This window comes from Sebastes umbrosus, chromosome 9, assembly GCF_015220745.1.
Source record: "Sebastes umbrosus isolate fSebUmb1 chromosome 9, fSebUmb1.pri, whole genome shotgun sequence".
NCBI classification, from domain to species: Eukaryota; Metazoa; Chordata; class Actinopteri; order Perciformes; family Sebastidae; genus Sebastes; species Sebastes umbrosus.
In genome coordinates, this window is record NC_051277.1 from 9,991,534 (window position 1) to 10,057,279 (window position 65,746).

The following is a 65,746-nucleotide window of genomic DNA, read 5'->3' on the forward strand; positions in this document are numbered from 1 at the left end:
CCTCCTCCTCCACCTCCACCTCACATAAGGTCAAGACTGCTTCCTGTTTGACTGGGATTGAAGTGCAACAGCACAACCTGGTGGACCAAAGTTTATCAGTTATAGAGTCAAGAGTACTTAATCTTTCTGGTACATCTTCCTGGTTATTTGTGTCTGTAGCGTCATTTGTTGGGGATATTTTCTCCAAATGTCGTGCTTGCTTCATCGTTGAAATTGACTTTTTGTCTGCATTCCTCTTCTTATTCCCTTTCTGTGTGTCTTTATCTGCTCACCTTCCAATCTCTATCCACCTCCTTGCTCCCCCAAAACCATTTATGTATAGATTTTATTTATTTTTTTGCTCAGATCTCTCCGTCCACCTTCCCTCCATTCCTTCTCTCCATTCTTTTATCTCAGCTCCTTTCACACTCTTTATATAGGCTTCTTGAGTGGGTGATATTTAATGCATTAACAGCTGGTGCTTTGACACGGTGTGCTTCATGCAGCACACACTGTTCCTCAGCAGTACATATTTGGCAGATGACTCATTATATCTGGATTTTTTTTTTTTTCTCCAACAGTTAACTGATGATGTGATGCAGTAATGGAGCATCAATAAAATTGCAGCTGGAGGAACAATAAAGCGTGGGAGGGGTATGCTTTGATGTTTTTCGACATGAACACAGGAGCAAAATAAATATGAACGTAAATCCATTTGTCTAAACTGTAAAGCATTGCCTGTTATCTAATGTTAGAAGTATTTATAATAACCTGATGACGCTGGTTGTTATTTGTGGTGTGTAGTTGAAACTGAATATTGCATTTATTCAAAGCAATCTAATACGGTGTTTGACTAGTTCACCCCAGATTTGGATGTCTACGTTACGTTTGATTGATCAATCCTTATTATAGGAATCACTGGAATAAGCTATACTTAGTAATTTGGTTTTGTTCTTTTCATATGATTCTTGACAATAAGTAAATATGTCACCAAACCTATCCTGCAACATAGATGTTTGTTTTTCTTTTAATATGGAGCTAAATGATCCAATAATATAAGGAGATTATACAAAGTGAGGGTGGATTGAGGTGCGATCTTTTACACAACTCTAACAATTCCAAATGTAAAACGACATAATAAACTGTTTCATTTATTGTGAGAGAGACATTAGATATTACAGGAATGAAAACCTGATCCCCGTCTTCACTGTATACGGGTTTCCTGGGTGCACTGGATGTCAGGAGATGTGTAGCATGTAAATGAAACATGATATCATGTTTGCTGTGCTGCAGGTGGGAGGAAGCAATCTCCTTCTGACTTGTAGACGACATGATGGATGATCCCCCCACAGATCCAAGGATTCAGCCCTGCCCTGCGTCCCCAAAGCTGTGACATCTCTTTCTTTCTCTCTGCTGTCTGCCCTCCTTCGTGATGTATTTATGTCTTTGTCTTTCTTGTACTTTGACTTTGTCTGTTCCTTGACACCATTTCTGAAGAGCTCTTGCCTTCTTAACTCCTTAATCCTTAGTTTTACCCTTTTATTTCCCCTTAAATGTCTTCATTGTTGAACCCATATGATGAGTTAGTGAACTTTTCAAACCTAAGACACCATGTTTTTAATAAATGCACCATTCCATCAATTTACATTTGAACGGGATATAACTTTCAGGTTTCATACTTGTATTTTGGGTTTCTACTAGAACATGTTTTCATGCTTTAATATACAAAAAACACATTATAATATTTCTCATACTGTCTGTTTCGCCCTCTGTCTTAAAGGTTCCATTTTAGCTCCTGTCTCTTTAAGCCTCCCTCGTGAAGAAGCCCAGTCTGCTCTGATTGGCTTGCAAGAAAAATATGGAGCACCTTTGCAAAGGTAGTTCTCAAGCTGTGGGCGATATATTCTAATGAGTCTGTATGACATACGAAGGGGAGCCACATCTGAACGGCTTGTTGAATCACATGTTTTCTGATCTAGTCAGCCCACAAAAACACTGACTGGGTTGTCTTATTTCACAGTTTGTGGGTTGGTAGGCACACCAGATACCCAAATGTATGTGCACAAGCACTGAAAAAGTGAGTTTTTATATGTCCCCTTTAAAATTCCCCCAAATTCAGCCTGACATCTTTAGTATCTTTGAAAACACCATTAGAATTTAGAATAAAGTTTTGTGGGTTGAACAACATTTTTGTCACAGCGTGAGTTTGTAATGACCCAGGTAGGCCACGATTTATTCACTTTCTCGCAGAGAGTTAGAAGCCAGTTAGCTTAGCACAAAGACTAGAAAAAGGGAGAAACGCATAAGCATTTTATGCTAAGCTAAGCTAACTGAACACTGGCTGAGTTATGAGAGTGGTATCAATCTTCGCATATAACTTTTGGCAAGAAAGAGAATAAGTGTTTCCCTAAATGTCCTCGGGAGTTGAAAGTTTTAAAGGAGGCTATAAGTTAAAAAAGAAAATATCTGTCATTATGAATCAATTTCTCTCTTATTTTCTGTCAGTCCCTGTGGTCACTCTCACTCTCTGTTTTCCCTTTGTCTTCTCTGAAAGATTAACGTAGTATTGCATTTCTTCGCTTTCTCCCTCTTTCTCACTATCTCCACTTCTGTTATTATTCCCTCCGGTCCCTAGAGGAGGAGAGCGGAGAGGGGAGGCCCCCGCTGCTGACTTTGTACTGTCCAAATGTTATTTCATCTCATTCATCAGTGCCAGCTTCTACCCTCAGCGGAGAGGCAGGATGCTGGTGAGAGGGAGGTGATGAAAGCGCTTTGATAGACAAGCTAAATTACCGGCAGTCCCAGTTCCCCCCGGACCTTTTTCGCTCGGATACCATGAAATCTGTAGAGCCGTAATTCCAGCGTTAATTAGGTTTTCTCGAGACGTCACTTCAAAAACAGCAGCGCTGGAAAGGAAAAAAAGAAATCATAGTTTACAACAAGAATTGTATTTAACGGACATTGCCTCCCTGTGTGAAGTGAAGCAGGTACTCATTGAGGCTGCATGCATTTAAATTACAAGCTGTGTTCCAGTCCGAATCACTACTCAAAATCTGATTTAATTGGCTGATGTCTCATGTCTATTCTTGGATGAAACACACAGCAATATGAGCTGTCAGTAATGTCAAAAACACATGCAATGACACCTTTTTCTGTACCATTTTGCTTTCACAATGTGCCTTTGAGGCATCTCAAGGCGTTGCACGCACCAGTCATGTCAACTTTCCTTTTTGTATTGTTGTATCTTGTTGTGAAGATGAGTATCTTCCATCGTGGCACCAAGTGGCTCAGCCCAATTGCTGTGCTACCAAAACTTAAATATTCTCCTGTGAATGACACATGATTAATATACTGTCATGACAGCTCTGACAGTACGTACCCACGTTGTCCAGAATAAAATGTGATTCAGAAAATAAACATGCTATTCCAGCTGCTGCTTTTGCAAATGTATCCAAGACAATCAGAGCTGGTGAAAAAAAAACTGAAGTATTTTAACTTATCATGCTGTCCTCCAGTGTCTGCACAATAACAGATCCTCCTTTGGGCCACCACACATAAACATGCACGTTTGCTGCTGTTTAAATCGGCAAGCGGGTCATTTTGACACATCTCAAGCCCGATACGGAGCAATTAATTTCTGGAGATCAAAACTGCTATTCATGGGTGCATATTTAGCATTTCCCTGCAGTTCCTGGAACGAGGCATTTATGTCAAACCATCTGTGTAAAGTGGTGACAGCAGCCTGCCAACTGGTGTCCTGTCTCATTATCTCACACCTATCTTGAACTCATGCTGCTAAAAGAAAAGTACCTGACATCCCCAAAGTCAGATGACGGGACCGTACTGTCAGATATACTATAGTCGAGTTGAAAACATGTATAAGGTTTAAAAAAGTCCATAAACAGCTGCAAGGAGGAAGACATCAAATATTTTATGTGAAACTGCCATCAAACTGCCATTTTGAAGCCTGTAGATTGGCAATTGGCCGTTGCAATCTTGGTTTTTGACCGTCGCCATCTTGGTTTGTGTGCAACCAGAAGTGACAAGAGCAGATGGAGTTAAGTACAACCAAAAGCTGAATAAGACATCACACACTGTGAAAGGGTTAAAGTTGTAAGACGAAAACACGGACAACTCCCAGACCGGAGGGTCATTTTCTCATAGACTTCTACATAATCCAGTACCTTTGGGTCTGAGAAGTGAAGCCAATGCTGAAGTGCCTTAAACTTGCATATTTTCTAATAGCCAGCAGGGGGCGACTCCTCTGGTTGCAAAAAAAAAGTCTGATTGTATAGAAGTCTATGAGAAAATGAGCCTACTTCTCACTTGATTTATTACCTCAGTAAACATTGTAAACATGAGTTTATGGTCTCAATTGCTAGTTTCAAGTCTTCTTCAATACAACACGATGTTCATTATGGTCCCATTTAGAGTCAAATAGACCATAAAGCAGTGTATGCTTTATGGCGTTGCTACCTTATGATTGACAGATCGTTGCCACGTCGTTGTACGGTCTGGAAGTTGTCCGCATTTTCATCTTACAACTTTAACCATTTCACAGTGTGTTTTCAGTTCATGAAAGTTAATTATAACATTTTGGTTGCCTGAAAACATCTTATTCAGAGTTCGGTTGCACTTAGCTCCACCCTCTCATGTCACTTCTGGTTGCAAAAAAAACAACATGGCAACAGCCAAATCAGCAAACAGCCAGTCCACGCACCAATGGGTGACATCACGGTGACTATGTCCACTTCTTATATAAAGTCTATGATACAATCTGACTCCTTTTTGCAGCCAGAGGAGTCAAGTTTAAGTCATTGCTCAAAACTGGAAGTTGCCGCCTGTTTTGTACTTAATGCTAATGACAGCATGCTAACATGCTTCCATCGATAATTCTAATATGCTGATATAGCAGGTATAATGTTTACCATGTTCATTCTCTTAGGTCAGCATGTTAGCATGCTAGTTACAAGGCTACAGCCAAGGATGGCCAATGCCATTAGTTTAGCAGGTATTTGGTCATAAACCAAAGTATTGGATATATTTCGTGATCTAATGATGGCGCTTGAGGAAGTTAAAGGTTTAAGTTGTTTAGATATTTCAGTAGTGGACCAACCAACCAGCAAAAGGACCGACCAACATTACCATTGCTAGAGCCAAACAGCATCTCAATCATAAAACATCAAGGTTATAAATCAACTTTAGTTTCAATTTCTGTTTTGTTGGATACCTAGTGAGCCCTGTTCAGTGTCCTTGAGCAACATACTGTCCTGTACCTCTGACCTGTCTGTCGCATTAACCCATAAGTCTTCATGTAAAAAGTCCTTGGAGGGCTAAAAGTTATTTTTCTCAGTCAACCTCTGCCCTCTCTCTCTCTGGCTCAACAGAGAATAAAAAAACAAAAGATGCATTTTCAGAAAAAGGTTAGAGATGTGAAGTGGAGCATTCAGCCATTGTCAGTTTGTCACTGTCAGCCGGGCCACCAGAGAGCCTCACCCTGTGAGGCGGGAGGGGTTTGACACAAGGAGGTCGAGGTATTTCTAGTTTCTCCTCTCCCAGAGGAGAAGGCTTCATGTCAGAAAACCGCATGAACAGAGAGACAAGAGAGAAGACACTCTGTGGGTGTAAATGATGCATTTTTCATCACACAGTGTTCTTGGTGGCCCTGTTTAGCTGTGTAGGTAGAACATGGCACTGCACACTGCGAGCATTGGAGACTGTGTTTGCTCCCATGTTCCAACCATGCTACAGTAATGTGAAATCATTGGGACATTTTGGATAAAAGCATCCAGCATGTTAATGTTGGATTGTAGAGACTGATTTTAATACAGTGAGATCAAAGCATGTGTAGCCTGATTATGGACACTTTCTTACATATAATTTTGTATGTTTTGTGGCTGCAGAGACAGAATTGTTGACACTTCTGATGTATTGTTGTCAAATGCATTTTTCAAAAGGGATTTCTTTGTGGTATTAGATTTGGTAGGAAATTAACGAGTACGGACGATATGACCTCTTTGTATTGATCTAGAACACTGTTTTTTTTCAATAATGTACCCTTTTGAAATACGTTTTTTCAGCCAAGCGTAGCTTTTTCATCTAAGCAGTGCAAAACATTTTTGGTACAAAAAAAAAAAATGGGACAGTTTTTGGCACGTCACGACTGCATTGGAAATAGGAGTCTCTAAACACGAGTATGCAATCAGAAAAGTTCATTTGGATTACCCTATGGCTGTTATGCAGATTTATAAAGTGCATAACAGCAATCCAGACAGCGTTATGGTTGAAGACCTAAACCATCAAAAACAACATTCAGGCTGGTGATCAACTGAAATTATTATTGCAGAGAGAAACTTTTATATACATCAATTGTAGACCACAGCTTATTGTTTTCTACATATTTGTTTCTTAATTCTTATATCTATTTTTTTCCATCTTGTTGTCTGTACTTATATGTTTTCTTAATTTCTTTTTATTATTTTCCATCTAGACATGTTGTAGAGCCCCCCAGTGGTTATACCTTGTATTTGTCACATGTGAGTTTATTGGCTTCTTGCTCAGGTGTTTGCAATCATCTTGTGGTTACTAGAGGGGAAACTGTGTGCTGAGAGCTGCAGCATGAAGATGGCTGTTTGTGCTGATGGTTGTACCAACATTGTCTGTGTTTTTAGCATTTCACAATGAAATAGCCATCTGATTAAAGGCTTTTTAACTTTTTGCCAGAAGAGTGCCTTAGACCTTTCTTCTTTTGTGAACTTTTGTGTTCCCCACCAAACAGCACCTCTCTGTTTGAACTTCCAAGCGCTCCTGACCTTTTGTTTTTTTGAAAATAGGAATATTGAATATACAGTATAGTTTATCAAACTTACATTTACATTTTATGTTATTTTTTTTTAATTAACATTTAAAGCAAATCTCACATTCCCCCTGCAGTACTCTAAACAACCCCTAGAATGTGACACTGATGGTTGTCTGATGACTGAAATCCTTGTTTTCACCCTCTTAAACTTTTTGCACCATGTAATCATTTTGTTCAAGTACATAAGATTCTTTTTGTAACCTTTACTTCTTGTACAGTATATACCAAATTATCAGCATTGTGCAGATATTTGTTCACTCTACTAATTCCGAGACGGTTGAGTCAGACATCCACAAAAGAGACAGAACTCAAGGATACCGTTCACATTGTGTGTGAGGTGTGAGGGGAGCTGTGAGTGCGCATGTGCGTGCAGGTCTGAGACACGACTTCCCACATCTAGGTGGTTGCTATGGAAACGATCCCACAAGTGCAAGAAACACTCCATCACTAAAGTGATTTGGTGCAGATAGAGAGAGCGCTGATGAAAAACACACAGCAGTTATTTCTACAGTATTATATTTCAGTAGACACTCGGGAAGCAGCAGTTCATCAGTTCGGACTGAGCATACACACAAGAGAAGGCACATTTAGGAGCCTGAGGGAAATGTAAGGCTAACACAGCAAGTAATGCAACATGTAGCATGGTTACTAAACCCGACAAAGACATCTCTAATGTTATTCTATGTGCATTCAGATTTGTATTACACTTTTTTTATACATAATCTAAAATTACAAGCCTATTTGGACTATTTGACCTCATAAGAAAGCCCATTATATACATGTAAGCTGTTATTTGTTCTTAGAATAGCTCTTAAGTGGTGTGTTCACCTAAATTATGTAGAACAGTTTAAGTCCCAGCCACTCTTTTTCTTCTCAATCAATGTTATTCACTTCCTGCTCCTGTTGCTCCCCCCAGTGTTTGCACAAAGGAAAGCACTCACAGCTCCAGCCTGATATTTTATATGTGATACTTATACTTACTTATCACATTTATTTGCATATACACCGTGATATGCTTTTAACAATGGCATGTCTGCATGCTAATTAAAATCTTACTTCATTACTTATGTTTGGAAATGTTGGGGGCGGAGCAGGACGATTGAATAATGCATCTGCTCATCAGAAAGCACAACATACAAGAGTTGTTAATATTGATAGTGTAGTTGCTTTAATGGGATACATAATACATACATACATAATCAAGATATTTCACTCAGACGATTTAAATCGCTTGACACGTCACCCTGTCTGAACCCCAGATGTGTGTTATGGATGGTGAAAAAATACACTTTTATTTTTTTGACACACTGAAGTGGTTTGTTTTGTTCTTATTAAGTATTTATGCTTTCTTTGTGAATTAATTCTTCAGTTTAAGGTTTAATGAGTTTATTTTGCCACTGTAGTGAATACTGATGTCTTAAAGGGCTGCAGATTGACATAATGGACCAAAGCATTTCCATCTTGTCAAAATTTAAGGGGACATATTATGAAACTCACTTTTTCGGTGTTTGTGCTCATACATTTGGGTATCTGGAGTGCCTACCAACCTACAAACTGAGAAATAAGACAACCTAGTCAGTTTTATTGTGGGCTGCCTAGATCAGAAAACATGTGATTCAACAAGTCATTCAGATTTGGCTCCCCTTCCTATGTCACATGCAGGCTCATTATTAGAATGTATCACCCACATCTTGAGAACTACCTTTGCAAAGGTGAACCATATTTTTCTCACAAACCAAAATAAAACGGAGTGTTTCAGACAGAGGGAGAATACAGGTATATTCAGACAGACAGTATGAGAAAAATGATGTGCTTTCCTTTAACATTAAAGCATGTTAACATGTTCTATAGAAACCCAAAATACAAAAAAAGTATAAACCTGGAAATGAGCATATGTACCCTTTTAAACTTTGAATTCTCTGACATTTTGGCATGAAAATATAATATACGCAGACAATGAGTATCATTTAAAACATATTGCATTTGGTGATTTCAGTGTATACCTGTTAACAACCCTATAAAAACAAAATAGTCTGCCTTTGCTTTCCAAAATAAATCATATCACTAATGCAAAAATAGTTTTCTGTCTCTTCTAAGATTTGTTTTAGGGCACAAAATATTAATTGTTAAAGTCAGGGAAGGTTTGTGGTCATGGTTAAGATAAACTAAAGTTGGCTGTTGGAGACAGCATACAAACCACAGTCTCTAGAGTCCAACACGTTGGTACATCCATCGACCCTGACATCCTCCATTAGATTTTTTTGCGGTGCTGCCTCTTTACAATTACACAAGTACAAGAGGTCAGAAAAATGTAAACAAATGTTGCCTTAAGTATATTAACAGATGACCAATGATCGGGTGGGGATGGTCTCAAAACTGGCATTACCCAGGAACTCAATAATACACACTCTAATGGCCCCTAAACACCTGTGTAAATTAATAAAGTCTCGCTATTTGCACATCTCATCACAGGTGCTGCACACATTTGTATATGTTGATTCTCACATTTATTTGCACTCATAAGACCTGAATTAACCTAACTTTGACTCAAAGACTTCTAAAGTCTGATCTGATCCTGTTTCAACATGCTCGCTGACCTTTCAAATCAGCTCCTTTCCTTCATGGTGCTTCTATAAAAGAGCCACTAGAGAGCAGCAGAGTAGCTCTTATAAAATCATCTCAGAACTCCAGACCTGTCACCAAAATAACCTGATAACTGTATTAAACCCATGCTGCTACTGAAGCAGCTTCAGTGAGTTGCTTCAGCTTCAACACAGACACTCCTGTATTGACTGACTTTACTGTGCCACATCAACAACAGGCATATTCTCAATGGTCTGGGGTATGTAGCTATATCAGAGGCACGTGTTGATATATTTAACATAGCTGCAGGACATCTTTAGCTCTACAAAGACTATCAGTGTTTGAGAGGATATTTTTGTCTGCAGCTGTTAATACAATGTAAAGAAACCAAATAAATAGAAGCTACTAATTTGAAGATGGAAACCCCAGGCTTTAGTCACTGTGTGGTCGGTACTGTGATGTGGTTTTAGTCAGATTTTCTGTTTGAAATTCTCTGGGTGGCACTGTTTTCCTGTGTTTACGGAGGATATGTGCTCATACTGTAGAAGACTGTTCTGTAGTGTAGCATAACTGTACACTGCCTACCACAATGCCATATATTTAAATAATAATAACAATAATAATCATATTTTTTTCTTTCAGTTAAAGTTGTAAGATGTATTTTTTTACACTTTGTCTTTACTGATCTGCATCAGCTCTTCCATTTAGCATCAGTTGCTCATTGATAAATCCGCTGATCAACGATCAGCTTACTGATGCAACAATACTGTATACATACAGGTGTATAGACTGACAGTTCTCATTATATTATTCTGCTGATGCCGTCATGCCAAATCAATGCAACTTATTCCACGACCCAGCCTCCTCTTTATGTGTCGAACTTTATGTGTTGAACCACTTTGGTATTGTTGACATCTGATGTTCAGATGTTTACAGCTGCTTCTCTCTAAATGTCGTATAGTATTTAATTTAATTTAATATTTATTTTGCACCTATTTGGAGAGCATAAAAATAGAGGTGAGACAGTTGTGACAGAAGAGGTCAAGAGGTCATACTGTCATCTCATTCAGCGGACCTCTTCCCATATTGAAAATAAAGAATATGAGATCATGAATTTGTAAAATAATAATGTGCATGAATACAAACAACATAAACAAAGAGTATTATACAAAATTAGAGGGTCTCAAAATGGGGCACCCCTGCAGCTACTAATAAACAGAGCAATGCATCACAAAATATCTGTGACTGAAACAAACTACTAGCTGACTAGACCAGCAACTGAAGGTAAACAGGTTTTCAAACTTCGCCTCAGAAGACATGAAAACATATAAAAATCTCATCTGTTACATTTTCCCTTTACAGCAAATTTCTATGAGTCAATACAACAGCCTTTGAAACGCAAACTAACAATCTTCCTGTTCAACATGTTTTCGTCTTGTGATGCCAGAGACTACTGGGCACTGAACCCGCCGCACCCCGAGGCTGGTCTCAGTCATTTCCTTTCTGGCCCGCTCAGTCTGCCTGCCCAGCCCGGGCCAGGCTGTTCCTGTTTGGATTCCTGCAGCAGTGGGTAACATTCACCATGGAAGATTTAGTTTGGAGAGTTGCCTCAGCCCTCAGCCACAGTGGCGACACGTTCTTTCCTTTTCCTTCTTCATGCAGGTCGAAGAGGTGAAGCCCCATCTGAAGACTCATAGGAAGTGGAAGAATATCTTTTAGATAAGAAGCCAAACATATTTTTCAAAACTATTCCTCTGCTCCGTGAAGCACATAAAGTCACTGTATACTGTTAATGGAAAAAATGAAAATGTATGTTTTTCAAAGAGTCTTAAAAAGACATTCATATTGCCAGCAGCAGGTCTGTGAACCCAGAATATTACTCTTCACTATTCATTATTTTTTTTATGTAGCAGTATGTATGATCTTTTATTGCCACCATTCATTTTACAAAATAAGATTATATAAGAAAGGCCACAAGATGTTTGAAAAAAAGAACCATTGAACTTTAATGATAATCATTTTTTTGTCGTTTGTATTTTCAGGGTCAAGAACGAACATTCAAGCTTAATACTGTATATTTATCATTATCATTTCAATGGAAAATTATGTGATTTGATGAGTAACTTGAATGTAATAAAGGCATTTTCACAGACCGGACAGAAAAAGAAAGTATTCCACCCACTGGATTTATATTACAGCCTAGTTTAATCCAATGATGAGCAGTTTCACAGAACAGTAACAGCTTTCATACAGAAGGGCTCAGAGTCACAGTGAGCTGAAGTAATAATGTTTTATTTGTTCCTCTTGTTCTTAATACGTTTCTCTGAAAACAGATCAAAACTGATAAAAAATCAAACCTGAACTCTGTCCCTTTCCTTTCATAATAACTTGTTTTGTATCTCCCCCACAAACTGTTAAGTCGTCATATTCTTCAATCAGTGACATTTCCTTTGAAAACAGTCGAGTCATCCTCTCACGCTGTTTGCAAAAAAGTCTGGAAAGTTCAGATTTATGGATGTTTTTAGTTGTAAAGAGAGCTGTGCTGTGAGCAAGGCCATGGTTTCCCAGTGCTCATTGTAAGCACCTGGCTTCTCCTCTATGCAGCCAGAATAGCATATTCATCATAAAGCCTGGCATACCAGGTTTAGATTTACTGCTGTAGCTCTTCTGTTGGAGGTCAGTGTGTGAAAACAAGCCACTATCGGACAATAAATCAACCAAAGCACAGAGCACTGGGTATGCAAATGTTTGCAAACAATTCCACATGAATAAATATACTCTTTGTTTTATTAGATTATCACAGGTTGATACCAAACTATTGGACTTTATGAAAACCAGAACATTCGTTATCCGAATGCTGACAAAATGAGGGGAATCAAATTTTCCAGAAAAAAATGAAATGTTTTCTGCACAAGAAGAGATATATGGTAGGCTATATTAACTTTGCTGAAGCAACAATATATATAGGTTTATTTTGAAAAATATAGCAGATGGTACTGAAGACACATAAGATGCAACAGTCTGTCTTTAATGGTCTTTATTGATTGAAAATTCGTATGAAGACAAATATTTTAAAAATTAATAATACATCACATCATGATGTTAATTTTATTCAGCATCTTCCTAAACGATTTGTGATGTATTATTAATTTTTAAAATATTTATATACATATATATTTTAAATTAATCATTTTAAAAAATGTTGACGGGTCCAAAATGAATGTTTTGTTTTTCTGTGCGGAAGATATCTGACATTTGGTTCCCACTTCTAACAAGGTTTGTAAGCCAATAGTAAAACAACGTTGGTATCACATGGTATCTCTGTGTCACCAGTGATCAAGTTGCCAGTTGGCGTGGAAAAAAAGTTGGAAGTTAAGATCCTGGTAACCACTTGTTGTGAAGTAAATACAATGGAAGGGGGGAGGGAGAATGCAACATCTAGTGGCTGAATGTTATCAATGGTATCAATAGCACCTTTAACCAGGACAGTATTGTATGCTGTGTCAGTGGACACAATATATATATAAAGTGTGACTTATAAATGCAATAACTATCAAACATACTAAAGATGTTGCTGCAATTTAAATAAACTCTCATTTTTACCATCATTGCATAGCGGTTATATGAACATCACAAACCTCACAGACTCCTGCAGAGTTTAATTTTACAATTTGTAAGCAGGAAGACAGTCACATGCCACGGATGGCTGCAGGTCAGCAGGTTTTTATTATACAATAATCTAAACTCTCAACCAGAGAGGAGAATGTAATCCATGATATTCCTTGCTGTGATCTTTGGATTGACTGAAAACATATAGATACCCTCCGTGCCTCTAAGGCATGGCTTTATTGCCCATCCCTGGTATAGAATATACAGTAAATGCCTCTTCTATGACTTAAGATCTTTCTATAGCTCATGAGAGAGGCCCAGCCAAGTTCAAAGTGCTGCCGGGACAGTTTTGACCCCAGATAGACGAGTCAGGAATGGGGTAGGTGAGGAATGTTTGGTGCCTCTCTCTTCAGGCTGTTCACACCTCCACGCAGTGGCTGCACATGCTTGTGTCAGTTTAATACTGTCAGCGTAACAAAGTGGCTTGTGGCTCCTCATTTGTTTGCTGGGATGTTTTCCACTAGAGGTGATTTATGGACCGTTGGTCATCAGCTGAGTCTACACAGTCCAAAACTATAGTGCCAACAGCACATGTCCAGAAGCTCTATGGCACATGTAGAGTGTTTCGTGTGACAACATTTAGTATTATAGTCTAACTGTTTGTTTGTTTTTTCCAACCAAAATGGATTATTAATCAGTGAAATCAATCAATCAAATTTTAGTTATATAGCACATTTCATGGCGTAGACTCAATGTTCTTCAAATAAAAACAAAATAGACAAAGATCATATATGACAAAAAATATTAAATAAGAATATATAAGATAAGAAGGTATTACATGGAATAATAACAATAATAATACTGACTCTGAAATAAAAGTTTTACCTCGTTAACTACACACTAAACACAACTAAAAGCGTGCAAAAAAAAGATATGTTTTGAGTGTGCTTTTAAAAGAAGGCACTGTTAGACCTTAAAAATGCTCTGCTGTCGTCTTTGGGTGAAAACAAACCCATATTCTCTCTTTTTGTATTGGTGCACATACTAACGGTAAACATTTCTGACCTAGAAACCTGTCGAGAAAAGTGGTAGTTCACTTGAATCTTGTGACCTGTTATTTTGGTCTGAGATGAAGGCTTTGACTGCCAGTTTCAGATATTTTAGAGAAGTGGACATCACATGCTCATAACGCCGCCAAGTAGAGCAGAGCTCTTTACTGCAAGGAAAAGTATTGCAGCATTATAACGGCAATCATCATTACGTACATGGAAAACTTTTTACTGTGCACCAGAAAAACTGTTTTATCACCAACCACTGAGTCATTAAGGAGATATCACTAGATTTGGAACTATTATACAGCTTATTATGGTTGCACCTCATTATGTTTCTTTCTTAATCAGGTTACTTGAAAATATAGAAATAAAATATGAAAAATAAAAGTAAAATCATTTCCCCGTCATGGGACACATCATGGGAATCATATCAGCGATCATCCTCAGTAGTCTCATTCAGAGACTGCTGCCGGCTCCACATGCCACACCTCTCTCATCACAAGATCTCTAAATATAGAATGTGACATATTCGGCTCACAACTGTTTGATATCCCCGAATATCTCCGCGAGCAGATGTTTGAGATGCCAGTCCATGGAGAGGCCTCACCCCGCTTTTTAGCACGAGTGCTCATCCCTTTAATCTAGCGCCACGGCTTTAGATGTCTCTACCTCATGGGTTCAGAGGGTTCTTCTCTGACCACAACCTGCAATGCTATTTCATGTTCATTGTCGACTTGCTGACATGTTATTATGTAAATGCTGAGGGATTTTGCTTCTGTTTTAAACGTTCTGCATCTCAAAGTTTGCCACAACAGAGAAGAGTTGTGAACCATACAAGAATTCCATCAATATGAGCTTCAATGGAGAGCTTTAGTCATCCTATTGTATTAAGAGTATTGCTTTGAGTATTATTTAGAGGACAACTGAATTTGTCTGATATTTTGGAATGAATAGTGTTAAATTTAGAGATACTCAACCCGGTCTCGTGGGAAGGCGTATAAATATCAAGACAGTACATGGACATTCTGAGTCATGAAGACGCATTTTAGCCTTCTCATTTGTCATTTGTACGTTTCTTTCCGCGTGTCATTTGTACGCCACGCAACTGCGGTAACGTCCGCAGTTAGGTTCAGGCAACAAAACTTACTTAGGTTTAGGAAAACCGTCACGGTTGGGCTTAAAATAAGTACGTGAACTAAGTAAAATACATATGGAAACAACGTAACACAACTACGGAAAACACGTCAAAAACATCCCTAAAAAACATGACAATCGTCACATGACAAACGTCACTAACGTAACTTACAAAACAAAACACCGGTCAACACTGGTCTCTGGGTTAAAAGTTTGGTGTTTGTTGAACCCATCCACCTCCCCACCCACCATATGTGGTCTGTCTCGCTTTTTATACTACATCACTAACTATTACGGTAGCATTTATACGCAGATGGCGTAAAAATGACACGCGGAAATCAAGAAAGGCGTAGGCTACTTATTGCACGCTAAAAGCCTTATTATTTTATATTAAGGCGCATTATCGTGGCATTCAAACACTTTTTCGTGTGAAAATATTGATCACTGCAGCCAGGAAATGTTTTATGGCTCCTTTAAAAAATTATTTTAGTCAAACATTAGTCTCCGTCGGTCCCCGCTGGGAGCTTACAAAACACTGCTGAAGACCCAGGCCGTATTGCTTGGCCCACTGGAAGGAAGGAAGGCACGGGGAGAACCAGAATCAGGACTGCGCAGTGCAGACTGTCAGACCCTGCTGCACTAAAATAAGAGGCTTTTTTAAAGGGAACCTGGTGCTCAGAATCACTACCGCTTTTGTCCACACGGGCCGCCAAAATCAACCCAAAATGAAAGTTCCTCGTGGTAACTTTAATCAATTCAACACAAACTAATTACCAGTCACTAAATAATAAGAGTGAGCCTGTTGCAGAGACATACTGTAGAGTTGTTGCAGTCAACATACCAATGAGCAGCTTCACATACCAAGGCCATGACAAGGCCTACCAAGTTTTTATAATAGAAGTACAAATGACAGTCTATATCCAGTATCCAGTTGAGTTATGCATCTACACCAATGTCGAATGCTTCATGTAGGAGGAGAAGGTCGATACTTTTGTGGGATGGAATTTATTTTTTCCATTAAACTGCCTCCGTCTCACTGTATGGAATAAATGGACTGTATTGAGGTGTTAATGCAGTAGAAATCTTTCTTTTCTCAGGGTCAGCTGTTATCAGAATAAGATGTTGACAGGGAAATTACTCCCCTAAACGTTCCCACGGCAGTTGCTAAATAAAAGCAGGGTGGAGGACTGTTGGAGAGGCTGCCTTGTAACTGACACTTGGATTGATCCCCAATGACCTCAGATGTCCTGCTCAAATGTCCTTGAGCAACCCACAGAATCTGAAGCAGCTCCAGGAGAAATGCTCCGCCACTGACCCCAACCTGACCTGCACACCTCCTCCAGAATCAGAAAGAGGAAAAGTAAGTACAGATATGGAGCTGGATGTGATCAAACATGCAGCTCACTGCAGTAAAGGAAGCTGCTCGCTCTCCTTCCTCTTGATCTGTCACAGACGAGCCTGAAGCTATTAACCTTCACCTCTCCACATAACGTATGGGTTTTCAACTTGTTTCAAAATCGAAATCCTCCAAATGGATTGCACTGCTATTTCAGTGCTTGGGTCAAGTTATTCTCGACCGACTGCCTTCATTACATTCAGCTTTAAACGATTATTGAAATGGAATGTCAGCACACCGCCTCTGGCTAAACTATTTTATGTGGCTGCATTCTTACCTGACAGAAAGCCTTCGACAAGAGGCTTCAATCTGAGCTGTATAGATACGGAAATGCTCAAAGCTGTATGGTTTGGACTATAGGTGAAATAAACAACCACTATGCCCTGAATCGTAAGTGTTGTCTTCTGCTTATGTTGCACTTGGAAAAAATAAGGAATGAGATTGATACTTCAGAGAGGAAATGGAAAGCAAAGAGGAGATGTGGGTCTTTTCAACTGACAAGTGATGGGATATTGAAACACTTAAGGAGTGAGAGGTAAGATAGGCAGGATGAGATATTTTCAGTCAGTTAAAATCCCCTCAGACTTGCTCTCTTTCACAAAGAGAGAATAAGATTACAAGATCCTGGCAGCGTGCCAGGCCTGCAAGACATTTTTCAACATGCTAAAGTCATTAAAAAAGACATCACTCATTGGGTGCAATGATTCCATAAATCTCCAAGCAAAGAATGATGCGGCTATTTAGTGAAACAAGCAAGTTTTGACACGACTTCATCTCACACAATCTCACACGTATTGACATTCTTTCAGTGTCTAAAGTCCTTATCAGCGTGAAGAGAGCTTCCTCCAGCAGTGTTAGAGGCAACACGTTTTGTTGTGTCTGCATGGTTTTTGAGACAAAAGAGAATTATTTTGATGTTTTTTTTCTTGGTATCTTCCCATGTATTCTACCCATAGAGCGCCATGACACACAGTGACCACCCAGGTGATGTGTTGTTGAAACACTCCAGACTTGGCTGTGAAAGGCAGTGTCATGTTCCAGATGCTTCCAAGAATGCATGGTCCAAGAATTTGTAGGCCTTTATTTGGAAAACAGTGAGACCTGTTAGCTTCAAAGAAATATTAAAGCTGCTCTGCAGTGAAATGTCAAAGAAAACATGTCTTATCAGAGACTTTTTTTTTTCTTTTTCTAACAAATATAATTCTTATGTTGGGTGTGGCTGCATTCACAATAAATCAGGCGTTGCGATGAAGACACTAATCCTCCCATTCATTTTAATGTGGTGTAGTGCGGGGGAAATAGCTAAAACCACAAATAGTTTTTACATTTTTGTCTTTTTTGTACGAAACTGGTTGGTGGATTGTGTGAATCTGTTTCCAGTCCAGCATGGTAAGCTAAGATAAAATGTCTTCAAAAGAGTGACCAAAATCCCTGAAAGCATCTTGAACCAGCTGGACTGTGTTACTGACATCCTGTTACATGTTCTCTGGATACTGAAGTTCAAATTTTTCACAACATTACAAGATGTTGCTAATGTGTGAAGTTCTTTGTGTAGCTGCAAATAGAACATTTAATAGAGAAAACTAATTCAAAGCATAAATGAATAAATGCTATAATAAATAACTTATTCTGACCAATACTGCCAGCGGGCACTTGTTTTTTTTGTCAGAGTTCAGTGAAGGTCAGTGGCGAACTGACTGTGTAGGGCAGGGAGTGGGAAGAGTGACATCATGGTAAACCAGAGTGATTATCAGCGCTCAGCTGAGGTTACAAGAATAAAGAGCTCCTCTGTTTAGAGGCTGTTTGGAGTCTGACCAGCCAGCTGGGCACAGCTGGGATGAACCGTCCCAAATTAATCTCATCCACTGCCTGAAAGACAAAATCGTCTCAGTTTCTTTACTCCCTTGGAGACAGGAAGACGAGCAAAAATGTTAAACTTAACTCAGGGTAAGAAGAGGAGTTGAAGGGAGAGGAAACAAATCAGACACACAGTAAGAGTAAAAGGCTCATTATCTAGGTAAACAAGAGTGAACATGTCGGGCCTGCCTGTCAAATAGAATACTTTTATACATTTCACAAACCATTCCTGAAGCTAAACCTTGTGAAGTTTCTTGAAAAACTGTTGCAAAATGATCCAACTTACCAGCTCATTCCTCAGTGCTCGAGCCAAAGCCTGCTTGATGAAATATGAAAACTGAAGTAGCCCACTGCCTTTTAAGGGATTTCAATCTAAATGACTTGCCTGAAGACACACACATGATTTGCAAACACTACAATTTCCCTTAAGGCAGAAGAAACCTTAACGTGATGCATATTTTGTTTTCCTCTTATTATTAAAAATCACTGTAGATTTAACTAATCAATTTGTTTGTTCAGTATCAAAGACAGTTTCTGTATTATGTCTCGGTACAAATGGGCCTTAACCTATAACACTTAATGGAATCAGCAGGGTCAATCCAAAGTGACTCAAGTGTAAATGTAACTATGCTAATGAGCAAAGCAGATTGTTATTCTATAGCGCTCCATTGGTGCATAGCATTATATCTACAAAGGCCAGTAACTGGAGTCTCCACCGGTTGCTTGGCAACAGGTCTCAGACAAGGAAGAGTCTGACACACAACCCCACATCATCAAATGGCGAATTGTCATTTTTACGCTTCTGGTTTTTGTACAGATAATTCCAAAGAGATATAACAACAGATTTTGTTACCTTTGTTGTTACCTTAACCCCTGTTTCCAGTCTTTATGCTAAGCTAAGCTACAGGATGCAAATAAGCCTACTTTTCAAAATGTCGAACAACTCCTTTAAGTGGTGTCACTCTCTAGCAGATGTGGTTACAGTCTGATATACAATACCCTCAATATGACACAATAAGCTTACAGTATATATGATGTTTGACCAAGTTTAACCAGGCTTCCTCTATAGCTGACAATGTCAATAAAGTCTGTTCAAACCAGAGTCAAAATATTCCACTATTGTAAGTCCTATGTTGCTTCAGTGTGTAATTTCACCACTTTAGCAAATTATCAAAGACCTTTTTTCATTCAGCCACCCAGCTGTTTACACCGTATACATCACATGATACAAGTTCACAATTGCAACTCTTGTTGCTCTGCCAGCTTTGCAGTATAGTTTGAACAAAAGTTGCCTCTTCCCGACAAAGTGTGGAAAGAGATTTCATGGATTTCCATCCGGGGCGGCTGTGGCTCAGAGGGTAGAGCAGGTCGTCCACCAATCGGAAGGTCGGTGGTTCCATCAATGAGTATTTAGATTAGATCCTGATGGAATTGGCACCTTGCATGGCAGCCTCTGCCATCAGTGTATGAATGTGTGCGTGAATGGGCGAATGCTGACATGTAGTATAAAGCGCTTTGAGTGGTCGGAAGACTAGAAAAGTGCTGTATAAATGCAAGTCCATTTACCATTTACCATCAAATTAATGCATCAATCACTCTGAAAAAGGACCACTCTTTAGGATGAGTACTTTTCTTTTCCATACCTTAAGTGCATTTTTCTGCTAATATTGTAAACAATAACGCTGAACATTTTTGCTTACTTGGAGAAGACATTCATTTAATTTATATATGGCAGAATAACATATTTCAGGAGAGCAAACTAACGCTTGGCTGAGAGTGTCTGAGTAGATGACTAAGTAGCTTCTTGTAAAGGCTTGTTTGTCAGTCTGGAGTGCAGCACTTGACCCGCAGAACACTACACTGTTTTTACAGTGGTCTGATTTCACTGAGTGGGACTGAATGTGGGGAAACTGTCAGAGAAGGTCCAGGTCCGAATGCTTGTCTATGGGTCTGTACATGTCCTTACATATATTGTTGCATAAAAGTCACCTTTTGTCTGTGTGTGTGTGTGTTATTGTGTGAGAATATGTAAGTGAGTTCCGCTGAAGAGCACTCTGGGAACTGGAGGGGTTTTTCTAACACAAACACACAGAGGCATGGACCCCACTGACGCACTAATGCGGGTGCAGAGGGGTTAAAACAACAGCCGAGTGAATGCCCGGCACGGACACGAGAAAATAACCCACAAAGCCCCCTCATCCAACTCTCAGAGCCCGAAGCGCGCTGTTTACGACAGCATGAAGAGGAGACACCACACTCTGGCTCAGGTTTCAGAGCCACAGACTATTTCTGACCATGCACCGACAGATAGTGTGTAGCCGAGAGAAAATATGTTTCTGCTAATGCATTTTTTAAGATTGCATATACTTTAAATAGTCATTTAGGACACTATAAGTGCCAAAAAATGCAATCGCAGTAAAGTAGATGCTAAGGAAATTGCAGGCTTGTCTGTGACAAATGACTGAAACCAAATGTTGTCATATTTCAATTCAAAATTCAATATAGCGAAGTTAAAACAAGAAGCCAAAAGTCGTTATCAGTTGTGCTTATTTCCCTCAGAAAGGATTTTATTCATCAAAGCTGAAATATTTGACAAATAATACTTTTATCAACCATCTGATGCTCTTCATCAATTAAAGAAGAAAGTACAAAAATAAATAAATACAGTAAAAATGGTGAGTGTTTTTGTAGTCAAATTGAAAATAAGAGTGCATATAGAATAGACCATCTGACTTCTCACCTTAAAGTTCTTCATTTAATAAAGTACAGTCACAATGCCAAGTTGTTGCTTATATACAATCTTCATGCTAATATGTGATGTTGTGAAAACTCTTTGACTTTGAGAAAAAAAAGATCTTTTAAGACTGTACACAAGATTAAATAACTCAATTGAAACAAAATATTTTTTTTCAGTGTATAATGTGCGACCTCAGTCAAGCCAAGTGGATCTGGGTTGTGGCTTGTTAGCTTTACGCTAACAGGCTTTATCAACCTCTTAATTCCTGCGACACACTGGAGGAGCAGAGAAGAAAATAACGTGTCATTTAGTGCATTCCATTCATATAAAATGCAAATTACACTTAATGCACTGCAAGGCCTCAGGAGGAGCCAAAGTTATAACTGCAGCTATTCTGTACATAATAATGGCAGTAGATTCACCTCTGTCTGGGGAAGACAGAAATGAAGACTCAAAAGAAAGAAGTAGTTTCCTTAAAGGTGCAGTGTGTAGGATCAGGTGGTATCTAGCTATCTAGCTATCTATCAACTGAAACTTCTCCCGTGTGCCAAGCGTGTAGGTGGCCAATGCAAAAACGTGAAGTCGTGAATGGCCTTATCTAGAGCCAGTGTTTGGTTTGTCCGTTCAGGATTACCGTAGAAACACGGAAGTGCAACATAGCGCTCCGTATGTGGATATAAACGGCTCATTTCTAAGGTAACAATGATTCTTATTTTCAGGTGATTATACACTACAGCAAACGTACTTATTAATTGATATGATATTCCATTTATGCGAATAGATCCCCCATAAGTACTTGACACTGTTCCTTTAAGTAAAAGTTAGGCTCATTGTAAAGGTCAAGATTAGTTAAATTAGAGCCTCTCTCAGTATTTTATGCAAATGACAACACAACAACGCAATTGATGCTATTTTGAAAGGATAGCAGGCAATTTATAATAAGTCCTTCATTAGCAATATGATTATTGTTATTTTTAAAAAAGGACATTCAGTGAAGTCACAGAGATCAAGTTAATCAACGGGATTAAATGTATTCATGTCTCAGTAATGTTGCCACTTGACCGCTGTGACTCTCATCACGTCTTCATTGTGATGGCTTTGATCCCGTGAGCGTTGATGTAGGTGAGGAGCACCTTGGCTCGCCTCTCAATCACATCGATCAGCTTGTCGATGCCCTGCCGGCCGCCCTGGCTCTCCCAGTACGTCTGGTCCAGGAACAGAGACTGGAGGAGCTTCTCCCTCAGCCTCCTGCTTGTCAGCACCGACACCGCCTGCTCTGGGAGCCTGGAGAGAGACAGGAAGTGAGTCAGGAAGAAGTACAATCAGATCGGAGTTTTAGTTTCAGGTACATTTCTCCGACGAAGAGCTGTTGTTGGTTGGGAGTAGAAATAATGTGATTGGTTCTCAATGAGCTACCCTGTTCTATGAATAAAGGTGGTATACCAACATGCTAAAAATAGAAACAGCTGAACTGTACTGAATGAACTAAAGAGACATTTGCTGCTTGACTCAGAGATATTTGTGTGCCTTGCTTCACTGAGTTTTGAATGGACTTTATTATTGCCTGTAGAGGAGTTCTGCCTCAGAGGAATGTTTGTATGACTAAAATGGCAAACCACAAGAGAGAGAGAGAGGGGGATATGGCCATGTGGACTTTGAGGATGACTGGAGAAGAGCAATGGAGAGATTTCTAAGTGTTATTGACTACGTTTTGGTTTTCAAGCAGCTCAGATTTTCCGATAAACAGCGATACTGTAAACATGTCAGTTTGGAATGTGCATGGAATAAAATGACAAATCAGTTTATTTAGCTTTAATAAGATAGATAAAAAACCTTCAGATCTACAAATAATTCACCAAAAGATCAAAAACAGATCGTGACGTCCTGTGATCTTGCAGCCTAAAGCCATCGGATAAGTTATTTACTTGTGTTGCTGCCTTTATATCTCATTTAGAGTAGAAGCATGAGGATCAACAACGATTCATGTTTGGGAGGAGACACAAACAAACTAGCCAAACCACAAATTGTCTGTCTCCACACTGGTGTGACTCACTGATTTATTGATCAAAAGATGGATGAAATGAAAGCAACGTCTCTGCAGTGTGGTCTGGAATTACACAGCCACACAGATCAGTGGGGGATAAACAGAAAGAACACATTATTACGCCCCCTGCTTCAAATCCAAAAGACACTTTTCAGTTTCAATTTGCCGAGGCAGATCTAAATATTTGTTGAAATATTTGCAACACTGTGGGGTAAAAGTAAACATATAAGAGTCTGTCTTTAACATTTAAACTCTGGTTTTAAATGATCAATACGGGATTTGAAAGTTTGAAAATGGCATTACATAGTTTGTATAAACTGCTACTTGTGTTTGCAGATTATTGTGTGCAAAACTTTAATTTCACAGTTGCTGGACAGGCTTTCCGGAGATTCAAATCTGCTTATTTAGCTTTGCCTGCTGTAATTTGTCAACCATGTTATAAAGGAGGATAAAAATCAAATCAAAAGACTACCCACCAAACACTTGTGCTCCAGCAAAATACAACGAACCTTCGCTGTGGATGATAAATGGTTTGATTCAAATCTGCAACCTGGTATTACACCAAAGCAAGAAATGCAGCCGCCTGTCCACCAGACGATAGCCTGTCAGTGTCACATTTTGCCTCTCCAAGGCGTGATATATCACGTGTGTATAAAGGTGCAGTAACCAACCAGCAGGGGGCAAAAAAAACACTTAGTTACTTTAGGTAATAAGTAAAGTAATATATATACGTAATAAGTAAAATACGTATTTACGCATATGCATTTTCATTGTGGTCAATTTGGAGGGGTAGATTTAGTTTTTGCTCACTAGGGCAAACTTCATTCAACAATAAAACAATAAAACATAGTCAGACTTAACGACATACTCATAATTAATGACATGATCAAAGGTCTGGCAAGTCAGCTATTATTACTAAAGGTAATTATTAAACAGCGAACAAATGACACACCAAAAGCAAGAACAGCGTTCTTATTGAACGCTTTTGCTTTTCTCCCTATTATCGTGTCATTTATACAACTTCTTGTGGGACCGGGCTGAAATCTGTGTACAAACTGTCATGAATGAGTAACATTGTTTATGGAAATACACGTTGCTGTTGTCTTTTCCATGTCAGTTTTTGATGTTTGATGTACAACAAACAAAATCTGAGTGAAATGTAACCTATTTCATATATTAACCACTGACATCATCGCATAATCAATGTTTTCATGATCCAAACTTACTCTTTGATTCCTTGCAGCAGCCTGAAGTCCAGGTTGTCCTCATTGCGGTCAAAGAAGCCCTTGTTGTTGGTGAAGACCAGGTGCCTGGGGTCGTGACCCCTGTGGATGATGTTGGTCAGCTGTATGTGGTTTTGGTCCTCACATTCAGCACACACATCCTCCTGCCTGGGCCTGAATCCACAGCAGCTCTGATCCAGACGGTTGTGAATCTGAAAGAGAACGTTCATAAATTGATATTCATGATTGATATTCAGCATATATCATTGATATTCATGGACCTTTTTAAGTGTTCAATGGAAAGCGCAGGAGTTTTTCTTGTTCTGAACAATTCTATTTTGCACTATTGACTGTCTCCCTTTCACAATATCTCACACACTACATAATATGTTTTTTATGAAAGAGAATATTTACAATTTTGTGGCAGAGAAAAACCAGCAGGCTGTTTTTTGTAGTGCCTCTTTCACATGAATGTTGTTTTTTTGATTAGATATCAACATCAACAGACAGCACAGGGGACTTTTCTTAAGCACCTCCTCTTATATAACTCCTGCTTCCTCCACAAGAACTGGCACTACGGCTTCAATCCATCCGTCACTCTCTATATGCTAAACCATTTAATCGGCAGAGGTTTCGGATGATGCTACCAAAGAGGATGCAGCATCTATGTCACTCATATGTTCCAGATGGGACCTTTTGAAACCAGGATCAGGTGCCACTCACAGGCTCCTTTTGGGGTCGACTCGGCTCGGGTTGATGAGCATCCAGCAAGGTATGAAGTGTGATGAGCTGAAAAACCTCCATACCTGTCAATCAAGCCAACAAACCCCTAAATATACCTTCCTGTAGGCCTTAATATATGCAAATATATACCTTTAACCCCTCCAAACCCAGTGTCTACTGTGATGGACCTCAAATATGTATAGTCATTTATTTGACGTGTACTTTTTACTTTTTAGTTTGGCCCATGTCCCATCCACTAACAGGTGGAGGCGAGCTTTATGACCTATACTGCAGCCAGCCACCAGGGGGCGATCCAGATGTTTTGGCTTCACTTTTGGGGACCTGTCATGTAGTTCATCTTTATATACAGCCTATGGTCGCAGGAAATTAACTACAGTTTTTTTGTTTAGTTGCCAGGTGACAGAGTAAGTAAGTGAGTCACCTCAGACTCCTGCCATTTATAAGTTCACATAATTGTTTCAATCATAGCACAAGTTTCCTTTTGGGATCGTTATTTCACATTATAACATTTTACTTTTAGAGTAGAGACATACAGATGTTATTGAGCTTCTAATAAATTAAGAAAATTCACAAAGTGAGCATGGGATTTGGGAGATATGAAGGAAAATCCTGTCAGGAATTAGTTTAGTAAATTTAGACGGAGACAGAAAAAATAACTGTAATATGACATGTAATATGAAAATGAGGATTTGATTATTTTTGCCTCATTTATGGAAGACTTGTAAGAAAGAATTGAGGGGAAACATCTATTGGGACACTAACTTCAGAATATATATTTTCATATGATGTTTTTAGAGAGAGAGATGTTGGAGGTTTTCTCAGTCACACAGCTTCAGTATTCAGCCACAGTTGTTGACAGCTTCAGTATTCAGCCCGCGAGGGTCAGTTCAGGATAAGTAAGTGTCTCTCTACAATATGAATAGATGTGTTTTGTTATTTTGTTATTCAGTATCAAACAAACCAATGTAATAACGTCACTATATTCACTTCAATTGCGTCTTTGACGAGATGAATTTCTCATTCCATATTTATGAATTTATTCATAAGGAACTTGAATTGGAACAAACATAAATAAAGCTGTGGCACTATGACCTCAATGGCTGATTGAACAGCTACATCCAAACTATTTAAAAGTATGTATTTTCCATTTCCTCACTCTGCTATGTTTGCTCCTTCATGATCATGGGATGAATGTTAAAAAATTCTCAGGAGATGTTTCCTCAATGCCAAAACCTGATCAGAGATCCAGGCCTTCCACACAGGAAACAAGACATCTATTCAGCCAAAAAAGTAATTTAGGAAGAATTTGTGGAATCTGATAAAGCCCGGGGATGTTGTATCAGCACAAAAGCAAACTGAAGGACAGAAAAGTTGCAGATATTTTCACATTCGGAGAAATATGGAATAGATCAAAAGCTGTTTGTCAATGTCACAGTAAGTTGAAACTTTTCAAAGTGCTTCTGTTACCTGCAGCAAGAAGTCAAACAGAGCCAGTTTACTCCACTCGTAGTGATGAACTGTGGAGCAGCCGGAGTCAGGCTTCGGGCTGATGTTTTTATGCCAACACCTCTGTTTCAGGGAGCTCTGGTACTCCCCCCATGTTAACCTCACGGTGGACCAGCCTGCAGCAAGGCCTTCTGGGTAGAGAGATGCATCCCATGACACCACTGGACAGGGCTGGCCATCTAAAGAGAGAGGATAGAAGGATTATATGATCCGGTTTCAGCAACTCTTCAGAGTTTTTTAACCTATTTTTATCCAGGAAAAGCTCACTGAGCTGATGCATTACTGGGGTTAACACTACACCTACACAGCATAACCTCATCCTTTTTACCCTGGGTAATTAAGCAGAACAACATTCATAATGTTGCACCGCATTGACTTTAAATCAGACTCCAAGAAACACCATGTTGTGTTATCTGAGTTAAAGTGGAAGAAGCAAAATGTTTTTGTTTCTTTTGCCGATGTAAAAACAGACGCGGATGGAATAATGATAATAGAGAAGAAAGGAGAGTGGGCAGTGGCTCTCTGTCAACTGTTGTGTATATATATGCCCCGGAGTTCACACCCGTTGGAAGAGCTCATTAAAGAGTTTTCTGCCATTCTCAAAGTTTTGGCAAAGTTTGACTTTATACCCTCAACTACCTGCCTCATTACAGTGGTATTCTGCCATTGGGAAATATGTAAATATTGTTTATTGCTTATTTTGGCCAGCTTGAATATGTCTGGACTGGCTCTGATGTCTATCTGGTCTCCTAGGATACAGTCCTGACTCATGTGGTCTTGACAACACTCCTGACACTCAGAAAAATGTGCAGGCTGAGTTTCAGTGTGGGGCTCAAAAGCACCACTAGACCACAACTTCAGAGCACCTGACTTATGACATTCAGTGAATCATGGGTTAAAACAACACATTCAAAAGGTTTGTACTATATGTAATGTAATGGCTTTACCTCCAAAGACCCCTTAAATCTATGACAAAGCTGCACACATTCACTTCAGCATGGTATTATTCCAGTCTGTTTCTCCACAGAACTGATTACAGTGATGTGATGTTGAATCTGCAATTTGGACCTGAGTGCATAGAAATGAGTTCAACTCTCAGGAAGGAAACCAACCAATCAAGTTAGAAAATGTCATTCATTTCCCCCAGACATATCCACCCTCCCTCTAATTACAAACATCCACTGTTTACAACGAAACACTCACAGTTATGGATTAACTTGGCTTTAAAAGTACTCCATACTAACTTTTATCCAGCTTTGGTCACAAAATAAGAAACCCTTGTTGCCCTCTTATCTGTTGGGCATAACCTACCATGTAAGAAGCTGAACTTCCTGCTGACAGCTGGTAAAGTCCTATTGAGCCCCAGCACCCTGTCCAAATGGAAAGCAAACACCTCAGTAGTGTCCACTGGGCTGCTGATGACTCCACACTGTCCTCCACATACATTGTCCCTTTGTTGTGTGAGTTTTTGGTTGCTCACTGAAACGCTCGTCTCGCCCTCAAATATCAGAAGTGACGCAGAGTCTCCACGAGAAACTTCTTTGATGCGCAAAACTTTGGCATCCGCAAGAAAGCGCATGGCCTCCACGTCCTGCTGGCTGAACCACGGCGGTGCTTTCTGGCTGTAAATCCGGATAGAGCTAATGTGAGAGTCTGCCTCTTCGTCTGTTTGTATTATATCCAAAGATTTATAATAAACATCCCTCTTTCCTCCCCAGGAAGTCTTGGGTGCAACGTTGCGCATAATTTGACGCTCCAAAGTGCCAAGTTTATTGTGCGTAAAAGCTGAATCAGCTTCCTTATTCCTTCTCACCTTTCTCCTCAGTTTTGGTCTGATTGTAGCTCGAATATGTGCAGGTTTCAGGCGCTTAGTCTTCAGCGTTATGTAAACCACATTGGATCGTGTTGGGTCCACAAAGTTCGCACCAGTCTGCAAGTCCACAAGGTCTGGCAGCGCATCACTGATATCCAGATTATACAATCCACGGGTGGTGTGTCGGTACTTGTCTTTGTCAATCCTTCTGTGCGGCTGCTGCGAGTATCCAACTTGTGAAACCACCACCAACAGATAGACAACACACGCGCTCCCAATGATCAAACTCCTGTTGGAAAGAGGGCACCTCCGAAAGCTGCTGGTCAGTCTGAGAAAAGGGAAGAGGAAGAGCAGCCAGTGAAAGCGAGACTTCCCCATTTAGAACTTATGGTGCTCTCATGGTTGAGTGTCTTTTTTTTTTAGCCAAACTCAAACCTGCTGGGAGGAGCACACAACTTCCCAAACTCATTTTTGGAAAGGGAGGATTTGTGGCCACTAGTGCACAGAGACAAACCAGCCTCCAACCCAACCAACAACATGAGGCAACTTGAGCTGTTTTTCTTCTTATAATCATATGTGTTGAAATACATAAATGACACTTGGATGTAATTCAGTTCACTTCATAGCCTGCATCAGCCTGCATATGCTGCTGAAACTCATTGAACACCCAAAGCATGATATTTCTGTTTCCAAATGTTATCAAAGGTTCTGCAAAAGTTATAAAAAGTAGCAAATAAAGTTGTCATATAATATGTTGGATATCCTCCCATGGAAATCTTCCAGCATGAATACAAATATTAGGGATATTTTTTAATAGATATTTATTTTTTTATTTTTTTTTATTATTATTTGTAATTATTATTATTATTTTTTAAAGTTTCATATGCTGCTGAAACTCATTGAACACCCAAAGCATGATATTTCTGTTTCCAAATGTTATCAAAGGTTCTGCAAAAGTTATAGCAAATAGTAGCAAATAAAGTTGTCATATAATATGTTGGATATCCTCCCATGGAAATCTTCCAGCATGAATACAAATATTAGGGATATTTTTTAATAGATATTTATTTTTTTATTTTTTTTATTATTATTTGTAATTATTATTATTATTTTTTTAAATTGCATATGCTGCTGAAACTCATTGAACACAAAGTTATTTCTGTTTCCAAATTTGATCAAATGTTCTGCAAAAGTACTCAAGTTATAAAAAAGTAGTAAATAAAGTTGGCATATAATATGTTACATATCTTCCTATGCAAATCTTCCAGCATGAATACAAATATTAGGGATATTTTTTAATAGATATTTATTTTTTTATTTTTTTTATTATTATTTGTAATTATTATTATTATTTTTTAAAGTTTCATATGCTGCTGAAACTCATTGAACACCCGCTGACAAAGTTATTTCTGTTTCCAAATTTGATCAAATGTTCTGCAAAAGTACTCAAGTTATAAAAAAGTAGTAAATAAAGTTGGCATATAATATGTTACATATCTTCCCATGCAAATCTTCCAGCATGAATACAAATATTAAGGATATTATAGCAGTTTTTCATTTTTTAATAGATATATATTTTTATTTTTTAATAAAATAAATAAAAATCATAGAAGTTGCTTAAATGTCATACGAATTGTTGGTTGACGGACACTCATCTTTATGAGGACATTGTAGACTTTATGGTGACATTAGTTGATTAAAGTCAAGTACAGATGTTAGAGGTGAAGGTGGTTATTTAAGTTGAAGTAATTAGAACATTTCATTCATTATACATCAATGCGTTTTAGGCGACATCTGCTGGCCTTCATTCTTAATTGGCTTGGTGCAGACTATTCACATGAGAAGGGAGACAGAAAGCAGCAGGAAACGAATATCTCCTCCTGTGTGAGGGGAAATGCAGACTGGTTGCAGGAGTCCATGTAGCTATAGGATTTCCTGACCTGAATAACAACATGTTTAAATATAGAACTATTGTGCTGTGGCCTCAAAAGACTACTGATAAGTAGATACCAGATAAGTGCTGTCCTCCTGAGCACAGGCGAATGAGTTCCTCCTGAGTCTTTAAACCTGCAGAGGTGGAAGAAGTATCAGATGTTGTACTTAAGTAAAAGTATCTCAGTGTGTAGAAATACTCTGTTACAAATAAAAGTCATGCATTCAAACTTTTACTTAAGCCTCAAAATGTATTTAAAGAACTAAAAGTAAAAAAAAAAGTAATGCAGAATGGCAAACTTCAGAATAATTATATTATTGTATTGTATTGATGTATTAATGTGTTCATCAGTTTAACGTTGAAGCTGGTAAAGGTGGAATTAATTTAAGCCTACTTGATATACCTTATGTCCTGGATAGCTCAAAGTAAAGTTTATATCTATGATATTAGATAATTTATTATCATTATTATTATTATTATTAATTGTATTATTATTATTATTATTATTGTTACCATTATTAGTAGTATTAGTATTAGTATTAGTATTAGTATTTTTATTATTATTATTATTATTATTATTATTATTATTATCTGAAAATGCAAAGTAACTAAAGACATTGAATTATTGTGGTGGAGTAAAATTTTAAATATTTCCCTCTTTAACGTGGTGGAGTAGAAGTATAAAGTGGCAGAAAATTTAAATACTCAAGTAAAGTACAAGTACCTCAAAATTGTACCGTACAAAAGTACTGTACTTGTGTGAATATACTTAGTTACTTTCCACCACTGTAAACGACCATATTGAGATAATTTGTGATTTGCTTGTTTGGATTTTACATTAATTCTGCACATCTAAATATTTACCCCATGAGTACAAACATGAGAGTACAACCCAAAAAAATAATTAATTTACACTGTGAGGTGAAAAATAGCTCAAAATACTTTATTTCCATCTGTTCTACCAGTGTTTGAATCCCTGTTGTCAGGTCTCCACTGCAGCCTGTTGTGTGTCAGATTGAGTGATTAGATAATTGGGCAGCACCTGGCTGAGTGTCACTGCACTGCAGACACACACTCACACACACACTGAGGCCTCTAGCTGTTTTTAACACCGTGCACCGGCTACATCATTGAAAAACAAATGTTTGGTTTTAAAATGCATGAAGCAAAATACCTTCCTTTGCTTTTATTTGTTGCCACATTATTGATGGTGAGCTGTCGCAGCACTGAACATGCTGCTGAACAAGGTACGTGGACCAGAGTTTGTCTGTGATGAATGTGAGGATGCCTGAGGCCGCTGTGTAGTCCAAAATCAACAATGTTGGGTGTTTGTTTTGTTTTAAAGCTCTTCCAGGTGCGAAAGGTGGCGAAAATGCTGGAGCTGGCAACTTGGAAACATTTGATTTCCACATGAACTCAACCAATATGACTCGTTTCGTCTACGGAATTACTGCAAATGCGGTTGCTGTGCTGTTGTATGGAAGCAATTTTGTTCCTATCAAAAGAATAGAGGCAGGAGATGGTAAGCACACTGCACTTGATTTTTCTTTAAATATTTTCATGTAAAGAAGTTGTTAAATCTGAGGCCTATATGACAATTAGCCTGTGCTCTGTTTCCAGGTATGTTTTTCCAGTGGGTGTACTGTGCATCGATATGGCTTGGATCTATGGGTGGAGACGTGCTACTTCAGTCGCCTAAATTCCACCCTTTAGCAATGCTCGGAGGTGTCATCTGGGCCACAGGTATTATCTCATGAAAGCAAAACTTCAAACCTAAATCATTCTTCAAGTGTGTTGAATGTGGGCTAGTCTCACTGGAGAAGGTCTCCTTCAAGTGTAGATGTGTCGGACGGCAGCAGATGGACTCCAACACTGCTTAAAGAGACTTAAAGACTCCATCTGCTGCAGTCCATCTTAAAAATGGTGGTGGGGATACTGTTCCTGTGAGAGATGACGAACTATACTTCATACACTCTCCAGTTTATTAAGTACACCTGGCTAAAACAACACTGTAAATCAATAGAGGTCTTTCAGGTCATATATAGCTTTTGGCTGATTAACGTACATAACGTTAAAACATTTCCCATTACCTAAAAACCTTGTGCAGTGCAGTCTTTGCCACTGCTGACTCTGTTTGTCATAAGACCTGCATGTTGCTTACATTTTCTCCCATGTCATCTACAGGAAATATAGCAGCTGTTCCAATTGTTAAAGCAATCGGCCTCGGCCTTGGGACTTTAATTTGGGGCTCTTCTAGTTTGTTGATGGGCTGGGCCAGTTCAAGGTGAGTCGGATAAATCGCCACGTTCTCATCCCAACTTGTCACATGTTGACGCTTTGGAGTCACTTTTTAAGGCACTGGGACAAACAACATGTTGGTTTCACACGGAACACAAACAGCGGTCTCCTGGATGAAAACCCCATTTGTTGTACACACTGTTTTTTGCTGTTAAAGCTACATCACCACACTCCGACCACTATCTCTGAGCCTTTAATACTGATGCGAATGGGTTTACATTGTAGAAAGTCTGGTGCATCAGATGCTAAACTGTCTTGTGCATTGCTATCATAGGCCGAGAGGTGTGACAATATGAAGTGAACTGTAACTTTAAAAAATGTCAATCTGGGACACATGCGTGTGGAAGAAAAAGTTGTTGGGTCCTGTAGGAAAAATGTCACCCCAGTGTTTTAATTTGCCATCATATTCAAAAGAAAGTGAGTATCTGGCTACTGACTGTCTTCCACAGGTTTGGCTGGTTTGGGGATGCTCAAGATGTCTCCAGGCCGATCTTAAATTATTGTGGAGCTGGGTTGTGTCTGCTCAGGTAAACTGTGAATTTGGATGTAAAGCATCTCACCTTCTTGCCAGTGCAATAATTTAATATACAAGAACAAAAAACTGTAGCGTCTCATTTTGAGTTTAGTTTTTTTGGATATCAGATGACAGATATGACTTTCGTGTTTTGTTCCAGTGGCCTGATCTTCTTCTTTGTGAAAACCGACGTGGCGCTGCATCCCAACTCCGAATCGATTCCATTACTTCTCGACAGGGTGAGCATCGATTGGATGTTGGTTTACTTTTCTCACCTCTTTTGTCATTTCTGACATCACACTCAAACCGAATATGAATTTACCAATATTTTCTCAAGGGCAATCAATTCCTGCCACTTGGTTTCTCAAAGTGATATCATTGTGTTGTTTTGTGTGTTCTGATGGTGCTGTCGTTTTCAAAAGACAATATGACTTTATATCAGGATGTTGATCCTTTCTGCAGAGAACAAGTTCAAGCAGCTACGGTTCAAGTTACTCCGAGTTCTGGATCGATGTCATTGGACCGAAGACCAGGCGCTTTGTGTGAGCTCAACTCATTTGGCTTTCTGTGAGCTATGTGCACAAATGTAGTTCTTGCAAGCTAAAAGACAAGGGAAGGTTTATGAAACATTGATTTTGATTAAATTATCAATAGAAATGTTTTTCTAGCTCTAGGCTTTCACCAGAGGCCTTACTCAGTCAACAGCTGCTGGCCAGCTTGGTTTTAAATGTAACATGACTGGGGAAATGGGTTGCAGGCTTGCAGCAGCCAAATAATACAAGAAGCATGGGAAAATAAGGTCTCAATGGAATGAAGCAATCAAACAGCAGAAATCATTGAATAAATGTCCAAAAAATAATGCTGCAATCATAGCGATAGACTTTAAAATTACAAGCAAGCTAGCGTCAATATTGTAAGTGATGAACAGTCTCCTTTATCCACTTTTAAAATGTATTGCTAAAAAGGAAATGGGTGTACACATCCCAATATACAACCTGGTCTCACTCCCAACTCGTCAAATGCCACTGCGTCAGTGCCCCTCCGCATCTGAAACAATGCATAGAGGCACCCTTTAGCTTCTTTATGCAATGCACTGGGCTTTCAACTAACTCCAATGTAAATCCATCCACGACATTATTAAACACTCAGTGCAACTGACGTAGTATAAAGTGCAAGATAGTTTGCTTCTGGCGGGTTGGATGGGTCAAATAAACAGGACTTTCACCCGCTGTTCGTATCTCGTGTGAAAGTAAAAGTCAATGTATTTTGTCACGTCAGTTGTGAGTCGCTAGGCACGTGAGTTGTTAGTCAAGTTAACGTCAACCATGATCTTTTCCTAACCCCACCTAAGTGGTTTTGTTGCCTAAACGTAACTTCCTGGGAAGTTTATTTTGAAAAGACACTATGCATGTAATGAGTGTACATTGACACGCCAGACACATCCAAAATTGATGCTAGAAGGGGTACCTAGAGAATCATAGTTTGAAGCTCAGGGACACTGACCAAGCCTCGGTATTTGACCAGTTGGGAGTGAGAATCTGTTGCAATATGCGCATATTCAATAGTCAAATTTAGCGAATTCAACGATGTGTCAGTGGAGGTTTAAAATCCAGCCATCATTCATTTTCTGAGTGTCACTCTTCCATTAGAGGCTGCCTGCTGGCTGTGATGTCGGGCCTGCTGTACGGGTCCTCCGTCGGACCCATCATCTACATTAAGAGCTGTATATCGTGCCCTGACAGCATGTACTATGGAGCCAGTGACTATGGTAGGTTTCGCTGTTTGATTACTGCCTTCACTTTTACCTTCTAAGCTCCTATTGATATATCTTAGTTGAAGAAAAACTGGAAAAAAAGATAAAAATGCCCTCTCAGGTTTAAGAAACACTTGGTCTATAAATAACACTGGATCCTCCAGCAAGCCAGGTTTAATATCCAGTTTCCTGGGAGACTCTCTAAAGTCAGTGTCAGTGGGGTAGCTCAATGATTAATGGAAAGGCTTTCTTCTCTTTCGTATCACTTTAGCTCTAACTTCGTTATTGTGCTATATCAACTGACCTCTTCAAAGCAAAGGAAGGCATATGATTTTAGCTTTTTTTTTATTGAAACCTGCAGGGATAAACACAAATGATGTAAAGCTGTTTCAACTTCTTCACAGACCTCGACTATGTCCACGCCCAGTGCTGTGGCAGTTTTGTTGCAAGTACAGTGTACTTTGCCGTCTACTGTGCTGCCATGAATAACAGGCCCAGGGTCTACTCCAGAATCATCCTGCCAGGTAACACACACCTTGTCATTACATTTTGAGACACTCGTTACAGACTGTTTCTGTTTTCAACAACTTAACCCCTCTCAATCTCTGGGACGACATCATCTTTATCATAAAGAGTCCTTCCCCAGTCCACTATTTTGTGCAATAATTCATAGTGTATATTTTTTCTAAAGTGTATTTATTTGCATATACTGTGTATTTTGCATATAGATTTTATTTCTTTGTATGCTGCTCCTTGAACTGCCTTTCTTTGCCTTTTATTTCATAAAGCTGTCTCCGAGAGCAGCCTGGTCTCACCAAATGGCGTATGACTGACATGCTAATTTCTTAAGTCATTTTGCGTGCTATCACAACGCCCTTCTTGCTTTTGGTGTTTCATTTCACACCATGTATTCTCTACTGACTCCAATGTAAACCAATCCACATGAATATGCTACGCTCAGAGCTAGTGATGTAATATAAAAAGTGACAGGGGAGGTGAATGGTTCAAACTAACATAGGACTTTAAACCAGGAGACCAGTATTCTAGTCCCATGTGAAACCCAAAGTTGCTTATTTTAAAGTTACATCAGTTACGTTTGTGACATGTTTTCCGACTTATGTTATTTTGCTTATGTACATATTTTACTTAGTTTATGTACTTATTTTGAGCCCAACCATAATGTTTTTTCTAAACCTAACTAAGTGGTTTTGTTGCCAAAACATAACCATGACCATTTCACGTTAACGACATAGCGTTAAAAGACATGTGAAAAGCCGTGTCACAACGTTAACCATTTGGTGTGAAATGACACGCAAAAAACTTAAAATGCACATCATGAATGTACTTAAAAGTGGCGTGCTATTTATACATCAGTCCCATGAGATCACATTGCAGAGAGATGCGTACAAGATTTCCAATGTGCCTGTACCACCCTGTAGCTGTGCAAATGACAATAAATGTAGAATTTAATAATTTAAATTTAAATTGTTTTACAGAGTTACTACTTAATTAGATTCACCCATCCATTCTAAATGCATTCAATAATGATGACACTGTCAGTTAGGTGTTGATTCAACTGGAAATGTTCAAGTCATTTCACCCTGCAGGTATTTGATGTATAACCTGAGCCCATGTGCTCTACATAGTCAGACATACTAGTCGTTCCCAACCTGGGGATCAGGATGTCCCAAATGATCCACAAGATCAATCTGAACGGTCACAAGATCACTGCAAAAATATCCCTCCTACAAGGAGTATGTCTTGTCTGTAACTAAAATATGCAAGCGCAGTTAGAATATGTCTTCTTCTTTCCAATGTGTATCGGTTCAATGAATCACTTGTTCATTCTAGAGCAGCAACTTTAGAATACCATCTTTTTTTCTTTTGTTTAAAGACACAGGCGATTACTAAGAAAATTAGTTTTGGAATGTATTTACTGACAGAAATGATTTGATAAGATAAATGCTGTTTTTTCTCGCCAATTACTGGATACTTTCACCTCTTCAGGCCACTAATACCCAATCAAATGAACTGTTTAAAAAGGAAATCTGCTCATCAGACCATAACCTGTGATGTTGGGCAACAAGCCGTAAGCCAAAAAAGTTGGGAACCCTGTGTCCCAGGGTGGTGTAGACACAGGTTCCCACATGTCTAAACCACAAGCTGCTGCCTCTGAGTTGGCATCTGGTCTATCAGACTGTTGAGCTTAGACAGGTAGTCTTAAAAACTACAGCAGGGGTCTTGGCTATAGAATGACACCATTTTTCACCAGCTGATTTATCTCTGTGATCCACTAAGCTGTCATGCACCGGGAACCACCGGAGTGTTTAATAATAGCTCCAGTCCGACTTCAACCAAGACTAAGGAAGATGAAGTGCAGCAGCTTCCTTTGCCAAGCTGCATGTGCAAACACATCCACTCAGGGGATCGTTGGATGTGTTAATTCAGGGAAAACTACTGGGGGCCAAACACTCCAGCTCAAAGCTGGCATGCAGTGTGGCTTAGATCTGTCCTCAGGTTGTTGGGTGGGCTATAGAGTCATGGCGCTAGGAAGCTTGACCACTGTGTCCACACATTTACATTTAATCACTGAAAATGAGCCACTCTTCAATTTGTCATCCACTTACCAATTCCTGTAGCTGTTTAATTGTGTGCATATAAAAGTGAATAAATGCCTTCATTCAGTTCCTGACACCTCTTCTATCTTAATTTGTTTTTCTACTTGAACATACCTACTGTACCTACACTGTGAGCTCTTACTCGATTATCTGCTGTGTATTTGACTCAAACACAAGTACACTCTTGTGTCCTTTTGCTCTTCAGCTTTATTGTCTGGATTGATGTGGGTATTGGCCACATACTGCTGGTTCCTGGCAAATAACTACTTGAGTGCGGTCATTACCTTCCCTATTGTCGCCGCAGTAAGTACATCACTTCCTGACAGCTGAATGGGCTGGGTAATCGAAATACTGTCCGTTTGCCACCACGTGGACTGAACAGTCTGTGAATCTTCAATTTGAATCTGTCAGTGTTGAGAGAGAAACTTTTCTTTGTTAGAAGTTGTGCACAAAACTTTGGTATTTTTCAACATGGACCCTACTTTCCCCTGTTTTTGTGTCTAACTGACTAATAACAACAATTTCAGAAATTGAGGGAGAGCGCTGTAAACGGCAACTGCTCACAGGCTGCAATATGGTGTGATTGAGGCAAGCTGACATTGTCATTTACGTCGACTAAAAGTGCTTGTTTTTGCCATGACAGGCTGTGATTGTTATTATTTAAATGTCTGACATTATGGAAAGAGTCTCACTCAAGGAAAAGTCCTGGTGAAGTGTTGCTGGAAGACAACGGTGGAATAGTGGAATACATCCATGGTGGATGATTGCTTGCAGAGTTTGTTGTGCTGGAGTACAGAAAGCGTCGCCTAGTGTTGATCTATAATGTCATGGCTGAATATTCAGATGATTTCCACAATGTGGATGAGGTCTCGGAATTCGATGGCCACCCGTATTTATTTGAGCCAGAGTATACGGATATTCAGAAAGGTAAGAAAAAAGTGTTCTCTGTAGGGTCCTCTCCATAATGTTGTCAGACACTTATATAAACAATCTGAACCTGTAAGTGGCAAAAACAAGCACTTTTAGAACGTAACGTTACATTGGCACTGCTCACTTGCCCAGCTTCCGGTTACAGCGTTATCCCTCAATACTAGACCAATTTCAAAAATGTTTGTCCCCATTAGTCACTTAGACACAAAAACACGGGAAAATAGGGTCCAGGTTAAAAAATACCGAAGTTACCCTTTAAGTTTAACACGTTTACATCCCTCTATAGTCTGAACTCATTAAGGACACTCAGATGTCCAGCTGCAAACTTGAGCATACCAGCATGATAAATGTGTTAGTTAAAAAAAAAAATTGCTAGTCGTATTCAGCCATGCATAAATTATCTGTTGAGATTTTGAGATGTCTATCTCTGATTGTGATGTTGCTCCGGTGGTGCTGCTACAGGAAAGTGTCCAGAATTAGGCATTAGGATTCATCCTCTCGGGAATTTAGAAATTGAGCCATTAGTTTTCAAATAAAGTTTCATGGGGAAATATTGACCTAAATTGAAGATGACAGGGTCAAATCATCAACAGTTATTCTCTGGGGGCAGTTTAGCCAGACTTTGTTACATGAATGAAGCTGCTGTTCTTGGGCCCTGATGGGTCAAAACTAAAGCCTCCCTGCATTTCCTATTCCCTCATACTGTTATATTTACTTATTGCTTATTGCCATGAAAGGCCCTGACAATAGAAAACTTGTCAGCATGTCAAGTCAACACTTTCAGTCATTAAGTGTAATGAACATAGCTGCCTCTATAGTCTGCTAACAGAGCTTTGGGTGTTTGTCATGTTATTCTAATCCGCACAAAATCAATGCAAATACAGTCACATGTCAAAACTGGTCCAATTAAATAGGCTTAAGGGAAAAAAATGTTTATTCATCCATCCATGCTTGTTAAGGCAATATAGACAGTCGATAGCCACCAGTATCAGTGAATGCATAGTAGCAATTATGTGTATGTACAGCATAATACACAGCCTAGTTTTTGGACCTTAGATTTTGTGCTTACCAGTAAACACGGGTGTGTGTAATGTGCATGATTTTAAAACAGATTAAAAGTAAATTAGTTGAATCACTGGTTTGTGCTCAATTAAAAGTTTTGTTCTTTGGTTTCTACTCTGTAGGGATACGGTCTGGTTGCAGCGCTGTGGGGGTCCTTGGTGTTCAAAGAGGTTAAGGTAAGGACCACAACACTGATCATGATCAATAATGCTAGATCTTGTCATTCCTTTGGTTGTAAATTAGCTCTAATACATGCCGGACGCATTTAGTAAGTGTACAGCAAGGGGCAACCTCTGGGTCTGAAAAGTGAAGTCAATGCAGAAGTGTATTAATCTTCATTCTTTCTAATAGCCAGTAGGGGGCGACTCCTCTGGTTACATAAAGAAGTCTGATTGTATAGAAGTCTATGAGAAAATGAGCCTACTTCTCACTTGATTTATTACCTCAGTAAACATTGTAAACATGAGTTTATGGTCTTAATCATTAGTTTCAAGTCTTCTTCAATACAGCATGATGTTCATTTAGTAAATTATGATACCATTTAGAGCATAAGGCCGGGTATGATTTACGTCGTCGCTACCACATCATTGTTCCACGTTCGGTTGTACTAAAAGACACCTGGCAGTTAACTTTTTTCCGATAAGTACTTTACAAACAAGCATGTTTTTTGCTAGCCAAAATTTGCATCCCAATTAATATCCCAATTAATGTGATATAGTTAGCTAGTGTTAGCTGCTAACGGTACCAAGATGACAATGGTCAAAATGTCAAACTCGAGAGATCAAAACAGTATTCCTCCAACCAATGGGTGACGTCACAGTGACTACGTCCACTTCTTATACAGTCTACGTTGTACAGCCACAAGTTTAAGGAGAGCATGACTTAATCCAAAATGAAGGTTCACTGGTGAAACTACTGTCCAGCTGAATTTTATTTCTATTTATAAATATTATGTATTTATATTGTAAGATTATTCGAAATGGAGATGCTTTGATGATAAAATTCCACTAAAAAATTACACAGTAGAAACCAAACATTTTGAATAGAGCTGATGTTAAACACCTATTTTTCCTCTCAGGGGGTAGGCAACTGCTTAATCTTCAGCTTGGCCTCCTGTGTCGTACTGGCCGGCTCCTTGCTGACCGCCTTCTCAAAGTTCTAATACAGCAGAAGACTGTCGAGTGAAAACAAAAAGTGAAGAAAAAGTGAACTGAGTGAAAGTGAATTGAGTGTCATATTTTCATTATACACACATATTGTCTCAGAAAATAATATCCTTGGTTTTATAAAACTCTTTGAACCCACATTAAAATAAACCAAACTGTATGATGGTTGAGCTGAATGTAAAACTGTGTTTGCTAGATTTTGAAAATGGAATGACCCTCATGCTTTCTTGTTGGTTCAAAGAGGAAGTTTGCTGCTGTATTTGTTGTTTAAAATGTATGTGTTGTTGAAAATAGGTTTTGTCACCTTTTTGTAATTTGCTCAGTAGGTTTCAACACATCACTCACAAGCTAATTATTTCGGAGGCACCGTCATACTAAGATGCACATTTCTATTTATTATTGACATGGTGGTTGTTTGTGTTTTTTTCTTTTTAGACAACGTGACAAAATGATTCCTGTTTTCTACTGACGTATAAATGTGTTCTTGTGCTCCTACAAACATTTTATATTAATGTGCTTCATATAGAAATCTGGCATACAGTATTAATATTTCTGTCAACACTCCGGTGGTCTTCTCACAGCTCATGTCCTCGGGCCTGTCTTCTCCCCGTAGAGCTCAGATTGTGTGCAGTGTTGTGACAGTGTGCTCTTGATGTATTTTGATGGTGCATATGGGAGAACATGGCACAAAGTTGAAAGTTGTCCTCTGAATAATTATATGGTGCTAATTAAATCACGTACAATAGGAGGTGGTAGAGGGTGTCTTAGTTTTGTTACGCAATAAGTCAATTAAAAGTGTAACTAGATATTACCAATAAAATGAGAAACTAACTTTTTGTCATTAATGAGATCAGTTATCAATTGCTTGATGCTGCAGTAAGATTGATTTCTTTTTTTGCTGTTAGTCATTGTTAAAATGTTCATTACAGCCAGAGCTTAGGCCTCAGTCTCTACAGACAAAAGCAGACCTTAATTATTAAGAAGTAGCAGTGTTGATTGTATAACCTGGGTTCATTTTTAATTTATTAAACTAAAAGCAATCCAAAGGTCAGATTTATTTAATTGAAAATATAATAAAGCCACTCTGTAGAATTTGAAAATGTCAGACTTTGGCGCCCCATAGTGGTCGTCTAATGAGAGAAAACAAAGTGGTACAAAGTAATTCACACAGTTTAAAGCTAGGGTAGGCAATTTATTTTAGAAGCATTTTTTGTTATAATTATTCAAATTCTCATTACATCGAGATAGCAATCAGTAAAATGGATGGATGGATGGATCAATGGATGGATTTTTAAATGTGAATGAAAATCTATAGACTGGAACTATTGCACCGTCCCCTCAAATTCCCGCTGTGTGTCTGAATAAATGCCCTTTTTATAGATGATTTTTTGGCATTTATGCTTCAGTAGACAGGTCACAGTGACAAGAGACAGACATGATAAAACATGTGAGATGACACAGGTTGCCTGGATAAGACTGGCTTTCACAGAAGGAGGTGACATTTAGATGGAAGCACCCAAACATTACGTCTTTGTCTTTTCATAAACTTTAGATCAGCTCATGTATTGCTCCATGGCAGCATGTCATCAAATGTCCTTATTGCTGGTGTGACTGGGCCCAAAGAGTTCTGCTTGATTCCTGATGACCTTATCTTTGCCTGGTGATCTTTACTGGGAGTTTACTGTGGGTTTACTGGGAGCATGCAGGGTTGGAGAAAGTCGGATGATATGAAATAGAACTGTTTTAACCATTTGTGAACCATTAAATCATTCATTTTTATTAGATTTTAGTATTCTGTTTAGCTGGAACCTGTGCTTCTTTTCACACAGCACTTATGTTAAACGTGGCAGACAGCTCCGTTCTAAACACGGCTAAGATAATCAAACGCTAACTGAAAGGAGCAGCCGCCTCGACTCCAGTTTGTATTCAACACACGATGATATGAGCTGATAAGAGATGCACAGCGTGTGAAGAGTTCTGAGCTGTTATCTTCTGTTTCATTCATCAAAGTTAATCCAAATGAGGTCATGTAGAGGTCTGTGATTCATTACAAAACACATATTTTAATCTAAAAAAATGGACTTTTAGTGCATAATTGAAATTTGCAAGTTAAGTGAAAACATAAAGTGACAAATTGGACTTGACTTTAAAACTGAACTAGAGGAAGTTAACTTTCATTTCCAACTCGGAGTCCTCTCTATACTCGTGACATGATTAATGATCAATATATTTTAGGAGAGGAAATTTAAACATGTGTGATAGTGGATGGATCACCTTTGCTTGTAAGGTGCATTCAACTTTAAAGCAAAGTTTCGCTCCTCCTACGGAGATGTGAGGCATGAAACTGAAACAGAGCTCCATTAAAACTAGAGCAGTATTTGTCGCGCTCCGTGACGTTATAGTGAAGTGCTTTAGGCTGAAAAGAAAATTTGTCATAATGGTGTTAGCCTCTTAAACAGGATTAACACACAGCGAGAATCCTACCTCTTTAGTGATGTAAATCTTGGATGCACACAGTGGCAGTAAAATGTTTTGTCAGCTCGTTAAGGCACCTTCATTTCCACACAATTAGAGTGTGCAGTGTATGTACGAATGATGTAACAAGGACTAGATGGTCCTAAATTAGGTACAGCACAGTAAAGGTCTTTTAGCTCAGTACAAACAAGATAAGACGTTGGCTTTGATGTTTAAAACCAACAGCTTGGGTACTTTTTCAAAAATCCTACTTTCAAAACTGCCCTGCCAGCACATAATGTACTGTACGGTGTATTAAGACCATTTTTGAACCACTTTTGTAAATACTCTCAGATTTAATATGGTTAACGTATCCACATTAAATTGAATAAAATTGTGTCTTTCTACATCCAAATAAATTGGGTACAGAAGAAAGTCCCGTAGTCTGTGTTTTCTCCCTTAGTCTTATTATCTTGACATTGCATTCGTCAACCAAATGGCCCAAAGCTTTGCACCAGTTGCAACTAATATGGTGATCATTCATTTAAAAAGTTTATAATTAAAATTGGAGGGCTAAACCTGACCTTGCATCTATCATCTCTACCAGCACAACATAATACGAGAAAGAATTCAAGGATGCAGTAATAGATTTGATTTAATAACCTGAGCTCAAAGCCTGATAATGTTCTCTTCTCTGGAATATTGAAAGTGAAATAACGTCAAGGCACTGTTGAGAAATCACCGGTTAAAGCAAAATGACTGCATGTACCAGGGGTGTTATACAACTTTATCTTTCTTTATAATGCGAAACTGGCGACCAAATGCTGGTAGCACAATGCTTTGATGTAATATGCTATACACATAATTGGTAGAGCAAAATAGATGTGGTAAAAATAGTCTTCACATCAAGCAAACAAATCCAGAGGATAGCCAGTAGTCAGAGAGGGAGACAGACGATGATCCAGCCAGGTGCAGACAGGTGAGAAAGTGATTGAAAGCCGTCCTCTATATATTCACAGAAGCTGGACACAAATGAGGAGAAGCTGGGTGAGCAGAGGACAGGCAGGGTCAGGTAATGAGCTGAAGATCCTCAACAGTGACAGCTGGTGGACAGGTGTGGAATGAAAGGTGTGAAATGACAGGAGAGGAACAGAGATGACTCAGATGAAGAGGAGGTAAGAGAGAGGAGGATGCATCACCATGACGTAAATAAGGATCTTTTGCTTGGATCAGGTCGACTGTAAAATTAATAATTCATGGGAGATTAAGCACAGCAGCGACACCATTTGTAGGAACATTTTAACATAAACTGTCAAGGTCAATCAGCTCAAATTCAGGGTGTTGAGGGTCCACAAGGAAAAGGAGGAAGCTGGAAGCAGCGGTTAGAAGCGGCCATTCAGCGTGAACAAGAGCAGCAAGAATTCAACAGAGAAAAAGAGAGAAATTTTGAAGCTGCAGGAGGATGCAAAGAACTTCATCACTTTGGAGAACTTGGATCAGCGTATAGAAGAAGCTACCTCACATTTGAAAACCTGTTTGGAGTAATTCTTCCATCTCTGTCATTCTATCAATTGGATTACTGCTTGGTATTGGATAAAAAGTCAAGTGCAGATTCAAATATGATGCAAATCCGTCATGGCGACAGGCAGGTTCAATGCACGAGAACCTGAGCTCAAGATAGAGGTCATTCAGTGAAACACGATACCTTCGGCAAAATGTCTTCATAGGCAGATTAAATTTGCATCAGACCAAAGGTTTAATTTGGGAGGAGTGGTTTTGAAAGATGAAAGGGACAGAGTTGTATTAATATGAAAGGCTACATTGAGTCTCCCAAACCAATCACCCAACCGAGCCGCTGTGCTAAAGCCAGAATGAAATAACAAAATTATGGTAAATAGCCATGTAATTTGAAAGGATTGTCATTCACAAGACACCACATCTTTAACTTCCAACTGTCTTTTCATATGAGCAGGTCTTGAATTGTAATAGAAAAGCAGTAGGCCAATAAAGCTTCCATTTTTAATATTTCACCCATGTCAATGCAGTGGTGTGTATGAGTCTGTGACACTTATTAATAGTTTCTTCTGGGCCAAAGCAGTGATGATTGTGCAACCGTGCAAATTTGCTGCATTTCTCTGTTTGCCTACAACTGGATTTTCATTTATATTCTGTACTGCATGTTTTGGCACCTGATTTGATTGTTATCAGCTCATTAAATGTGCATTGTCAGTCGTTATAAGCCTCATAGATGTGGGACAGTAGGGGCCTGCTACACCTACTATGCTGTAAAAATTAAAGTGAAACTAAAATGCACGTTCTAACACGTTGTAAAACTGAATGAAACATTACGTTTTGAACACAAACAAAACAGCTTGTTTAAGTTTACGCAACAAAACAACAGCGTCTTTAGGTTTAGGCAAAATAACCACTGAGTTATGTTTAGGGGAAAAAAATTGTGTTTTGGCTTAAAATAACTAAGTTTCAAAAGTGAAACTTGAGGTACGAGGTGAAAGTATTGTGTTTTGTGTGTCATCCATCGCCCCCGACCTGCACCCTCACCTCACAGCTCACAGCGCTTGATTTCCGCTATCGCTCCTCTCATAATTACTACGGTCACTAGAGGTCCTCTGGTTGCAAAAAGAAGTCTGATTGCATAGACGTCTATGAGAAAATGACCCTACTTCTCTCTTGATTTATTACCTCAGTTAACATTGTAAAGATGAGTTTATGGTCTCAATTGCTAGTTTCAAGTCTTATTCAATACAGCACGATGTTCATTTAGTAAATGATGGTCCCAATTAGAGTGAAATGGACCACAAAGCAGGGTATGCTTTAGGGCGCGGCTACCTTGTGATTGAAAGGCCGCTACCACGGCGTTGTCCAGTATGGGAGTTGTCCATGTTTTTTGTCTTATAACATTTACCCTTTCACAGTGTGTTTTCAGTTCATGAAAGTTAATTTGAACAATTTGGTCCCCAAAAAGAATCTTATTCAGCGTTCGGTTGTACTTAGCTCCACCCTCTCGTGCCACTTCTGGTTGCAAAAAACCAAGATGGCAACGGCCGAGCTTGAGGCATCAAAACCGTAGTCCACTAAGCAATTGATGATCTCACGGAGACTACGTCCACTTCTTATATACAGTCTATGGTTGTTACAGCGCATCAAACAAAACTCAAATGAGTGAAATAATGATCATAGACGTTAGCGCACCAATGCATTTGATATTTCACATAACCTTGAATCAAACGGGACAAAACATCTCCAGTGCATTGCTCTCTACCTGTAGCTTTTTACCATTTCTGGTGTCACCTAAGTCAGTGGTTTATAAAAATATTATTCATATTTTCACATCACTGGCCGGGTTCTGGTCATACTGTATGTGCATCATTCATGAAAATGTCAGCACAGATTCCAGTGCAGAGGCAGTTTTCTTTCAACACAGAGACAGCTAAACCTTCTATTTTCAACTGCTGACATTTTTGACATTCTTCCGTCAGGACATTTTTCTTCACCTCCCAATCAATCTCCACAACTGTGATTTACCCACAGCCTCTTGTATAAGGTATAGAAATGTTTCCCAGTGTGAACTTGTGAAACTCATCTGGCATGCAGGGCCAGCTCTATATGCTGCACTGTATAAATAACACATCACAGTGAATCTTTTTGTAGGTCACCTGTGGGCAAGCTTCAAAAAGGGGCAGAGGGGAAATGCAATTACTGCTCCACTGATGTTTTCAGAGTCTTAATTAAAGAGCACATATCCTGCCCCTGTATTACCTCCGAGCTTTTATATTCACTTTATTATGACTTCCGTGATTTTACAGCCCTTTTAGCGTACATATCATCAGCAGTTAATTTTACCCACAGAGAGGGCACAGCTTTGTTCTCCTTCATTTATTTCACGGGAAGCCATAGTCATTCTTTTCAGATTACTACAGGACTTCAAGCTGTTGCCAAATCTGCTACTGAGGGTATCTCAGTGGAAGCAGCTACTGTAACCAGGGTTTCATTAAAATGGTTATAGTTATATTTCTCTCCCTACATCTCATGTTCTCTTCCTTCATTTCTCTGATAAAACCAGACCCCAGTCCTCTCCTGAGCCCCTTAACAGAGTACATACTTCAAATGATGCCCCTCAGGGTAGGATATTATCTCTGAAGCTGGAGATGTAGATTGTGAATCCATGTAGAATCATCTTTGCATGACAAATGGTTGTTTTGGGTCATTTTTGGTAATCAGAATAATTACAAGTGATGTAAAAGCTATCAGTGGCCTCAATTCACCGAGTGCACCATATGTCTAAAGCTTATTAGACGGGTGTTTTTTGCAGAAATTGTCTTGTTAGGATGGGACACAAATAAGTACAGTAAATAACTGCATCCCTATATTGACAGTAGGTGCTGATGCAACGAAACAATACTTTTTTTTTAATTTGGCTTTATGGAGGTGTATTATAGTATGCATTATTTAGGCCAGGCAACAAAGTTAAAAGTCACACAAGCATGAAACAACTCCAAATGTGTGTGCTCTACATTAAGATACCCAAAAGTAAGGGTTAAGTTAATAATATTTGAACTAAATATTTTGTTCATCAAGACTCCTAGTCGCCCTTAAATTTTGTGGAATACTGTGGATATTTTTTGATTTCTTGTCATTTACCTATAAGTTAAGTTTTTGCCTCTTATCTTGACTCTGTGTTGCTCAGATGTTTTAATGATGTAAGGCAAAAAAATGGGGCCACCTAGAGTGACTTGTGACTTTTTTTTTTTAAATAAATGTTCTATTATTGGGATTTTTCTCTCTTTTTTATTCTTATTTTTTTGTTGCTGATTTGTTGGTTTTCTTTTGTTTTTTTGTGGATTATCGGCATGAGCATCAGTAGCCAATGCATCTCATTATTACTCATAATGTTGAGCTAAAAAAAAAAAATTATCTCATCTAAATGTGCATCAGCCTCAATTGCAAATATTCACTGCATCTCAATTTTGGTGCTACTATAAGTGCAGGGCAATTTCATTGAACTGAAGGCTATGTGACCGTACCTTCATGCTCTTAAGAGCCACAACGAAACATGTTATTGCTCAGTGCAATAATTGCACAGATAAGTGCAGCACTTAAAAAAAATGCTTATATAAAGAGTATGTTATTGTATTTTTAGTCATGAACAGACCTTATCTGATCTCTGTTTCCAGGGAAATGCTCTCAGCATGACTTCATTGGACTACAGAGGAAGAGACAAAGGATATATGCCGAAAATTAATAGAGCTAAGAGAATTGCAGAGCATAACAGCCCTATACACAAAAGAACCAGCTGTAGCAGAATGATAACGACTTTGACATTTGTAGTTTGAATAAGTCACCAAAGAGGATTTTAAAATCAACCTTCTCTTCGACCTTTAAATTTAGTTTTTCCTGAACAATACCTTATTGTGTTGTATCATGTATCACTATTAACTGTACATGTACACAAAACCTGCAAATTCTTGGGCTGCTTTATCTTTCCTCCTTCCGCCTAAAGCTTTCAGGGTGGTTGAGGGTGTTCACACAGCGTAGAAAACAAAACAATCTCACCTCGGTCCATTTAGTAACTGTGGAGCTTTATGATCATATCACATGATTTCCTTCAGCAGATGGAGTTTGCCCAGTTGTCAGGGAATGGTAATCGTTCAACTTTCCTTTTTTTCTGAGCACTTTAACCATGTTGGCTTAAAAGCTGAGGTCCAATGTTTTTCAGCGTGAAATAATCTCACCATAAGGTCCAGTTAGCTGTTCTAGAGTTTATGATTTTATCACGTGATCTCCATTTGCAACATAACACGATTTGCTCAGAAGGATGCACAGTGGTTAGCACTGTTTCCTCACAGCAAGAGGGTCAGGTTGAGGTTCAGGTTCAAACCCGGCTCGGGGCCTTTCTGTGTAGCACATCTCCCCATGTTAGCATAATTGATGACTCTAAATTGCCCGTGTGAATGTGGGCGCGAATGGTTGTCATACGGCGGTTAAGTGTAGCCCACTCTCTGGTTCCTCCTCAAGTAAACACTGTTAACTCTGTCAGCACTTTCTATATAGGGCTGTTGGCACTATTGTGAATCCCAATCCCGTATTTAGCACCTTTAAATTATCATTTTCAATTCCACAACGCAGGGCAAAGTTCACCAGCTTATGAAGATCATGTGACATGATCAAATCCTCCTGAACAGCTACTAAATGGAGCTTGTGGTCATTCTCAACGGCTGTTTCCGAGGTCAAGAGTGTTTGTTAGTGTCAAGAGTGCACTAAATGTTGAATGTTGAATGTTGTCAAAGTTATAGCCTTTTTTTTTTTAACATATAGTGCCCTGATTTTTGTCCAATGCAGCTGGACAATGATCTAAAACATACACACAAGGCAACCAAGGAATTTCTTTTGGGATGTGAATATGGTTTCAGTACTACAGGCAAACAATGGCAACACTGAATGTGCATCCTCACATAGCCTGAACTGTAAAATCGTACATACTACTACAGACAGAAGTACACACTACTTGTGTATCTAACCACTGTTTGAGTTGTAGTTTTAGGCTCCATACTTTAGGCAGAGCTTCTCTTTTTGCAGAGATAATGATGAGAAAAGTCAATTAATCCCTCCAGCCTCCAGAGCAGCTCTGCTGTTTCTGAGAAATGATTGTAATACTCCAATCTGCTACACAAGCTGTCGCTGCATTACAGAATGACACATTTAACTACAAATGTTTTATGCATTCAATTTATTTAATTCATAGTCATAATGCATACTGGCAACAAAAATAGGGACTAGATAAAGACCACGATTGCGTTCCGAGTAAGACCTGCAGCTGCCCTTACAAAGTACATACCGTTGCATACAGCAGTATGCATACAATTGGGACATACTACTTCGTCTTAACATTGTGCCTTGAACTTTGACCTTCTTTTTCATATCCGTCGTACTCCGTAGCTCTAAATTATGTGTAACGTTAGTAGCCTACTTACACTCTGTCATTGTGGCTTCTGTCAATTTGCCATCAGTGAGCTGTCAATAAGCTGTCAGCAGCTGTCATCTGTCTTTGCTCTCTCTCTTGTTTACTTTTTAGATATATCACTTGTGATGTATCTTTGCTGCAGAGGATTGTGGGTCAGAATAGCCAGAAAAGCTTGCATACTGCAAAATACGACCGGATGCAGCAGGACCTCCTGGTACTTTTGGCATACTGCATAACGAAGAACCAGTGGAATTACCTGTTATCATGCATCATAAGGCATCCACTTGCTGATATTTCTTATCTCTGCAGACAGAGACACAGAAAGAGAGAGCCAGAGTTGGGTGCTCAGCAAGCACTTTGTATTTAAGAGCTGATGACAGCCTGTGCTGGCTTTGAAAAGCTAAATGTGGCCAATTGTATACAGTCATTCACAGCAGTTTGTAAAATTGGGGTCTTAAGTTCTTTATGCATTAAGTCGAATGCATTGTTACAAATTGTCCTTTGGCTGATGTCAAACTTCCCACCCTGCCTGCTGCCGTTAAACAGATGCTTTGTTGGGTGGTGAATGTAGAAGCATGAATCAAGACAAGATGATTGCAGACTATGTATTGAAGAGCATATGGAGATGTGGCTGGGCAAAGCTGAAATGGTGCCTTTACTCTGATGTGTTATTTAAAGATCAACTGCAGAGTTTTCCATGTGCATACATATTGATTTATTTACGTCCATTATCTCACTTGTGCAGATATACAGTTTACGGAGTGTTGACTAAAGATAAGGTCCAATCTAGCTCCAGTTTCTGCCTCTCATTACATTCAAAGGCTATGCTAAAACATGAGGTGTGCTTTAGGGCTGCACAATTAATCGAAATTTTATCGAAATCACAAAATGGCCAGCTGTAATTTTTAAATCACAGGAGAAGCTATATTTGGCCAAGGTGAAATGTGTGTCAAAATACCATTTGACTGGCCTACACATCATATTCTACAGACTTAAGAAAACATCTTATTTTATACAGATTTCCACAAAAATCACACCATAATCATTTTAATGTTTTTCAATAAAAAGGAGAATAATGATGTAAAAATATTATAATATTGCAAATCATATCGCAATTGCAATATCAGTAAAAAGAATCGCAATTATATATTTTTTCAAAATTGTGCCGCCCTATGTGCACCCTAACACAAAACTGCACTGCACTACACTGGTTTTACTCCAACCATCAAACATGGTGATATTTTGTAGTATGCTGTTTTCTTCGTGACTCCTCTACTCACCACATTGCAAGTCAGCTACATGACTGGTTTTTATTGACTTTGTGGTTATAAACTGAGAGGAAATCAGTTTCGAGAATGGTAGCTCGTCCCTCTCTCATCACACTTCCTGTGGTATCCTCATTTCCCCTTATGCACATACTTTTGGAATTAAGTGATTAGTATTTAGCTGATGTTTTCTTATTGAACAGGAACCAATTGTGCACAGTAGTGCTCAGGGATACTGTTTCCTCCCACAAGGTAGGCCTACTGTGTGTGTGTGTGTGTGTGTGTGTGTGTGTGTGTGTGTGTGTGTGTGTGCGTGTGTGTGCGTGTGTGTGCGTGCGTGTGTGCGTGCGTGTGTGTGTGTGTGTGTGTGTGTGCGTGCGTGCATGTGTGCGCGTGTGTGTGTGTTGTGAGACAGCTTAAAATGACTGATTTTACCCAGAAGGCCAGTTTGTTCTGTCATTTTGCTCCAGGCACTTATTTTTGCCTATTTCTGTATAACAAAGGGATCATTGTTGGCAGTCGCAACAGTGATGCTGGTTTTGTTTTCACTTCTGAGTGTGTCATCATGGCAAAATGTGGTCCTGGAGACACCTGCTGTAGCGGGAACTACCACAGAAGGGCTTTTGAGTACTTTTCCAGATGTTTTTTTGTTTATTGTGATTGTAAATTAAATATCTTTAGGTTTTGGACTGTTGGTTGAACAAAAACAAGCAATTGCACGACATCACCTTTTATTTTTGTCAGAGCATTTGATTGCTGCCGGGATGTAATGAGAACTTCAACAAATAAAACAACAAACATGTTTTGAAGAAGATTTCCAATTCTAGTTTTAATTGAGAAAATAATTAGTAGAATCATCCTTACTGAAAATAATTATTAGATGCAGCCCTATTCTTGTAATTATGAAAGTAACAGAATAAGTAGATAAGAAAAGTCATAGCATATCATAATTTTCTGCTCCAGAGAGTGAGGGAGCACAATTTTTCTCTTGTGTTTTTTTTCCTTATCATATGGTTCTCACTATGTACGAACCGATTTTCAGCCTCCAGAATACATAGTTAGGCTGCATGTTGATTTGTGCTGCTCTAACAACCTTACCTTGACTTAACTGACTCAATTATTCAAAAGGGACTCAGTGTTTCACCACCAGCTTATCATCTTTACACCTTCTCTCTGAAAAAAAAGATGTTTTTCAGCAGTGTCCTAATAACCCCACTGACCCTCTCTGAAACATTACGTAGAGGTATTAGAATTTCAATAAAGAAAGTTGGACAAAAAAGGTTAAGAAATGCTGAAACGGGTTTTAAAATTGACATTTTTGTATCTTGCGGAAAATTGTATGGGACAATGGGTTTCCTGTTTGTGAATGAGGCCTGTACTGGACTTTTTTTTTGTATCTCTGTTGACACTTGTATTTCATACGGGTAGGGTGCTTTGATGTTATTTAAATTCTCCCTCTATTCATGTCTTTATAGCTCTGTCCTCTCCATCTCATATATGATGTTATGATGCCCCTGAAAAAGCACTATAGACACTCTCTGTGGTCGGAATGTACGCATTTTATACAGAACAACAGCCACAGCTCACTCTTAAGACTCTTTAGAGCTATATTTATATGAACATCACATTATGTCTCCAAGGAGATAGAGTAGCGTTGTACAGAATGGATGAAGCACACAACTATTTACCTCAAGAAAAAGCAGGATTTGCTGTTTGAGCCGCCGAGATATCCCGAGCCAATCCTAAGGATCAGTCGATATGCAGTTTGTGGTACTGCTGAATTGTATTTGGTTATATACTGAAAGGTTTTTTTTTTTGTATAAAAAGAATACAATTCAACAGCACCACAAAACTAAAGCCTTTTTAAAAGCCGACTTTTTAAAAATCTAGTGTACTCAAGTATACTACACACTAATCAACAAAGATCGCCCACCCTGCCTTTTAAGAAAACAACTTACAAAAGCTGAACATTACAACCTTCTGCATTACTTTTATCTGGGTGTTCCTTATAAACTGGTAGCAACACACAAGCAGTCCCACTTTCTGATTGGACCGACAAGGTTCAGGCCTAAATTGTATGAACATATTCATCACATTCATTCTTTTGGAAAAAAGTGCAAAGATTTTGCATCCCATCTCAACTGATTGACCTGCTTTATGTTCAGTGTACCTTACGTAAATGTTTAGTGTTATTCTGGTGTCGGATGTGGTCGTTGATGGGGAACCAGCTTGTTGCACAGGAAGTAATGAAGTGATAGCCTAATTGAGAGTGAAATAGAAAACTCACAGCAGCATGTGAGTGATTCAACCTGTTTTCTCAACAACTCCATCCCCTACAGCAAGCAATTAGATCCAACACATGAGCAGATTATGGCTTTGCTTTGCTGGATTTTGAAGTTAATACCTCGAAATTCAAACATTTCATATTTTCTGCCTTTCGAAGACACCGACGTATGAAATTACCCAGAGGAGCTTTAAAGCTGAAATGCATTGGATCATTTAAATATCCAAATAGAATACACAATGACGCCTTGGCAAGAATGATGGCGGAAAGATGTCAGAAACAAAAGAACATCCAAAGCGCTGCTGCATAACAATTCATGTGAAATCCCCTACATTCACCATCTGCTCTTTCAGCTCTTGTGGTGGCTTTTTAGATGCTGTTTTTCAGTCAAAGTGGTGTTTTTAAGGCTGACAGCTCATCAAGATGAGTAACAAGTGTTCAGATTCGAGATGAGGGGAGGAGGGCAGGATTAAAAAGACAGCTCAAGGTGAAATGTTGCATATTGAGTATGAACCAAAAATCAGGAAATGCATAAAAACATTTCACAAGGAGTTCAAGGGGAAAGGTAAATTCATTCCAGGTATAATAAACCAATCTCACACTTAAGTGGGTGCTAAGGAAGCGCAACTCTTTAGGAATTCGGTATGTGTGCTTTTGTATATTGGATCATTATGTGTTTGTTTTGAGTTTGTTTAGAATTCAACACTGTTTCGCAGTGCGGAGTGCAAGGACAATACCAACACAGTCTCACAGCAGTTTGTGGAATATTACCGAAATTTAATCTATTTGATTTGTGTACATAGTCACGAATTTCCCTTTTTTCATGACACTCAGCACGACTTTCAACAACGTATTTTTTATGCATTTTCCTACGAATGTCCAGCAACATGTGACGCACGTGTCAGTTTCTACTCCAGTCTTTTCAAAATAAAACAACTTAGTTAGGGTTAGGCAACCAACTACTTAGTTGCTGGCGCACTGTGTCACGACATACTCAACTTGGTGATAGGCAGCTATTCTGATGCCTGTTTCTACTACACTGCTCTACCGCATTTCTGTACTAAAAGGGGGAGTCTTTTGATTATGTGCTCAGTTGCTAGTTTATTAGGTACATCCAGATAAAAGCAATGCAAATATAAGTATGTAATTTTGGAAGTTGGATGTTCAGCTTTTGTTGAAAATATATTCTTAAGGAATTCAATTTCATGGTTATTTTGGAGGCTGTATTTTTGTGGTGCTATTCTTTCGTACTGACAGATGTTTCATACATCTTATCCACCCCATTTATCTCAATGAATAGAAAAACCGTGCCAGATGGCCTCAATTTTATTTGTAATCACTTCCGAATGCACAAGTTAAATCTAAGAAAAACTGACTGTGAAAAATATTAGGCTTTCAGTAACGAGACACTTTGATGTCACACACATCAGTGTTGACGACTGGCTTTCTGTGTTAAACTGACAGAGATAAATGTGCCATCACCAGACACTGCAGTATTTTATAGGCTTCCAGTTCCCAAATGAGGACAGAAGTCTGTTTTTCTTAGATTTATTTGGAATTGATTGGAAATTAAATGGAGGCCAGCTGGCGTCTTTATTTCTCATTCATGTCTTCAATCTCTACAAACCATTTTGTGTCAAAGCGCTTTTTTATTTTTGATTTGACTTCTTTGATTAACGTTTATGCCATTAAACATGTTTTGATGTGTCTGAATGAACTCTTTTTTTGTACAGCAGTCTCAGGGAAAAGTTTTCCGTCTGTACTTTGAAGGATTTTGACATTTTTGACATCTTTAATTGCTGCTTCTGTCCATCAGTACAACTTCAATGTCACAGGCAGCTCTTCCTTTTGACAGAGGGCAAACTATTACCTGACACGTGAGTCACTTCTATAGACCGTTAAAAGGCAATTTCCTCTTCCTCTTACGGCACAGAAGATGTTGTTACTTTGATTTTGGACACACTCTATCGAGGTCTGGCATTTTGATAATCTATATGTCTTTCTCCCAGCTCGGGTGAAGGACTTATGATGGGATCAACTGTATTCAATCTGTGAAGTAACAATACAATATAGCGTAAAGAAAACAAAAATATCCCAATTATCTCATTTCCAATTCTTGAAAACTATTGTCACTTCTTCATTTGTACACACTATGCAGTGCCTGTTCGGAGTGGGCCATTGCTTGGCCTCTGGAAGTACTGCTTGCAGCGTTGTCGAGAACCGCTCATCGCTCGTTGACTCCAGGGAAGTGAAGAAGAGTTTGGTTGTAACGTTAGTATATCTAGCATCCTGCAGTGAATGAGCTGCAGCCTGTAAAGGCCCGCTGCGGATGACATGCTGCACAAAGCGATTTTCGCTTTCGCTATTCATATTTAACGTGTCACATGTCAAACTTAACACCGTTTGAAATGCGACACTTTAAACGTGACTCACTATAACGAGTCACGTGACTAACGACAGACGTGACAAAATGTCAACCTTGACTTTTAATTTTACCCGGGACCCGAACAGCAGTCTCCTGGGTGAAAGTCCTGTTTGTTTGATCCATCTGTCACCGCTCCAGACAACATGTTCACTTTGTCTAAATGTGTTCTCAGAGATTATGCTCTAAATTAAGTATAAGTAAACTGGAAAAAAATACTTACCTCCATCTTAAAATATACAATAAATACTAAAATTAACTGTTTTATATTATTTTATTTTAATATCAAATGTGCCTTATTTCTGCTTCCTGGTTAGAGATAGAGAAACAAATAGATGACAAATACTGTGGTCTTCCAGCAGAAAATGAGGGGAAAAAAAGTGCAGAATAGCCCTTTCCAACCTTGACAGGAGGGGAGGAGATAAATCAGACACACCTGTGAGCTGGGGGAAGGGGAAAAAACAAAAGATAATGCAGTGACTTACATGGAAGTAAACAGAGTGGCAGTTGTTTCAAGAAATGAGTGGATTTCCTGGTCTTCCCTGGACAACAACAACATGCTGTTGGAAGTGTGCTGATCCCCGGAGCAGGTTTGGATGAATCTCGTTACTACTGCCTCTTTGACCTGCTCGGATGTAGCTGTGGACTTCCCTGTCTTTGTTGGACCTACAGAAAGTTAAGATAAGTCTCCTTTCCTGCAACTCTCCAGTCTTCCTGCCTCAGGTTAATGTGCATTACCTCATCTTACCCTGCTCATTGCCTCCTTGGACAGACTCGATATCAGTTCATGATGCTAATAATTTACTTTTACCATAATGCATTTATTGGATCTATAACATGCTTGCTGATGAGAATGGAGTTAAAGAGTAACAGGTTGAACCACTTATCTCCCAGTTTTCACTTCATTAACTCCAGTGCAACAAGTGGGTTCTGCACCAACGACCACATCCAACACCCGATTAACACTAAACATTTGGTTAAAGTCCACTGATCATAAAGCAGCTCAATCACTGGAGATTGGGATGCACAACACGCATGCAGTCCCACTTTCTGATTGGACAGGCATGTGGTTCGGGCCTGTACTGTATAAACATATTCATCACATCCATCCGTTTTGAAAAATAAGCGCAAAGATTTATATTCATATACATCAGCAAATTATTTTTCTGTTCTCATTTTGGAATTGGGAAACAAACGCTGCGTACACGGGTTGATGGGTGGGTCAAAAAACACCGGACTTTCACTCAGGAGAGCGCTGTTCGTACCCCGTGTGAAACCAGAAGCCAACGTGGATTTATTTGTACTTAAATTACGGCACTTCCGGAGTTATTTTAACCCAAACCACGATCTTTTCCTAAACCTGTAAGTAGTTTTGTTGCCTAAACCTAACCAAGTTGTTTCCTATGAAGACGGACATTTATTTTGAAAAGGCTGTATGCATGTAACGAGCGGAAATTGATCACTGGACATTTGTAGGAAAACACATGAAAAATGGGGAATAACTTTTCGTAAGAAATCAAAGGAACAGTCGTGTTAGAATACATTGGATGGTGACCCATTTTTCAGTTTCACTTCAACACCAAAAGCCAATCCTCAACAGTGACTGATAGGACATCAAAGTGGCTTATTGCCATTCTCTGTTATACTGAAAGCCTCAGTTTTTCTTTGATTTATCTTGTATTAAAGTGGAGGGATGATTTTTCATTTATGTCTTCAATCTCTACAAACCATTTGGTGGCTGCGCTTTTTTACGTTTGATTTGACTTCTTTGATTAACGTTTATACCATTAAACCTGCTTTGTTGTGTCTGAATGCTCATTAAGTACAGCAGCTTCAGTGAAAAGCTTTCAGTCTGTACTTTGAATGTGACATTTGTGTGATTGCTGCTTCTGTCTGTCAGTACCACTACAGTGTCCTGCCTCAGGTTGATGTGCATTATGCCTCATCTAAATGGTAAATGGACTTGCATTTATATAGCACTTTTCTAGTCTTCTAGACCACTCAAAGCGCTTTGCCCATCAGGATACGATCTAAATACTCATTCACACACCGATGGCTATGCCTTTGGGAGCAATTTGGGGTTAAGTGTCTTGCTTAAGGACACATCGACATGTGACCCGAAGCACCCGGGGGATCGAACCACGACCTCTCGATTGATGGACAACCTGCTCTATCCTCTGAGCCACAGCTGCCCACATCCAACCCCGCTCATTGCCTCCTGGGCAGACTTTATATATATATATATATATATATATATATAAAGTATTAGCATGATGAATATATATATATATATATATATATATATATTCATCATGCTAATACTTTTACTTTTAACTCCATCCCTACTTTTGAAGCAGCCACCCACCTCGGTCTTCAGGCAGCTGTTTGTTTCACACATTTCTCACCACTGTTTGTAGTACTTGATTTTGATCCTCAACAAAGAGACAACAAGTTCCGCTTTCGCTGCAAATTCAGCTCAGATCCCAGGGGGGGAAACACTGTTAAAGGTTTCCTCATCTTGAGCAAGGGAGGGGGTAAATAAGGGGCAGCAGGAGAGAGATGGACAGCCTGTCCATAGCTAATCACACACACGTCTGGAGAATCTTGAAAGGATATGCTTTGATACAAGTTGGAGGACGATCTGTCCCCTTCAGTATTAATCACATTAACCCTCTCTGGACATAAAATTATCACCGACTGCTGCCAGCTCCTTGAAGGCTCAAAGGAGTTAGATTTGCATATTTTAGAGGATCATCTTTAATACACAAACATGATCAGCAATAAGAGCAAAGGAGGTAAAATACACAGTGGACAGCTGATCAGATATTAATCTACCTCACATGTTTGATGCATCTTATTTATAATACAACTGAGCACTGTGAGTTTAGAGTGAAATATTTAACAAAGTTTAGATTAGACTGGTAATTTAATAAAGTCATTAATCCACACGTGAGGACAAGATTTAGATTTCCTCTGAAGCTGAAGTCTTAAAGTCCAATGTTAACATCTACTGTTGGGTGAAAACTTTAAGGCTCTGTCGCTCACTTGTCCGAGATGATAGATTGTATTCTACACATCCAGGCGGACGTGTGTGTGTTTGTGTTAGTAGCCAGTGATGCAAATTGTGCATGTCTGTTTACATTCATTTCAACTCAGTTTCCCTTATGCGACAGCGATGATGACACAACTGTCACCATCAGATTTTCATCTGTTTTGACAGACACAAAGTTCAACACATTTGAGCCTTTGCTGGGTGATAGACCCAACACCAGCCCGCTCGCAGCAATTCCTGTCTTTGTTTCGTTGATTTGAACAGAGAGATGATGAGAAGAGGCATAACTGCTCCTATTTTAAAAACATGTTCTGCTAAAAGAAGATCTAAAAGTGTCACACCAGGTCAGTTGCTGATACTTTTCACTGACCAGACAAGTTCATTGCAGACAGATACCTGAACTGAGCAAAAAAAACTGCTTCAGACTTCAGAATGAAATTAGTTCAAAAGGTGTGGTGTGGACCAAATTGAGATTGCAGTATCAGATCTAAATATATTTTAACATCAAGGCTAAAAAATTGTTTTAAAAGTTATCTTGAACTTTGATGATTTTAGAAAGAAATCAGTAAAACCTAAATAATACTAGAAAGTAGAAAAACTTTAAGGAATTCACATTTTTTTTTCATTTATCTTGTGAAAAAATGTGTATAAATCTGGTGAAAAAGTAAAGTACTGGGTAGAGCCCGAATGGCCATGCTCCACTTTGTCTTGACATCAAACTTTCAAAGTTATGGCAATGCCCCACAGAGGCCTAATTTGGCAGATTCAATATGGTAAGCGGTAAAAAGTACTGTGCACATTTAGATAAAAGGATTTGCATCTTCTGATTTGGTAAAATCACAAAAACAGAGTAATTTAAATCATATAATAAGTCCTTATCCATTTTTGTGACTCAAAACTAGAAAATTTGCAGCTCAGGATCTTCTGTAGTTTCACTTGCACGTGTTTCTATAGATACACTCGTTTGTGAGCCTATTTTTGCATTCTGTTTTCATGCATCCAACTGTATTCTTGCCAATGATTTCTGGTAAATCTGAGCCCATGTCTGCATACAGCATGAAATATTGCAGACTGTGCAAGTTTAAAATGTAATTGGCCTAGTTTACACACATAGCAGTGCATGAAGAACAAAACAGCACATGAGAGCAGTAACACTGACATTGTTTTTCCATTAAAGAAGTCAGTTTTTCCTCATCCTGCACCCCCGCATGGCTCATGCCATCATAAGGAGGTAATTTGCTAGCGTATGCACAAACAATGACAAGGATTATGATTGCCTTCATGTATATGACACCTTCACAAAATTAAAGAGTCAGATTTCACAATGTTGCTCATTAATTAAAAAGCTCTGGGTGCTCATTTTGAAGGGAATCAAAAATCTGTTTTCTTTTTTCATCCATAAAATGGTCCATGCTCTAATTTCCCCACATATCTCTGGATAGAGGGGATATTGACACTGTTTAACAGCCCTTGACTGTGTGGAGATGATTTACTGACTACATAACTGCAAATCAAGGTTACTCCTTACTTTCTATCAGGATTTAGTTTTGGTTGGTTTTCTATGATGTGGAGGATTTCTGCTTTTAAAGGGACTCTCTGTAAGAATCAGAAATTGCTTGTTAACGGTGACACCTGTGGTCGTTAGGTCAACGACAGTGAGCGTACTGTTGCTCGTGCTCGCACTACCGACACACACGAGACTGAACGTGATTGACAGGCATCATGTTGATTAACGATAGCAACATTAGCCAGCTAAAACCACAATATCACTATATATTTCACATGCTTGGCAGTAATGTTAGCTTACCAAACAAAGGTTTGGCCGATGTTGATCTTAGTGTTAACTTTTCCTGCTTCAGCCTCCCGACCGTGGTCAGAAGGCACAGGGGAGACACCGTAGTTTTGGTCTCCTGGACCGGAGTCGATAACGTTACTCGCTCCGGAGTTAACCTCCGTGTCTCCACTCAGCAGCAGGGGAACAAGAACAATTTCTGCACAAACTGCAACTTCCACTGTACATTCCCTGGATATTCTCAAAGCTAAACTAACTCTCTTCTGCTCCGCTGCTCACTCGTTTTCTCACACACTCGCCGTCGCTCTCTCTCTCTTGCTTCGCCACTCACTTCCCATGCACATTTTTCTCACTGGCTCTGCTATTATCCCACAACACTAGCTTTCGCCCAACGTCGGTCACATTCCTGTTTTGCAAGACGGGCTTCACTAGGTATAACTTTGTTTTTCTTGTGCTTCCCTTTAAGTTCCATTTAATCTAATTCAGTTTCATACTTGTTTTACCTCCATTCAGAAAATGTTAAATAGGGGGAAATAAAGCAATGACAAACTTCCCTTGTCATTTTGAAGTTGGCAGTTATAGTATTTTACATAGCACACACAAAATAATTTCAACAATAATGCCACCAGCTCTCCCCTCTTGTATCTGTACTGGCTGTTCGGCAGCTTTATAGAAGCACAACATTACCGTCTCCTCACTAACTGCTGTATCCGACTCACGCTGGCTCATGTTGTCAGCCATCTTCAGGGATGTCTTTTATCATCTCCGAACAGAGTCTTATGTAATTAGTTGATTTGTTGGGTTTTCTCTTCCTGTTGAAGTCTGCTGCCAGATTGGGACTAAGCAGCATTTAGTTCGTATTCAAAATGATAACAAACACCGCCATCTCATTTGGCACAACTAATGCACCATCTCCGGTCCTTGATTACAAACGTACGCTCCTTTTTATGTGCGCCATTGTATCCGTTGATATCGTGTATTTTCACTGAACTTACTTTAACAATCTTGTTTCCTTTTTGTTGTGTGTTGTTGTGATGGTTTATGCCGTCTGTTTGCTCTTCTCTATTTCTTTGCTCTGGAACTGAGCACCAACACTGTTGTGTGGCTATATCATTTTCTTTTTTTTTTCAGAGAGAAAGTATATGGACACTAAATTGACCTCTTGATTAATGTGTGTTTTCAGAGGCAGAGATTACAATTAAGATTAGGAATTTAGTTTTTGTTTTGGAAATTCTTGCAGACAATAAAAAGACCAAAGGAAAATAACATGAAGATAACCTTTAATCAGCTGATTGTATCTCTAAACCTTTAACTTGTGCTATTGTTTTTATTCTATCTCTAAAACAGTGTGTTCTAAGTAGTTGTGTCAGTGCCAGTTCATGTTTGGTATTTTTACTTCTCCGACTGAGTGCCCTCAGAGCATGCCATTAGATGAAAGTGCACAATATTGCAATGTTGAACAAGCTCCACAAATTACATTTACTGTAAACCAGCATGACAAATATAGTCTACTTCAGCTCGACAAGTGCCACAAATAACCTGCTTCATTAAACCACCTACACGCAATCAAAACAGAACAGTCCCTGAGTGTGAAACAGAGGTCACTCTTCTCATGGTATTGGAGGTTATATAAGTGGATCTTCAGAGCATGCAGTGGCTCTCCGCCAGCATGATGGATTTCAAAAGAGACCTGACGTTTAAGTGCAGACTTCCCGCTGTTAAGGGTGTTTGAAGGTTGATATCTACTCGGGGTGAATTGGTTGCTATTGGGTGTGTATGAAATAGGCAACAAATTATTTATCAGATGTGGATGTAGAAGGCTGGTCTCATACACCGTTTGTAGCTATACCTACATAAAAAGTAATGCACCGTAATTCTTTTATACCGCATCCTACGAAATCAACTCGTATGTAATCCACGTAATCGTGAGCCAGGAAGTATAAAGAGTGATAAACGCTGCGTAGGGATGAGGTCGGGGTGGATCCAGTCTGCTCTGATTGGCTGTTGTGTTAGAAGGCCTGAAGGAGTGAAGGACTGAGCTGGGACTATAGTCCCTTCATAGTGGGCACCTGGCTGTATGATAGGCAACATTATTTTAATCATGCCATATGTTCAAGTGGAACTTAGCATTTCATCAATACCTTGTAATTTCATATTTGTATTTTTTGTGATAATAGCATCTTTCAAATTATGTTGAATAATAAGTGTTTTAGTTACCTAAACCTACCACCTGTGAGAAACAGGATTCAAACTTGGGTCCTTGGTGTCAAAGTCTTGAGCTTTGCAGCTTCAACCATCCATTTTAAGGATTGAATGAGAGACAATACTGTAGAACCAATAACAGTAACCGACCATTCATTTCTACTGGTAAAAAATCAACCGAAACACACCATCATCATCAGTTTTCTGTATCCTGGTTGTGTTATAATTAAACATTATCAAAAAGCTAGTTTTACATGGTAACTATTGTGTAAACATAGAATAACACCACCAGGTATACAGAGCTTCTTTTCCCGTGTAGTTCAATGGATGTCACACAGCAAACAGCTTTTGATACAGTCGTAACTTTTGAAGCAACAACAACATGATCAGATATGAAATCACGTTTCATGTTTGACCTTAAACCGGAGCACCTTGGTTCACACCTTGATGCTTGTTGTCAAGCATTGGCCCTGCGGCAACATGTTGGAGGAGGGACTCACAAAATGAGTATGACACTGGGACAGGCTATTTTTGTAAGGTTTTTTTTCGAGGTCTTTTTAATTGTGATCAATCTTTATTATTTATCAGATTGATTCAAGCTGGTTTGGCCCATGATTCAGACAGCAGGGGAACGAAAACGTCTCCACAATTCATCATCATTATCTGCTGTTTGCACCTGTGAGTGCATCAAATTAACGGCGAAGATGTGACTGCATAGTTAGGACTTGTTTGTCTCTTTATCCTTCCCTTTGCATGAATCACTTTTTGTCATTTATATAACAGTTTTACTTGAATGTGAAATAATTATGATTTGATGTAATTATTCCAAAAGTTTCTTTTCAAAATGCCATGTAGCATAATTAACTGGTTGATATCGGTAGACAGAAAATAATTGCACAGCAATTTTGGTCGTCTTATTCGGTCATGCTAAGACACTTTGCCTGAAATAGCCAAAAGCATATAGCAGCCTGAGAGTGGCTGTATCAGAATCTTTTCAGTGTATTCCCAGATCCACTAGATAATAAGTCCAGCACTCCTGATTATAGAGTACATTCTCTCTAAGCCTTTATGAACTTTCATAATCGAGAGAGAGCGTCATTATGTTAATGTAATCTGTCAGCCAGCCCTGCTGCAATGCTACAGATCACTGCGTAAAGATAAATGGACGTCTGAAAAGGTTTAGATTCCTTCTTTGATCACGGCCCCGGTGCCTATCCACAGTCTTCTTTGAACGTTTTAGCAGAATCTCTGCAGCATTTAGAGAGGTACTGCTAAAGCACTCATCTTCTACCTGTGTGCTTATGCTCCAGTGTAGGACTATAGTCATACATTTATGTGTGCGTAGAAATATCACAGGAACAGATCTGCAAAACCACCGTGCATAAAACATGTTGTGCTCTTACCTTCAGGCATCTTGTCATTTTTTAATTGGCCAGCTTATGCCTACAATTTTTATTTAGCATAATAGATGCTGAAGACCAGAGGCCTGTACTACAAAGCAGGATTTGGGGTTAGCGAGGTAACTTCATGTTCACTTCATGCGCTCTGAATTTGGAATTTGGCACCTTGATATTTTTGCTATCATTATATTGAGTCGTGTTGTATCTTTCTAATCTTTTTAATGTTTTTTTTTCTGACTAATGCATATGCTTTGAGTGAGTTCAAGGTGGTTATCGGTCAAACCAATCTCTGCAGTCCTCTAAGTGCAGGATTGAGGCAGCTCCTGTGTGTAGCTATATATACTGTATATATATAGATATACATATACCTGATGAAGGTCAGACAGACTTTCGAGACAGTGTGTGGGAGTTCTTCTCAATGTTTTAATGAACACACCTTCCTCCGATGCACTTGTCACACATCAGGTGTGCAGAGTTTTTTTCTTTTCAAATTAAAAGCATTAGAAAAAGTAGATGGCTGTTTTTTTGGTATATCCTTTGAATAAATTTGACACTCCCTACCCTCTATTAAAGCTGATATGTTACACAGTTTTTAGGCCTGTTTCACCATACAAAAGAAGCACAAAGGGCCTCACATGGTTATTTTTTTATACTCAATCAATATATGGATGACCTGGACTAAACCAGAGCAAAACCAGTTGGCTGATGCAAAGAGAAGGAAATCAACTTGGGGAAAAAATAAACATGACCCACCCTTTTCTAAGTTTGACCCTGTCTAACTCAGGTTTCCAAGCAGCACACAGCGTACATGAGCAGGTTGCAGTATTTTTTCCACCACGTTGTATAGCCTCCAGAATACTATCTTTTTCTAAAATGGCACTTTTGTTCCCATTTAAGTGATAAAGATGTCTTTGGCTCTTGTCACTATCATCTATCTATCTCCAAAATGTCAACTTTTCATGAGCTAAGATTTCTGTTTTCAACTTTGTGGCAATGTTTTTTTTTTTTAAATAGCCTTCTTTATTTGGCTAAAGAAGTATAGGAGCATTTTGTCAATACACACAATCCTTCAGTTTATCTTAAAAA

General features: G+C 39.0%; 2 protein-coding genes across 3 annotated transcripts; one reads left to right on the top strand and one right to left on the bottom strand.

Annotated features, from left to right (window-relative positions):
• Nucleotides 1–21,009: 21,009 nt before the first annotated feature.
• On the bottom strand, nt 21,010–29,013 carry gask1b (golgi associated kinase 1B). Its single transcript, XM_037780926.1, has 4 exons — nt 28,035–29,013; nt 26,685–26,902; nt 24,477–24,685; nt 21,010–22,490 (listed from the first exon to the last, which is right to left on the bottom strand). The coding sequence occupies exons 1-4, from the start codon at nt 28,912–28,914 to the stop codon at nt 22,283–22,285; spliced, it is 1,515 nt and encodes a 504-aa protein (XP_037636854.1). The 5' UTR covers nt 28,915–29,013; the 3' UTR covers nt 21,010–22,282.
• Nucleotides 29,014–31,464: 2,451 nt separating this feature from the next.
• On the top strand, nt 31,465–41,641 carry tmem144b (transmembrane protein 144b). Of its 2 annotated transcripts, XM_037780927.1 has the most exons (12): nt 31,467–31,716; nt 31,815–31,991; nt 32,090–32,212; nt 32,654–32,753; nt 33,217–33,294; nt 33,442–33,520; nt 33,744–33,823; nt 34,931–35,049; nt 35,439–35,558; nt 37,858–37,955; nt 39,767–39,820; nt 40,723–41,641. In XM_037780927.1, exons 1-12 carry the CDS (start codon nt 31,611–31,613, stop codon nt 40,804–40,806), a joined length of 1,218 nt encoding a protein of 405 aa, XP_037636855.1. In that variant the 5' UTR covers nt 31,467–31,610; the 3' UTR covers nt 40,807–41,641. The 2 variants fall into 2 exon arrangements, with proteins under 2 accessions (XP_037636857.1, XP_037636855.1); XM_037780929.1 differs by lacking the exons at nt 37,858–37,955; nt 39,767–39,820; nt 40,723–41,641 and adding an exon at nt 35,823–36,158 and having other exon boundaries at nt 31,465–31,716.
• The last annotated feature ends 24,105 nt before the right edge of the window (nt 41,642–65,746 follow it).

Bases quoted from the DNA above. Each gene is read 5' to 3' on its own strand.
- gask1b (XM_037780926.1), bottom strand. From the start codon at position 28,914: ATGGGGAAGTCTCGCTTTCACTGGCTGCTCTTCCTCTTCCCTTTTCTC. The intron at 26,903-28,034 runs GTAGGTTATGCC...CTCTCTCTTTAG, and splicing joins GAAGTTCAGCTTCTTACATG to ATGGCCAGCCCTGTCCAGTG. The intron at 22,491-24,476 runs GTAAGTTTGGAT...GTCTCTCTCCAG, and splicing joins CTGCTGCAAGGAATCAAAGA to GCTCCCAGAGCAGGCGGTGT.
- tmem144b (XM_037780927.1), top strand. From the start codon at position 31,611: ATGTTTGGTTTTAAAATGCATGAAGCAAAATACCTTCCTTTGCTTTTA. The intron at 33,521-33,743 runs GTGAGCATCGAT...TCCTTTCTGCAG, and splicing joins TTCCATTACTTCTCGACAGG to AGAACAAGTTCAAGCAGCTA. The intron at 37,956-39,766 runs GTAAGTACATCA...TCTACTCTGTAG, and splicing joins CCTTCCCTATTGTCGCCGCA to GGATACGGTCTGGTTGCAGC.